The sequence below is a fragment of the Lepus europaeus genome, chromosome 7 (assembly GCF_033115175.1).
Source record: "Lepus europaeus isolate LE1 chromosome 7, mLepTim1.pri, whole genome shotgun sequence".
Lineage (NCBI taxonomy): Eukaryota > Metazoa > Chordata > Mammalia > Lagomorpha > Leporidae > Lepus > Lepus europaeus.
In genome coordinates, this window is record NC_084833.1 from 70,266,219 (window position 1) to 70,338,307 (window position 72,089).

Here is a 72,089-nt window from a genome sequence, read left to right on the forward strand (position 1 = left end):
ATAACTGATATATCACATTACAAAATGAATAAAAGACAAATAATTATTTCAACACATGCAGAGGGATCATTTGTTCAAATACATTATCATTTAATGATTTTAAAATATTAAGCAAAGATAGCACTGTGGCAAAGTAGGCTAAACCTGCAACTGTGCCTCCAGAATCCCACCTGGGCACTAGTTCAAGTCCTTCTGCTCCTCTTCTGTCCAGCTCCCTAATATGGCCTGGGAAATCATTGGAAGACAGTACAAGTGCTTGGGCCCCCACACCTGAGTGGGAGACCTGGAGGAGGTTTCTGGCTTCTTGCTTTGGATTGACTCAGGTCCAGCCACTACATCCATCTGGGGAGTGAACCAGCAGTTGGAAGATCTTTCTCTCTGTTTCTCCCTCTGTCTATAACTCTACCTCTCAAATAAATAAATAAATATTTTTAAAAAGTAAGCAAATTGGTATAGAAGGAACATACTTCAATACAATCAATCAATATATGACAAACCCACAGCCAGCAATCATATTAAATGGGGAAAAGGTGAAGCATTTCCACTAAGATCCAGAACCAGTAGAGACTGCCTACTCTAACCATTACTATTCAGTATAGTTCTGGAAGTTTTATCCAGTCATTAGATAAGAATAAATAAAAGGAATACAAATGGTAAAGGAAAAAGTCAAATTATCCTGATGCAGAGGATATAATCCCACACACAGAGGAACTAAGACTCCACTAAGATTATTGGAACTGATAAAAGAGTTTTGCAAAGTAGCATGATATAAAATCCACACATGAAATCAATAGCTTTCGTATATACAATGTAATGTCTAAGAAAGAACTTGTAAGATCATGCCCATTCACAAAACTACAAAAAATTTAAATATCATGGGATAAATTTAATCAAGGATGTAGAAGATTTCTACAGTAAAAATTACAAAGCATTAAATAAAGAAAACTCTTTGTGGATTGGAAGAACCAATATCATTAAAATTTTCCATACTACCCCAAGCAATTTGGAGAATCAATGTGATCTCAACAAGATAGTGAAGACATTCTTCTCAGATTTGGACAAATGACCCTAAACTTCATATGAAATAACCAGGGTTCTTGAAATGCTAAAGCAATTCTAAACAATAAAAATAAAGTTGGAGGCATCACAATTACAGAGTTCAAGACATATTACTAGGAAGGTATATCCAAAACATCTTGGTACTGGCGTAAGAATACACATGTTGAACAACAGAACAGATGAGAGATCCCAGATTTAATCTACATATTTACAACCAACTAAACCTGACAAACATGCTAAAATCATTCCCTGGAGAAGCGACAATCTGTTAAATAAACAATCTTTGGAAAACTGAATCTCTGCATGCAGAGGTATGAAACAAGAACTCTTCCTTACACCCTATTCTAAAATCAACTCACAATGGATCAAGGATCTAAATATAAGATTGGAACCACTAATCTAGTCAATGAAAACATAGATGAAATACTATATGACATTAGGATAGGCAAAGACTTCTTAGATAGAACTTGAGAAGTAAAGACAATATAGGCAAAATTAGATTAAAATGAGATTACAACATGCTAAGAAGATTCTGTATAGGAAAGGAAACACTGAACAAAGTAAAGAGGCAACTGACAGAATGGGAGGAAATATTTGAAAGTTATACATCTGATAAAGGGTGAATATCCTAGATCTAAAAGGAGCTCAAGAAATTCAACAACAACAAAAGATGTCCAGTTAGGGTATGAGCTAAGGGTATGAACAGGCATTTTTCAAAAGATGACATACTAATGGCCAACAGACAAATGAAAAGATGCTCAGGATCACTAGCCTAGGGAAATGCAAGTAAAACCTTAATGAGGTTTCACCTTACCCCAATTAGAATGCCTAGCATGCAAAAATTAAAAAAAAAAATGCAGGCAAGGGTGTGGAGAAAAAAGGTACCCTAAAACGCTGTTGCTGGGAATGTAAACTAGGACAAATGTAAACCATGGAAGACATTAAAGACATTCCTCAGAAACCTGAAGCCATTCTACTCCTGGAAATTTACTGAAAGGAAATGAAACCAGCATATGAAAGAGTTTTCTGTACCCCCAATGTTTATGGCAGCTCACCTCATGATTACTTAAGATATAAAATCAACAATCTCCATCAACTGATGACTGAATATAGAAAATGTGGTATACATACATGATGGAATACTACTCAGCCACACACACAAAAACCTATCTTTTATAGCAAAATAGATGCAATTGGAGATCATTATGCCAAGTGAAATAAACCAGTCTCTTTTCTGATTTATGGTACAAAAAATGTAATGTATATCAGCCACATTGGCATTTTGAAATTTGACTATTGTTTATAACCACTATCTATATTCTTTAGGAATAGTGGTTTTCCTAATAACTTCTTGTTGAATTATTTATTTAGTGGATGGTTAATATTGTTATTATAAACTAAATTGAGAATATGACATTGTAAAAATTGAGAAAAGGAGAAAGAGGGAAATTGGGAGTAAGTGTGGAAGTGTAGGGTGATAAGCATCATTATGCTCTTAAAATTGTATATGTGAAATACATGAAACTTGTTCCATTTATGCAAATTTTTAAAAAGTAAAAATAAAATAGAAAAAAATAGACAACATCTATACGTCTTTATATTGCCTTAAAAATATTGGCATAGTTTAATCAAGATAAAAAGATCATATTGACTATAAATCTAAGATGTTAATATCTGGCCCTTTTCAGAAAAATATTTGCCAATCTCTGGTCGAGAACAACACTTGCACATAGTGAGCGTTTAATAAATTATATAAATAAATGAGTGAATTGGTGAACTAAAACAATAGTTCTATTTTTTAGCATTTTGATAAAACTAAGCTTTCTGAGTAATAAGAATGGAATAGTAATATTTTTAAATAATAGAAGTGATCATTAAACGAGGTACTGATTGTTAGCAAATAGTTAATTTGGAAACCAGAAATATGCATTCCCTTCCCTGAGCCCCCTCAAAATGCTCTGTCTGTGAAGGTGATTTCATTGCTTGCTCGTGGGCTCACTACATGTTCAGAGCTGCCTCTAACCACTCTACTACGAGTAACTCTGGTCATCTATGAGAAGACAAAGGATTAATAGTATTTCACCCAAGTGAGATGACCTTTTGTCTCCCCAAGCCATAGATATAGACTGTACAGTCATGACAAAAGGAATAGGGCATAAGGGAAGTCATGAGCCCTCAACTTCCATGTCACTTCATTCCTTTAAAGTCATTATGCCATTATTACCATCACTTCAACTGTGGCAACAGGAGCACTAGATAATCAACAGAGACAGCCGGGACTGATAAACACACTGAGAATAATTTTTAAGGGCACAAGCCTTCACCTCTGTAATCATTTCAGAAGAGTCTTTCATTATTCATGGCTTTCTCTGAAATGTAGTATATCATTCAATGCAGCTGTCAAGAGCATTCAACCTCTTAACATTTTTTTTTTGCATTTTTGCTAGTTTTTTTTTTTTTGTATAGTTATTGGGAATCCAATGAGGAAGATTATTTTTAAATCCACTTAGCTTTTGAAAATGTACTGACACTGAAAGCTATTGTAAGCTTTTATTCTTTTTTTTTTTTTTTTATTTTTGACAGGCAGAGTGGACAGTGAGATGGAGAGACAGAGAGAAAGGTCTTCCTTTTTTGCCGTTGGTTCACCCTCCAATGGCCGCCGCGGTAGCGCGCTGCGGCCGGCGCACCGCGCTGTTCCGATGGCAGGAGCCAGGTGCTTATCCTGGTCTCCCCTGGGGTGCAGAGCCCAAACACTTGGGCCATCCTCCACTGCACTCCCTGGCCACAGCAGAGAGCTGGCCTGGAAGAGGGGCAACCGGGACTAGAACCCGGTGTGCCGGCGCCGCAAGGCGGAGGATTAGCCTGTTGAGCCACGGCGCCGGCTGTAAGCTTTTATTCTTAAAAAAATCTGCTACCAAAGAAGATTTTTAATTTTGTTTTTAAAGGGTCTTATACATTAAAATTGAATCCTTAGGAATTGCTGGTTACTAAGTTGGAGAAAGGAACAAAAGAAAATATTAATTTTCAAAAAGATTTTAACAGTCTAGAAAAGAAAATAAGAACAGGAAAGGTTAAAAATGATTTCAGGAAATTATTTTAGTAATGATTCTAGGAAATAAACATGTCTAGCTTCTCATCTTTTAGAGCTCAAATGTCCATAATTGTCTGACATAATCACAAATCACTTCATAAACTTCAAGTTCCCATTATCCTCCAAAAGTAGTTAAATGAATACATGGTAAATTTGATTATATTTCTCAGGAATATGTATTAGGTAATCATGTTTTTAAAGTTTGGCTTTTGTTCAGTTGACAAAAAAAAAAACAAAACCTGTTTTAATCAACAGTAAATGAGATGTCTGGGTCAGTGTTGTGGCATAGCAGGTAAAGCCACTGCTTGTAATGCCCGCATCCCATATGGACACTTGTTGGAGACTCAGCTGCTCCACTTCTGATCCAGCTTCCTACTAATGTGCCTGAAAAAGCAACAGAGGATGGCCCGAGTGCTAGGATACCTGCCCCCTCGTGGGAGATCTGGAGCTCGTGGCCATCTGGGGAGTGAACCAACCAAAGAAGATCCTTCTCTCTCTCTCTTTTTTCTGTTTCTTCCTCTATCTGTGTAACTCCATCTTTCAAATAAATAAGTAAAAATCTTAAAAAATAAAGAATAAAAAGAATACATAAGATGTGAAATAGCATGTTTCACGAGTAAGTTTTAAAAATGATGTATCTTGCCCTTTTGTGTCTCAAAATACATAGTTTTTTGTGTTGGTGCTGTGGCGTAGTAGGTAAAGCCACCACCTGCCGTGCCAGCATCCTATCTGGGCGCCAGTTCAAGTTCCTGCTGCTCCTACTTTTGATCCAGTTCTCTACTTTGGCCGGGGAAAGAGTGGAAAATGGCCCAAGACCTCGGATCCCTGCACATATTGGGGAGACCCAAAACAAGCTCCAGGCTCCTCGATCCAGCCTGGCCAAGCACCGGCCAATTTGGCCATTTGGGGAATGAACCAGCTGATGAAAGACCTCTGTCTCACTCTGTCTCTCCTCCTCTTTCTGTAACTCTGCCTTTCAGGAAAAAAAAATTAGTCAAATTTTTGGGGAAATGCAAACACACCTAAACAGCAAGCAGCAAACTTTAGAAAAACTTTATAAATCTAGTAAACAGATATTTAATTCTTCATATACAAAGAGCTCTAAGAAACTTGTTGAAAACCCTAAGAGGAATCTTATAATTTTATGTATAGAATCCAGGATGGTAATTGTCAAAAGGGAAAAATCAAAAGGCAAATAAAGATATAAAAGAAGTCAACCTCTCAAGAGGAAGAATCAGTTGTATGCTTGGTTCTGCATATTTCAGAGTTCTGAAAGACCTCCAATTAGTATAACCTAATGAGACCTCCAACTACTGTAACCATTTTACAGAGCAGGCTGGCAATATGTACCCAGACCTTTAAAAATGGCCACAGTCTTGGGCCTGAAAATTCCTCTAAGGGAATTAACTAGAAATGCTGCACAATCGTTATGCATAACATTGTTCATGCATACCTTAATTTTAATACCAAAACAGAAAAGAAAAAAAATCTGTGTGCCACAAGAGAGGAATTAATTTAAAAAAGCAAATATTTACTCCACAAAAATGCTCATAGTGTTATGTGAAAAACCACAATTTGTGTTCTGATCTGTATTTGCTATTGGTTATGTAGCCAGTCGCTGTGGTTTAGGTATGGTCTGTGTCCTAGGTATTCACTTGCATGTAACATGGCCCTTAATATGGTGCTGTTGAGGTGGTAAAAACTTTAAGAGGTAGTGCCTAGTAGAATGGAATTAGTTTATGTTACTTCTAACCTCATAAATGGATTAATGCTATTTTAAGAGTAGGCTGTTATGAATTTAGTTGACCCCACCCAGTTTCCCCCTAATGCACATGGCTTTTCCTTTTCTGCTTCTATGCCATGTTTTGATATAACCAGGGGGCCCTTGCAAGGACTTTGGTACCAGGCTCTTGAATTTGCATAACTGTGAGCTAAACAAACCTTTTTCCTTTAAATATCCAGCCTCAGATATTTTATTAGCGATACAAAAGGACTATGGTCCAAGTTTATGAATGAGCTGAATTCCTTGAGTCTCAATCAGAAAAAAAAAAAAAAATTCCCAAAGCTATGTTCAATCAGCTATGCCAACTCTTCCTTGTATAACACCTGGACAACATCTTTGCCTATCATATAACTGCTCAATCATTCTTATTTTCAGGATTTAGGAATCCAGATAACAATTGCAGAACTGAGTAAAATATTATATTGGCTTATGGTCATCTGAAAACCATTCAAAAGATTGTCTTCTCTTTTTCTTTATGATAAAACTTTAGCTGTTCTGTGTGAGAGGTGGACAGGATAGAATTTCTGCAATATTTCTTGTAATCTCTCAGCAGGGTTAGAGCTGAGATATCAAGCCCTTCTCAGATTATCTGGAATGTTTTCACATATCATCCATTTCTGTTCTTTAGAACATGCAGGCACTTAGCATATATATTAGCACTTAACTTTGGGACATTTTATAACTATCTAAGATGAGAAAAAATTGCCTTCTAACAGTCTTCTAATTTTGAAATGGCAAATTAATTTTGTTCAGTTCTTGACATTATGTCTTATGAGATTTCTATGATCAGCCATACATAGTCCTGTGTTTATACTATTTAAAGCAAAATAACAAGCATGCAGTAATTCTATTCTGTAGGCAGTATGTATTATTCACATCACCTGAAGTATGTGATAACCTACTTTAGGCAATAATTATTTGTACTTTTTATACAACTCATGAGTACTAAATAAAATCATTGTTTACAGAAAGGTCAAAAGAAGTGGATAACAATCAATATTGATCACACAGAGAGAAGAAAGAAATCCCACTCGGAATGCAATTTTATTTATCTGAATAATTATGAAATAACTAATGTTCTACTCCCACTGCTGCTTCTGCCAACACCACTGTGTTACAGCTTTTCAAGGTGCGATAAATGTGATATAAGAGGCTTTATAGTTTTACTCAGTCACAACTATGAATATAGGAAGTGGTCACTCCATACTGAAGCATATGCAAGTGGTAAATCTTTTTTATTTTTAAAATTTCATGTATAAAAGTGTACATATTTTAAGATCTTGTGACATTTCAATACATGTTTGCAGTGTGTAATTTTAAATCAGAGTAAGCATACTGATCTCCCTAAACATTTAATATTTTGTATGATGATAACAGTCAAAATCCTTTGAGACTGGTGTTCTTGCTACAGTGGGTTAAGCCACTGCTTGTGATACTATCATTCCATATCTGAGTGCTGCCTGCTCTGCTCCAGACCCAGTTTCTTGATAATGTGTCTGGGAAAGCAGCAAAGACCTGGATAGAGTTTCTTTCTCCTGTCTTTAATTTGTACCATCTTTGCATGTTGCTGCCATTTGGGGAATGAACCAGCAGATGGGAGATCTGTACTACCTACCACTCCACACACTTGGTTCTTCTTCTACCTTTCTCACTACCACTCTCTCTCTCTTCTCTCTCTCTTCTCTCTCTCTCTCTCTCTCTCTTTTCTTTTTCCCTCTCTCTGTTTGTTCTACCTTTTGAATATTTTAAACCTTCCAGTATTTTTAATTTTAGAGTAATTACAGTGCTTTTCATTGTTTATAGTCACCCTACTATGTATTACAGCACCAGAACATCTTATTTCTAATTTACTATCTGTTAACCAACTTTTCTACCTTCAGATCTTCACATTATCCAACTTTTTTTTATGCTAAATAAGAGTGAGATAATACAGAACTTGTCTATCTGCTTTGTTTCTTTCATTTCACATAATGGATCTTCACATCCATTCATGTCATTGCAAATGACGAGATTCTATCCTCTGGTATGGCTCAGTAGTACTCCATTGTGAATATGTACCACATTGTCTTTATACATTCATCAGCTGATGGACATCTAGGTAATTCCCATGTCATGGCTATTGAGAAAAGTGCTGCAATGAACATAGGAGTACAGATGCTGTTTCCACAAACTGACTTCATATCCCTTAGGTAAATACCCACTAATGGGATTGTTGGATTTTATAGTAGTTCTATTTTTCATTTTTTGAGGAGCTGCCATACTGTTTTCCACAGTGACTATACTAATTTACATTTCTACAACAGTATGCAAGGGTTTCCTTTTCTCCATATCCTCACCATCACAGAAAATGGTATGATTTTATAAAGATCATTCAATTAGAAATTTGACAAAGTAGTATGAAAACTGCTTGACATAACTAGATCATGCACTTTCCACTGCCCAAGACTCAAAAAAAAAATTATTAGCAGAACAATGGAATGTGCTATTATCATTGTATTCTTACTGAGATTAACAGAAAGGCACCATGCTGGGTAGATGTAGTGTCCATAAAGGAAATGCCTATATTTTTGGCTAAATTGTGCTATGAATCTAAAACTGTTTTTAAAAAGATAAATAAGGTTTATTTGAAAAAATAAACTCACTAAAGAAAGCCCTGGATAATTAATATACATTATATTAGTTGTATTTGAAATTTTTGGATAAAGAAGATGAGTAATATAAATAGGGCTAAATAATACATATATAAAAGTGGACATGGGGTGGCATTACATGTTTCCATGCAGAAATTACTTTGTTGGTTTTTAAAGGGTGATTTAATTATTACAGCTTGCTAAGTGTGCCTTTTATTGAGATTAACAAGGTAGTGTGCTGTAGCCACATGCTGAATCCCTGGCTGGCTGGGAACTAACAAGAACCAGTTGCTTCATTCAATTTCTTTCTTCCTCCAAAATGCAATTAACAGACTGTGATTAGTTGAACAAATTCCAAATCGTATTCAAATGAAAGCAATTTACTCAGAGTCTGGGTCCAACAGGTGATCATTTTCAAACCTCCTGGAAGAATTGCATGGTTTCATCTAATTGTTCTCAGTAAGAAATGGATTTAAATGTTCAGTTCCAATAGTCCCCACCATGCTCAGCCCATATGGTGGTTCAGTGCTAGCCTTTCAGCTTCACTAACCCAAAGGGCAGCCTGGGTAATTACATCTTGCTTCCAAAATATTTTTATGATGGACTAAAATATTTCAACTGAGCAGAAAATAATAGCTGAAACTTCCTAACAATTAGGCAAAGAAAGTTGTAGGGCTGCATATTCATGTGAACAAATTTTAAAAAATTGTTTGCACCTAAATAAACTTATCTTTTAACTTCATTTTCTAAAAGCTTTTTAAATTATTTTCATGTAGATGGGGGATTTTTTGGAAAGGAAAGGGTTGCAGTTCAGCAGGAAGTGCAGGGAGTAAAGCACTGTACTAATAAAAAAGGTAGTTTTGTGCTAGAAATGAAACAGTGAAAATACTTCACTTAGTTTTTATTGTGGGGGATAAAGGCATGTGCATTATGCCCTTCATCATTCCATGGAAGAAACTAAGACTAGGAAACATTAATAAACTTCCTGTATATCATGTGTGGTTTGAGCAATCAAACTGAGGCATAAATATGTATATACACACACACATATATATAGAAGACATAATATATGTTGTATATTTTATATATTAACACACATATAATAGTAAAGGTATTTTACTTTCCTTTCAACCACGTTGCTTTTGTTTATATTTAAATCAAAGCACCATAGAAATTTGGCTGAGGGACTGGCATTGTGGCATAGACAGGTAGGCTGACACCTGAAAGGCTAGCATCCCCTATGGGCACCAGTTCAAGTCCCAGCTGCTGTACTTCTGATCCAGCTCTCTGCTCATGTGCCTGGGAAGACAGTGGAAAGTGTCCTGAGTGGTTGGGCCTCTGCACGCACATGGGGGACCCAGAAGAAATTCATGGCTTCTGGCTTAGGCCTGGCCCATTCCTGGACGATGTGGCTATTCGGGCCATTTGAACCCATGGTTGGAAAATCTCTCTCCCTCTCCTTTTCCCTCTTCCTCTCCCTCTTTCTCTCTAACTCTGCCTTTCAAATAAATAAAATGAATATTTTAAAAAGAAATTTAGCTGAAACATTTTGTCTTCAGTTCACTAAAGAAGAAAGTTTAATTTTAAAACACACACACATACACACACACACAGAGGACTCTCCTGGTCCCGCACCGAAACACACAGACAAAATGGGCCTTTGAGAAGTTCATAGAGAATTCATGTTACCTAATAATTCAATTTTCCATGAACTTTAAAATATTCATTTACTTATTTATTTATGCAATTGAGATACAGGGTGGGAGTAGCGGTAGGAAGAGAGCGGAGAGAGAGGAGAGCTCCCAATCATTGGTTCACTTCCCAAATGCTGGCAACAGCTTCAGCTAGGCCTAATTGAAGCCAGGGTCAGGAACTCAATCCAGTTCTCCCATGTAGGTGGCAGAGACCCAGTTACTGAAGCAATTAATACCACCTCCCAGGGTTTGCATAAGCAGAAAGTTTGAGTCAGGAACCAGGAATAAAAACAAGGTACTCACATGTGGGATGAAGTTTCTTTAACCATGCAGTAAAAGTTCATCCCTTGCCATGAACTTTCTGAAGCACACATACATACACACATATACACACGTACCCATACACACCTGTATGTATCACTTTAGGAAGACACATCAAAATCATCAGAGATGGTAGTTGCTGTGACACATCATATTCTATTGTAAATTCAGAGTTAAAGACTTTGTTGAAGGCCGGCGCTGCGGCTCAATAGGCTAATCCTCCGCCTTGCGGCGCCGGCACACCGGGTTCTAGTCCCGGTCGGGGCACCAATCCTGTCCCGGTTGCCCCTCTTCCAGGCCAGCTCTCTGCTGTGGCCAGGGAGTGCAGTGGAGGATGGCCCAAGTGCTTGGGCCCTGCACCCCATGGGAGACCAGGAGAAGCACCTGGCTCCTGCCATCGGATCAGCACGGTGCGCCGGCTGCAGCGCGCCGGCCGCAGCGGCCATTGGAGGGTGAACCAACGGCAAAAAGGAAGACCTTTCTGTCTCTCTCTCACTGTCCACTCTGCCTGTCAAAAAAAAAAAAAAAAAAAAAATTAAAAAAAAAGACTGTTGAAGAATAGATCTGGATTTTACTCACACTTTAGGTATTCACTGTTTATACTCATGTGGATGGGGGCTTGACAATGGGACACAGTGGAATGTAATCTACATCTAAAAACATACACACTGACACCACTTAGGTACCTTTTTTTTTTTTAAGGGAAAGGGTTTATTGGGGAACACCCAACAGACCAGGAGTGAAGGGGCGGCGAAGGAAAAAGAGAAGGAGACTGTAAGAGAGAGACAGACAGAGAGGAGGGAGAAGAGAGACGAGAGGAGGAGAGAAGCCAAGAGAGGCCAAGAGAGCAGGGAGCAGAGCCAAGAAAGCATGTGTTCAGGAGCAGGCCCTTTTAAAACTTTGCCTGAGGGCGGGCAGGGAAGTAGGAGCAGCCAATCCCATTAGGATGGGGGTGGAGCCTGGCTCAGGTAGCTGGGCCATGGGGCCACCTGGCTAAAACTGCGCCAGTTTCCTAACATTCCCCCCTTTTGTTTTTTATAAAGCAGGGTTTGTATGGGGTTACATTAGTCCCAAAAGTCCAGGAGGGGTAGAGGGAGGATGATCTGTCTTTATAGCTACTGCCTGCTGACATGGGGCCATGATGTACTCTTCGCTGGCATGGGGCGATGTCTCAGGCCGCTGTCTCCTGGGTGGGGAGCTGCGTATATTCCTGTAGCAGCATTTGGTTGACCGCCTGGTTGTTGAAGGCCTTCGTTTGTTCCATTATAACTTGCTGTAAACTCTTAGACACTGTAGTATAAAAGACAGGGTGAGAATAGTAACCAATGATCCTAAGAGTAGCATTAACCAGGTAATGAGAGGATTTTATAGAGAGGAAATGGAGGGGTGTCTGGACTCTTGTGGGGACAGTTTGATGGATGTGGCTTAAAACTGATTCCAGCCAAGACTGAGAGAAAAGCCACTTAACTTTTGCAGGTAGCGGGGTTTTTGCAGGCAGAGCTGTAAATTTCCTGTTAAGAGATGCCGCCTGCCTTTACCTGGCCAGCTCTCCTCCCAGGCCAGCTAGGTAATGGAAATCAACAGGGTGCCTTCCCCCAGGAAGTTCACACCTCCCTTAGGATGCAGGCTATATGAAGAGATAGATGAGTCTGGGCCTCATAATTTACAAGGCCTCAAAGCCCACCTGACTATTATCAAGCCCCTTCTGTCAGGTTCTATTTGCCTCTCAGTCAAAGAACTTATCTGTAGCTTAGACAGCACCTTTCTTATAATGACTCTGTCCTTTGTTCTAGACCCTGTCTAGCCCACTTGGGCCTCATTCCTTTGCAACCATATCCTCTGCTCTACCACCAATGGCTCTACTCCCAACCTGTGTGTACTGATGTCCTCTCCCCCACTTAATGTTGTATGATTGTTCAGATTTCTCTACAGAAAACCACTTAGGTACCATCTAAGAACACTCATTTATGCCAGTGTTTTTTTTTTTTTTTTTTTTGAGATTTCAACAGATTATTTTAAGATGATCCCCTTGACATGCAATGTCTTCAAAGGACTAAAACAACATTTAACAACAGCATTAGGAATCAAAGAAACAATATTGTAGATGACTTGGGTGAGATCCTATTGTTTGTTTCCTTGCTGTTTATAATGCCATATCACCATGTTTTGCTGTCTATCTCCATACCGTACACTGAGGTTCTGAAAAGGTCATGTTCTCCTCTTGCAGTTGGCAAAGCCTAGCATAAAGTAGCTGCTTGATACATATTTACTGCTGTAATCAATGCACTGAAGGAAATTCATACTCACAACCACCTTATTAACTCTCCCTCCAGTATTATTCTTCCACATCAATGTATTCTTTATTTTTATCCTTCATCAACATGTTTGCAGAATGGAACATGTCTTTGTTTCTTATTGAAAAAATATCCACTAACAATACCGCAATAATGAGTGTTGACGTGTTCTCCCCTTCTAAAAATCAGTGTCTTTAAAATATGACCTTATTTGGAAACAGGGTCATTGCATATCAAAGTTGTCAAGAGGTTGTCCTGGAGTAAGTCAGGCCCTCACAAGACAAAATTACTGGCTTCTTAATGAAAAGGGGAGATGTGAACACAGAGTCACATACGTGGAGAATGCTATCTGAATACAGGAATTGCACTGCCACAAGCCAAGGAGCCATCAAAAGAGGGCAAAGTCCTCCACCAGCACTTTCTTTGCAAAGCATGGCTCTGCCTATACTTTCATATTTTTGACTCAAGAGTCTCCAGAATCAATTAAGTTCTTATTGTTTACCTTTGTGGTATGTGTTATTGCAGCCTTTTCAAACTAATACCATGAGTTATGGAAATTGTACATTATCCTACTTCTTTTGCTCAAACAGCTCAAATTTCTTAATTGATGCCTTCTTTCACAAGTCCTTTCTTAGCAGCACCAGAAATTGCCTTTTCTTTTTATTTATTTATTTAGACAGAATTAGAGTTATTTAGAGAGAGAGAGCGAGAGAGAGACAGAAAGGTCTTCCTTCCGTCGATAAACCTCCAAAATGGCTGCTACAGCCAGCGCACTGAACAGATCTGAAGCCAGGAGCCAGCTGCTTCCTCCTGGCCTCCCATGCAGGTGCAGGGCCCAAGCACCTGGACCATCCTCCACTGCCTTCCCAGGCCACAGCAGAGAGCTGGACTGGAAGAGGGGCAACCGGGATAGAACCGGTGCCCCAACAGGGACTAGAACCCACAGTGCCAGCGCTGCAGGAGGAGGATTAGCCTAGTGAGCCACAGCGCTGGCCCAGAAATTGTCTTTTCTATTTCCCTTCTGCAAAACCAAGATCTTCCCCTTTTATATCATAATTTCAATTTTTATCCCACTGTTCTTCTGCAGACCAATTAAAAAATACCCTCAATTCTACTAGAACAGAAAGGTATATTACATTTGCATCCATCTTTTTTCTTTCCACATTTAAAAAATATGCTATATATATTTTTTCATAATTTAAGGATAAAGAAAATGAGTCCCCCAAATATTAGATAGTGTAAGAACATACAGCCAGTGAATAGGACAATGAAGTGTTATAATCAGGTTGATGCGTTCATAGACAAAAGCAGGAACATTTATTTTGTTACATCCACACAGATAGATAGCCTGAGTGAGATGAATTGCCAGTTGAGTTTAAAACTTGCTCAGATTTAAAAGAAAAACTAACTGAATTGAAGATCAATTTGACTGATGGTTCCATCTAACCTAGTCGAATGAACTGAAATGGCAGTGCATGCAGATAGTCTATGACTTACTCTTCTGGATTAAATCCCTGGGTACTTCCCTGCAGAATCAGACCCAGGAGTCCTCTTTATAGAAGATTTTTGGTCTAATGATGTCCAACATACAGCGATTCTCCTGGGACATTCAGGACAGATACTCGATTATCTGATTATTTACATGGAAACCACAGGATAGTCATCTCTGTCTTCCAACCCACATCCCCCTCACAAAAAGTTGAACGTGTTACTCTTCACAGATCAAACTTGTCTCCTCCATTTTTCTCCACTCCTACTCTTTGTCATGTCTCATGTTTTGTAATTCATTCAGATGTATCTGGTAAAGGTCCATTAAAACTGCAGAAAGTTATCCTTTGTCTTTCCAGTTCTCCTCACTCATTAGTAACATATACAGATAATTCTCTATTTTTCACTTTTTTAATTCTTCATATTTTACTGTGCACAAAGAGATGAGAGACAAAGGCTCATCAAAGCCATCACTAGACTATATTAGTGTGTTTGAACTGCCTTTGTCTTCTATTAGATTTTAAAATGGTCCCAGCAGCTAGTTGGAATCTTGTATTACATTTGCTACTTTTCATCTGTTACTGAAATAGCAGTACTACTTTGCATTGTGGGTTTTTTTTTTTTTTGTCTTACATTTCCAGTGATGGGATCTCTGAGCAATCTGCTAGAGGCTTGTATTTAAAAGGAAAGATTTTTTTAATTAAAATATTAACTGCTGCCTGCATCTGTGTTTATCATCTGTGAAACATTCATTTTTAATGCTTGCCCTCTTATAGTTTGAAAGGATTATTATGAAATGATTATTTCTGTTGCCAGGCTATCAACAGGAGTATGTTGAGATAAACAATGTGTTTACAGTAGGAACTACAGTGATGTCTTTTGTTTTGGAAGATGTTGGCATTTATATTATTATTCTGCTCAGGAATGAGCCTGTCTTTCTAAGGCTATTGGAAAATTGCAGTAATTTTCTCAGTGATTGCACACAGAATTGGCCCTGTCCTCAATGTCAGCACCAGCTGAGGTAAGTCCTTCTTGTTTTGTGGTGATCCTAGCTGTGTTAGTCACTCATTGTTCCACTCATTCAGTCATTTATATAGCAATCACTAACAATGCAGCTTTAAATGATGTCTAAGAAACATTCCTTACAACATCCTACCTAATGAACTATAAAATATCTATGAATTTGAAGGGTTAAAAAAAATCCAGAAAAATATGGGCAACTAATATTGTCAGACCAAACAGGGAGGGGTGTTCACTAATTTCTAGAAACATGACTGGTGACTTACTAAATACTTGCCCTCCTGCAAGCGAAGGTAAACAAGAAGATATTAATCTCTCCCATTCTACTGATGCCTAGAAAAGATGTCCTCGGCTCCAGAGCAAATACATAAAAACTGTAACTGTTGGAGAGATTATCTCAGAAAATAAATAATAGATAAAAAGCGAGGACAATGAAAATGTGCAGAGTTGAGGTAGAGAGTTTGACGGAAAATGCCTGTACTCTACTGCAGGGTAAGAGATATTTTTCTCATCTGTAGCTCCTCAATGGACCCAGGTTAGAAAAATCCTTAAGTGATAGAAATGCATTCTGGAAAAAGGAGTCACTTATTCTTGTAGTCTATTTACCTGCTGATCTCAAGTAACTCAGCACTAAGAGTGAGAGACAATCCTGTCTCAGAATGATTGTTACATGAGAACAGGGCATGTTAAACCCAGGAGATCATGCTAGCTGCGCACATCAAGTTATACCTTGGTGCAGAAGGCTGCTTCAGCCAGCCTTGAAACGTACAGAACGAACAGAGCCAAATATGATATTATACCATGCCCTGTTATCAAATAATAACATATAATTCTCACTTTATACATTTTTGTGATTGTATCACACATTTCTGATTATTGCTTTATTCTAGAAATGTATTCTGCTTTATTTTGAAAAGTGTTACTATTTAGAATTGGTAATAATTATCAATCCTAATTCTGCCCTGTGTGGTCTATAATCTTTAAATATCTAAAGAAATAACATACAGGGTGTTAAGACTTTTGAATATTTTCTTTCCCTTAATATATTGTGTTTCCAAATATATCTCATGTAGTTTTAGGTTTTTCCATTTTTCAAATGAAGAAGTCTTAATCAAAATGGTAATAATGTACAGAGAAAAGGAGGGAATGATGATGATTTGAATTTTCCATGGACCCAATTTCAAAAAGTTTAGTGCTCTCATTGTAAGTTAAATTTTGAGGACTGTTTTATCAGAGATGCATGTGCTACTGTACATTGACTAATTAAGACTTTTAACAAATTGCTTAAGGATCTAAGGTAAGATATTTGAACTAGTGTAAGAGGCAAGTGTTAAATAGTTGTTTAATTTTCACATAACAAAACATTCAGTATTCTTCTACAGTTTAATCTATTATCTAGAGACCTTGTGACAGAATCTTCTTGGTGTGAGAATGGGAACTTGTCACAGAACGACCTACATTTGCGTCCAAACTTTTTAATTGCTATCTCTGTGATCTTGAGCAACTTGCATAACTTCTCTGAGCTTCATCAGTATAATAAGAATAAACAGATTGTTTTCATCCTCAAAAAAAATGGCCTACATAAATCTCATCAAGTGCTCAATAATATTTATATTGCCCCACCCCACCTGGCACACACACAACCTACTTAGAATTTTGCTCAAAGGCTCTTGGAGACAAGCTAATAATGATCTTAAAAATATTGTGCACATGACTTTTTTGTTTTTGTTTTAGGGGCTGCAGGAGTAGTTTCATGGATGAGCAATCATCATAAAATTAACAAGTTTGCTTTATAGGACCTTCAGAAAAGAATTATTCTATTGATATTAAATAAGCAGCATCATTACATCCATACATTTGATTTTTTTATCCATAAATTTACTTGGCTTCTTGCCAGATTCCATTTCTTAAATTTGCAATGTGGTGTTTCCATACCACTAAGTTTTAGCCAAGGAAGTGCAAATCCCTCACCAGCCTGGTCTATGAAAGTGTCTTCTCCATAACTACTCCCACCCCACTGCTCCTGTCCATTTCTATTGCTTGAGATACAAAGTCCCTGTTAAAATCTTTGAGAATCACATACAGAAAGTAGAAGAGGTCCAAGATGCCAGGCATCTAGATCATTAAATACTACATGGAGAACTGTGCACAACCAAGAGTACCAACAACCTGAGGAATAAATGGTGTTTATGTTAAACCTCAATCATCGTAATTATGTAGCACAGTGGTCAGCACATAGAAAGCTGTCAGTAATTGTTCTCCTTTTCACTGACCAACACATACTCATTCGACACATGGTCTAAACTGTACCAACCAACAATCTTATAACTGCTAGACTATAATTGTAGCTTTCTAGTTTGCTCAGCTGTTAACACACGCACCTTGCCCAACCGTCCTTGTAAATTTTGAGTAAGTTAAAGATACATAGCCTTAGGGGCTGGTGCTGTCACATAGTAGGTTAAGCTCTGCCTATGGTGCCAACATTCCATATGGATGCTAGTCCATGTCCCTGCTGCTCCTCTTCCAATCCAGCTCTCTGCTATGGCCTCAGAAAAGTAGAAGATGGCCCAAGGGCTTCTTCCCCTGCATCCACATGAGAGACATGGAAGAAGTTCCTGGCTCTTGATTGGCTCAGCTCTGGCCATTTGGAGAATGAATCAGCAGATGGAAGGTCTGTCTCTCCCTCTGTCTGTAACTCTACCTCTCAAATAGATAAATAAATCTTTAAAAAAAAACAGATAACTCTACTTCTACTGCTTTGTTCTACACGCCTAGTATATATTTCTTGAGTTAAACATCAGGGAGGCCATATCAGAACCAGGAAGAAAGTATGGTTAAGCCAGGAGAGGCAGTGCTATGGAAAGCATACTGGTTAAAATCTCAGAAGCTCAAGTTTTGTTGTTAAAGTCCCGAGTCACCCCCTTACTAGCTGAGGTTACTGGACCTCACTGAATTTAATTTCCTGACATGTAAACCTAGGATAGTAATAGCATTCATAGGATTAGCCACTGTTATTGTGTTAGCATTATTTTATTGTCATTATGAAGGGAATTTGTGGCTGTATGACACCATCAGAAAATGCACATACATTCTTCCAAATTTCTTGGAGTGATAAGAATCAATCTTCATTTCCTCCAAGGGAATATAATCTGCTTTAAAAACATAAAGTTCCAAATCAAATAGGGCTTTACTAAAAAATTATTCACTCATAGCCCCAAACAGCTTTTGTTAATATCACAGTGACTTTTTTTCATCTAGAAAATATCTTTGCTCTTGAAATTTATAACTAATCCAACTCATATCTGAAACTTAAAAGAACAACTGAAGTGAAACAAAGCAAGTAAAATAAATGAAAGGCAGTTTTTCACTGAATCAGAATTGCAGAAGAATAAAATAGGTGTGTGTGACATAATCACTGCTTGCTGCTGAATTAACATTGGCAGTGCTAGCATAATTTGACACCTAAATAAAGATATTGAAATTGGAAGAAACAGGTGACGTTTCAAAAGAGTGAACTATTTGATTAGGCAGTGTAAGAGTTGTTTAAATACCATGTTACAAATCATTTAGAAAGCATTTAACACAAAAAACAGTAGGAGATTGAAAAAATAAAGTGCTTAAAGACAAACTAGGTTGTTTTCAAAGACATAAATCCTAAAGGATAATGGAGAAGACAATTCTGTGTATATTATCTTTGCTTATTATTCTTTCAATGCTTTTCTTTAAAAAACAGCAAAAATAAGACCAATAAAGCTACTCAGGCTCAAGCTCCTATATTCAAAATTTCCACCCAATGTGCATTCTTCCGCCCATCTTCCTTTCTACAAATTAGAAAAGCTCTTCAGAATAAAAGCAATGATACATGGCTGATTAGAAGACAGTCTATCTCACAGAAATGTATAGAAGGTAATTGCATTTCAGGATTGCTGAATACCAGAGGTACAAGGGACCTTACAGTTAAACACAGATGGTTTCAAACCTCAACTCTTTCACAAAAAAATAATGAATTACTTAATCTTATTGAAATTCAGTTTCCCCATGCATAAAAGTAGATAGTTATATATCAAATTTGGTCTACATAATTATTCAACATCATTTTTTCTTTTTCACTCCAACTGCTCATAAATATTCTTCACCCAAGGTCATATAGCAATTTAGTAGTAGAGACAAGATTAAAACCTCAATGTGTCCAAGCTAGACCAATCCCATTTTCTCTTCACCAAGTTACCTCTTTGCGCTACTATTTGTCAGCTGGATCCCAAAATGTTTATGATTTTTTTCTAATATACTATGTTAAACATTGACAGACAGTCCCTAATATATCCTACTCTCTTTTGAATTAATTTATTAACAAGTAATTATAAAACATCTGCTCTGTGTCAAGTACTTTCCTAATTAATGGCTATAAATGATAGACTGGTAATCAGAGGTTATCTGACCTTGAGTAGCCTATGGCTTGTCCAGGAGAAGGAGTGGGAGGGAAAATGACAGAAAATAAACAGATAAGCAAGAAACATAACAGATTCTGATAAGTGCTAGTTGGAGAATTGAAATAGGGTGTTTTGATAGAAAGTGGCCAGGTGGCTATGTTGACTTGGGTTATCAAGGAGCCTCTTTGGAGAGATAATATTTAATCTGTGCATGCGAATAAATGAAGGGTCCAGCCATGCAGAAAGAACTTGAGTTGAATCAACACAGCAAGGCTAAGCTCAGATGTGGAGGGAGGTCAATGCAGTAGAAGCAGAGTGGATAGAAGTATGGATTCAGGTATAATCAGGTGGCAAGACACCACGTGTCATAATAGGGGGGTTTGTAAGCAAAGGTTAAGTAGTTTGGATTTCATTCAACATGGGCAAGAGTTTATAGGAAGATTTTAGGTGGGATAATTGTCAGAATCAGATTGGGGTGGGGGGGCGGTGCCATGGCTCTCTTGGTTAATCCTCTGCCTGTGGTGCTGGCATCCCATAAGGGCGCTGGATTCTATTCCCAGTTGCTCCTCTTCCAGTACAGCTCTCCACTGTTGCCTGGGAGGGCAGTGGAGCATGGCCCAAGTGCTTGGGCTCCTGCATCCACTTGGGAGACCAGGAAGAAGCACCTGGCTCTTGGCTTCAGATTGGCGTAGCTCCAGCTGTAGCAGCCATTTGGAGGGTGAACCAATGGAAGGAAGACCTTTCCCTCTGTCTCTCTCTCTCTCTCTCTCACTGTTTAACTCTATCTGTCAAATAAAAAAAGAAAGATTTGGGAACACTTAAGAATCGAAGAAAAAGTCTAAAGCAGAGGTTGCAGGACAGGGAGAGGGAGAAGAGACAGATACACATACATAAACAGACACAAACATGGTGTCCAGCGATGTCTTACTTGGCTATAACTTCTTCTAGAGTCAAACTTGAAGCCAGTTTTAAACACTGTCTTAAAAGAACAACAACAAAGCAAAATGACATTGAATTCAAGCCAGCACAAAAGTCCAATTCTAAAACAAGAACAAAATTCAGGTAGAAAAATGAGAGGAAGGTATTTGGTGAAATGCAAAGCAAAGCAGCCTTAAAAAATCTTTCAACATTTCTCTTCCTCCAAAGCTATTTGTCCTCCAAATTTACCTCCCTCTCCCTCTTCTTTCTGCATCTCAACACATCTCTAGTTGCCCTTTCACCTTTGCTCACAGCACTGAAGAAATATCCTCTTCCTCAGGGACTTGAATCCCCTTTTTGTGAAGATCAGCTTGGCCTTCATTCAGATCCCTCATTTTAGCTCATGAACAAAAGCTTCTTCCATCAGATCTTTAACATCAGTAAGAACAGAAAAATGGAACAGGAGGAACTTGGCAAGTGAAAATTGACTAGTAATTAATTTTTTTAAGAAAGTGGAGGCAGTGTCTCACACACATCAACCCAATGAATCATTATAATAGGCAGCATTCTAAGATCCCTACCCTTTAAGTAATCCTTCTCCACTGAATTTTAATAGGACCTGTGATTATGATACAATGCCATTCTGTTTCTGTTTTTTTAGATAGATTTTATTATTTATTTGAGAGGTAGAGCTACATACAGAAAGAAGGAGAGAGGGGGAGAAGGAGAGATGGAGAGAAATTTTTCCATCGCTGGTTCACTCCCCAAATGGTGGCAACCGGCAGAGCTGGGCTGATTGGAAGCCAGGAGCTCCTTCTGAGTCTCCTTTGCAGGTACAGCAGACCAAGCACTTGGGCCATCTTCCACTACTTTCCCGGGCCACAGCAGAGAGCTGGATGGGACAATGATTGGCTGGGACCTAAATGGGGTACCGTTGCCTCAGTTGGAGGTTAGTCTGCTATGCTATATTGCCAGTTTCTACAATGCAACTCTAATGAAGAGGTTGCATTTATGGCAAAGTTAAGAAGATTTTTTACTTTTCTTGATTAAAAGAGATTGTTCTCCATAGACCTGGCTTAATCAGATGAATCCTGTGTAAGAGTTTAGGCCTGGCTCGGAGAGAGAAATTTGAAGCTGATGATATTCCTGAAGACCTTAAAAAAGTGAGAGGGGAGTCCATGGGCATGGTGTGTGGCCAGTATCTGGCTGCACGACTTAGGCTGACAGCAAGCAAGAGAATGGGTTCCTCAGTCTAACAACTCGACGTCTGCTGGCACCCGTATGATCTTAGAAAGAGTACCTTGAGTTTTAGAAATGAATTGAGACCTTGAGCAGCTCGATTCTACCTGAGCTCCCGATCCATGGAGACTGAGAGACAATCCATTTATGTTAAATAGCTTTATAGTTATCTGTTATAAAACAATGGAAAACTACTTCATACTGTGGATAACATTCCTGAATGTATTTCATAAGTATTATTCTACATGGGCAAGACACTATTTTTTTCTTTTCCTGTTGTCTCCCTTCTCCCACTTCCAGCAGAATTATGATTTTTTTTAACTCTGTTAGTATTTTTAAAAATTAATGTTGTTGTTACAACCTGCTGCTTTGGTGGCCTATTACAATCATTTTCTAACTAGCTTTCACTTTTGACTGGTATAGTAAAAGACCATACACTCAGAGTGTTCTAAGAAGTCACATTTATTTCTCACAGTTCTAGAGGCTGGGAAGTCCAAAATCAAGATGCCACAGATTGAATCTCTGCTGAAGGCCTGCTTCCTGGTTTCCAAATAGCCACAGTTTCACTTTGTCTTCACATAGTAGAAGGCACCAGAGATCTCTCTGGAGTCTAGATTACAAGGGCTCTAATCCCATTGGGCTCTGCTCTTAAGATCTCATCACCTTTCAAAGGCCTCATCTCCTACATCATCACCTTGGTGGCACTGGGGAGGCTTAGGGGTTCAATATATGCATTTTGATGGAACATAAACATCTGGCCATAGTACTAAGTGTAATAAAACAGTCACTCATTTTCCAAGGCTATCATCACTCCATGCAGATTTTTCTTCCTTCACATAACCCTTTTTGGTGTCCTGCTTATTCTAAGTATAGGTCACAGGACACTTCCATCATGAAGATTCATTCAACTCAAAATGTCTCAAGGTATTCTGAATTCCTTTAACGTTCCGTTGTAATACTTATTTTGCTTTTACTCTCATTTTACAGTTATCTGATTATTGTTTCCTACTCTTTATCATACTGTAAGACCTAAGATAGCAATGTCCCTGTTTTTTCTTTATACACTAGCACCAAGCACATTTTCTAAAAATTCCATATTTGAAAAATGTATTGTCATAAAAGTTTTTACCTTCAAAGATAATATTCATAGCACTTTGACAATCATCCATAGACATACATGTATGCAGAGTAGCAAAAATTCTGATTTATCTAATGCATGCATTCCCAGCTTTGTGTAAATGAAGCATCCTCTTCCTTCTTGCTTCACCTCTTGTTTTGGAAACAACTTTTCTTCTTTGGTCTAAATAGACTAAACAGTGGCATTTGTTTCACTTTTTGCTTCTTCTTCGTTTACCATGACCAAGAAGCATAGTACTAAAACACTAAAAAAAAAAAAAAAAAAATACCCACATACAAGAAGGCTATGATGAGCCTCTAGAGAAAGTATGTGTGTTAGATCATCTTCCTTCGGAAGCAAGAGTTTTAGTGGGGTTGTCATAAGCTTGGTGTTAATCAACTATGCAAAGTGAATAGTGTCTTCAAACATAAATACACAAAAAATAAAATTATATGTCAATCTGTTTACAAAACTATGATCAGATGTTCACAGGAATCTCACCTCAATTTCCCTTAAGAACATTGCCACAGTATTTGCTAATTCAGTGTCTGATAACTTTTAGAACATAATTACTACACATAATTACAAGAGTCATTTGTGCTTAGCACATTCCTCCCTGTCTTCTAATAACCCCAAATGTGTCCATTTTTGTCATATGTTTGCTTAATCTCTCTTTCCATTCATCTACCTATATCCAATAATATTTATTGATCCATTTATCTCTGCCATTCAGCTTTGGGGCTGAGGTAACAAAGGCAAACAAGAGAGATAATATCCTAGTTCTTTGGAGCCCCATGGTTTGGTGGGAAGTAGTAAGAATAGTCAATGTGCAGATAGGAGGCCACAAAAGAAACAGTGAACTTCAAGTAGGACATTAGGGTAGAGGAACAATAAATAGAAAACATTATGGTGAAACATAATGGCAGAAATAAGGGCAAGATAAAAGTTATGAACAGTGATAGAACTAGGTATTGGGATGGGATAGAAAAAATGTCTAGTACTAGCATAGCTGAATAGCGACAGTTTAGAAAGAGAGAGAGGCATGGGCTAAAGTCAGAGGCATTGAAAGGACCTAGCTTGCTTTCATAATATTCTGCTTCTCTGCATAGGAAATGCTCATTACAAGTGATTGTCAAAAATAATCAAAATAATCAATACTTGGTGGTTAAATGGATGAAATGAATATTACAGAAATAATTCAAGAGGCATATTTTTTAAGGATTCATTTATTTGTTTGGAAGACAGAGATTCCTCCGAGTCTCCCATGCGAGTGCAGGGATCCAAGGACTTGGGCCATATTCTACTGCTTTCCCAGGCCATAGCAGAGAGCTGGATTGGATGTGGAGCAGCCAGATTTGAACCGGTGTCCATATGGAATGCTGGCACTACAGGTGGCAGCTTTACCAACTATACCACAGCACCAGCCCCAAGAGAAATAATTTTCAAACATACTTGTTCAAAATCAGGAATGGCTGCTTACTAAGTTGTATTTTTTATGCCATTAGTTACATTAGATGTTCAAACGTTAAGCTTAAAACTCTTCCGAGGTTAAAAATCAAAACAAAACAAATAAGCAATTTAACAATCTGACAAAACATTTATAAATATTTTCATGTAGTACAATAACTCAATTTAATAGTGTATTGCCAATACTCATTAATTTTACATCAGGGAGTTAAATTATTTCACTATCAATATAGCTGTTCAAAGCACATAATCCTCTAGTGATTTATGAAATGTTAATATATATGGGCAGGATCAGCAAGCCATGAAACAATCACTTTCATTTAAAATTCCAGAACTGAAGAGTTTTGATTCCTGCTGCTCCTACAATAATGATCACAATAGGCTAACCATTTCTCTTGAATCATCATAAAATAAGCTTCTGTTCTTCCTGTGATTTTCAATGTCAATAATGGGGCTTTACATTCTTAATTTTTAAAAATTATGGTTTTTTTATCAATGTGTTCATGATTTTAAGGCAGATTATTGGCAGTTATAAATTAGTCTTATTTGTAAACACATGAGATTTTAATTATTTTCACCCATACTTTGGTTAAGTCCTTGTTGCTAACAGGTGTATCTCCTAGAGAGTGACCACAGCAGTGGAATTAATTACCGTTCATGGAATTAAATTGCCATTACAATTTCTATCACTCGTACTTTATCTGCCATGAACTAAATGTTTACGTCTGAGAATACTGAAATACATATCTTACAAGAAAGGATACATAGATATCCATACTCGTATGAGAAAAGGAAAGGAAGAAGGAAAGCAGGGGGCGAAGTTGTTTCCCTCTAAGGCTAATAGTATTTGATGAGTATTTCTGAGTCTCCAGGGAAATTTAGTTCTTATCTAGGATTTAAGTAAAAATGAATACACGAAAGGAAGCACATATGATTCAATGAAGTTTTGAATATATTTAATATCATATTACTTTATGTGGCAGAGTATGATTACAGAGATATGAGACCACTAAGATTTGTGTATGTTGTGAGTTCTACAGTACAGTAATTTTGTAAGGAACTAATAGATATTGCTTGAAAAAGAGAAGAGAGAATTATTTAAAGGACCAAGGGCCACTTAAAGAATTCCTGAGATGGAGAGGAAAATTGTCTTTTATGATTCTGACAATATGAAACTAAATAATAAAAAGCAGTGAGATTTCACTTGCAGGACAAATATTTAAGAATATTTAGAATTGCATGAGGGGGAAGGGATTTCAAGAAAATTAGTGAACCAAGTTAAAATAAATATAAATTGACATTGACCAATGTATTTTTATGATAATGTATTTTATACTGCAATTTAAGAAATGATAGAGACATTAAACATTTGGAAGTCAATTCCACACTTAGAAAAATAAATGAAAATGAAAAAGGATGAAGGTGATAAATGATTAGGGAAGAATATACTCTATTAAGGATCAGTAAATATAAAAAGTATATAGTTGTGCTTTTATATACATATATATTATTATTTCATGTTAATAATATTACAAAGATAAGGACAAACATGTTTACAGCAGTATTTCTAGATGGATAGATGGATTATTCATGATTTTATTTTACATTTGCTTTAATTTTCATGATTAAAAATTTTTCTAAATGATCAAATGTTGCATCATGTGCAAAATAGCAATATTTTAGTTACTATTTTTTACTTTAATTTTCCTTCCTTTTCATCTCCTCAAGTGCTGTTTATTTTGTTACAATGTGGCTGGAATAGAGGGGTGCCCTTTTTTTCAAGTTAGAAAAAAGTTCCTTAGGTTATTTCAGCAGGAGAGGAAATTCCTAAGAACTTCTGCAAATTCAACCTTCAAAGTCGGCTGTTAACTACTTGTGGAAGGGTTCACTTAGGCATGCAATTACCCATTGCAGGTCTAATTGCCCATTTGCATGCACAATTTAGAAAGGCACAGTTGAAATTTAGTCCCAGGCTTTCCAACACTAATTTTCTCCCTTGAAATTGACATTTCAAAGAACATCAGGTGGCTGAAATCCTGGATTTGTTATTTATTTCAACAGGAAGGGTACTTTTCTCCTTTCCAAGTTGAAGGTTTGGTTTAAAAATTAAATTAGAAGATGAAAGGGAAAAGACAAGAATACAAAGAGATATACCTCCCCTCCACTTATTGAGAATAAAACCTTATTTCCCTTGAAATGAATTACAGTGAAATCAGTTATCCAATTAGCAAGGCTGATTCTACTTTTTTCTGGAGGGAAAATTTATTTAGCCTTGCGGATTTTTGTCTCCTTATATAAACATATTCATCCTTCTGTGTAAAAGCAGTACCCTCGCTTGGACCATTTTGAGAATTAGAATTTATAATACATAAAAACAAATTTATTTAGTGTGCCCTCAATATTAGTTCTGTGTTCCCTTCTTACTTTCTGCTTTACTGTCCTTCACCTCTAACAGTAATAATACCATAGTGTTGAAAACAATGCTTTCCAAGAGCTATACTAAGAGGAAAGAAAAAAGTGAAGTCTCTACTAATTGGCAGGTAATATGAAAATTAACAATCTTGCCTCTATCAGAGAACATTAAAAACAAAACAAATAAAACAGGACTCCAGGAGTGCATTGTAGGACCCCAGGAGAATATTGTACATTTTACATCACAAAGAAAGTATCTGGCTTTTCCCTGAATCATGGAAGGTTGTGGGGTTTTCAGGTCAGGCAGCTTTAGCAGTAAAGTCAAGTAGAGTTTGTGCTATATGGTGGTTGGCTTGTACTCCAGGCAAAGCAAGTAGCGTCCTGAAGAGCAATTCTTGATATATATGAGAGCCAGAGTAGGTGACCTTGGGACTTGTCCAAGATGGCCAATTGGAAGAGTGATTAAACCTCAACAGAGAGCACCTAGCATTCTACTGTATTCTTTCTCCTTAACCTACAGCCTTATAGGCTTACTAACATAATTCCTGACTGGTGAAAACATCTAAACTCTAAATCAAGCAGAGTTTTTATTTTCAGCATATGAAAAAGTAATCTGTACCCCTATGTTTATTTCATCTCAATTCACAATAGTTAAGATAGACAATCAACCCAGATGTTCATCAAATGTTGACTGGATAAAGAAATTATGGTATACATAGGCCGGCGCCGTGGCTTAACAGGCTAATCCTCCACCTTGCGGCACCGGCACACGGGGTTCTAGTCCCGGTCGGGCGCCGGATTCTATCCCGGTTGCCCCTCTTCCAGGCCAGCTCTCTGCTATGGCTCGGGAAGGCAGTGGAGGATGGCCCAAGTCCTTGGGCCCTGTACCCACATGGGAGACCAGGAGAAGCACCTGGCTCCTGGCTTCAGATCAGTGAGATGCGCTGGCCGCAGCGGCCATTGGAGGGTGAACCAACGGCAAAAAGGAAGACCTTTCTCTCTGTCTCTCTCTCTCACTATCCACTCATCCACTCTGCCTGTCAAAATAAATAAATAAATAAATAAAAAGAAATTATGGTATACATATTCACTATGGGATGGGATACTACTCAGCTGTAAAAAAAAAAAAAATGAAATCCTGCCTTTTGCAACAAAATGGATGCAACTGAAACCAATATACTTAGTGAAATAATTCAATACAAAAAGATAGATCTCATATATTTTTCATGGTCTGGGGTAAATTAATAGAGTACCTAAAATGTAATGTATTGGAGTGAAATGTATAATCCTGAGAATCAGGACTGTTTATAGACCTTGTCTCTTCTGTTGAGGAACAATGTTTTTTTTTTTTTTTTTCTTCATACAATTTGTTGAACCCTTTACTTAGTGTAGTATTAATCTTACAATCATTAAGTAAACTGAAAATAGACCTTCATAAAAATTAAGAGTGTGAATAGGAGAGGGAGAAGGGAGAAGGAAGAAGGGTTGGAGCATGGGTCACAGGGAGGGTAGAATGGGAAGTATCAGTATGTTCCTAAATTTGTATATATGAAATACTTGAAGCATGTATAACTTAAATAAAATTCTAAAAAAGAATATCCCATAAAAATATTTTTATTTTCACATGAGCTTACATATGCCTGTGAGATATTATCAGCATTGTCATACTTGTCACATCATAAACAATCAATAAATGAGAAGGAAAAAAAAAGAAAGACAGGGAGGCAGAAAGTAAACCATTTATTTATTTTTACAAGCACGGGACATACGTTTATAAGGGTTTGTATGTTCACACGAGAAATAGCAGGGCATATTTCAGGAATGAGGGAAACAATGCTCCTGTTGTCCTTAGAGATGACTATCTCTCATGTTGCTTTTATATTTCCCCTATCCTTGTACACTTCCAGAATCCTTGATATAGTGCATACTATAATGCATTTTTATTCATTTACTTTCTTTTAAAAAAGTTACCTATAATTTGCAATTAATGAAGGAAATAAGATAAAATTTAAAAAGAGGCATCCTGCTATTCTCCATACCTCCAATACATGTTTTTGTTTTAAAGCTAAACATTTGCATACCACACCTTATCTAAATAGCTTTTGTCAACACACTTATTACATGGAACGTCTGCTGAAGTTACTGAGTATCTCCCTATATAACTCCAATATTTGATATAGGTTGTGATGGTAGAAGAAACATTGATAATTAAGTTCCTAGGTTGCATAATGCTGAATACAATATCTGCTTAGTTTGAAGTAATTAAAAAATAAATAGCTATCCCATGGCAGATAGCTTAGATTAACAGGGATATTTTGATATGCAGCAGTGATATTCGATTTTGATGCAAATCGTATTATTTCTGCATGAGTAGTCCCTGCCCCGTCTCAAATAAAAAGTGAAGATGTTCTCTTGTTCCTGTCCTCATGAAGATTGAAGATGTGTTTCCAGAAATTTAGGAGTGGAAAGAGGTATGCTCTTGGCCAGTTTTGGTTGGAATGGGCAGGACAGGACACACCTCACTACAATATCATCTAAATGGATCTTTTTGTTTGTTTGTTTTTTTAATAGAGAGAGCAGTAGTGCTTCTTTAATCAAAGATGACCATGTCCCTTGTCTTCAATCCTTCCTTGTTGTCCTAAAATCAATCTTCGTTTCCTATTCCTTCTCCTGTGCTTGGTTTTAGATTACTGAAAGTTCTGTGAGCCTAGACCTAGTCATCATCCTTCCCTGTGTTGACTTAGGCTCTAGGTTATCTCTCTCTATGACTATCAATACTATATTTAAAATATTACCTGATTATAAACACAAACACACACAAGGAAGTCTTCAAAAAGTTCATGCAAACTGCATATTGTTAAATGCCATGCACAAATTCCCTATTTTTTTTAATACCAAAAGAACAGCATTCCTAAAATTATGGAATAAAGCCAAAGCAGCACTAAGAGGGATTTTTATAGTAATCATTGTGCTTACATCAGAAGAACAAAAAGACATCAAATTAACAACATCATTGTACTTCAAGGAATAAGAAAAACAAGAACAAATCAAATCCAAAATTGGTGAAAGAAATAATAAAATTCAATGCACAAATAAATGGCACAGAGACTAAAAAATGCAAAATATCAATGAAGAGAACTACTTCCTTGAAAAGATAAAAACAACATATTATGAAGACAGAAATACAGAGGATTCAAACACCTAAAATTAGAGAGGAAAATGAGGACAGCATGACTTACACCACAAAAATACAAAAGATTGTTACAGATTATTATGAACAATTAATGGCATAGATTTATATGGAAAATTATATGGAAACAAATTAGACAACCCAGAAGATACGGACAAATTTGGACATGTATACTTTGCCAAGATTGAATCATGAAAAAAAACAGAATATGTAAATAGATCAATAATGAGTAGTGAGATTGAATCAGTAACAAAAAAATCTCCCATGAAAGATAACTTCACTGCTGAATCTAGCAAAATTTTAATGAAGAATTAACACTAATTTTATTTATTTATTTTTTTCAAAAAATAGAGTATAAGGGAAGTCTTCCAAATTCATCCTGTGAGGTCAGTGTTACCTTAATACCAAAACCAGACATGGGCACAACAAACAAGAAAACTAATGGTCAATATTAATATTATTGATAAACATAGATACAAAAAATCCTCAACAAAATACTAGCAAATCAAAGCCAATAGCTCATTAAAAGATCATTCACCATGATCAAGCATGATTCATCCCAGGATGCAAGAATGATTCAACATACACAAATCAATAAATATATAATATCACATTAACAAAATGAAAGGCAAAAGGCCTTTCATCTTAGCAGAGGCACAAAAGGCATTTTATAAAATTCAACATGTCTTTATGACAAAACTCTAATCATTCTAGGCATAGAAGGAACATTCCTCAACATAATACATTCCATGTATAACAAGTGAAAAGACAACATCATATTGAACAAAGAAAGGGTTATCTTTACAAGGTATTCTCTATAAAACCTAGAAAAAGTTAAGGATCCCTAATTTTACCAATTTTATTGGATACAGCACTGGAAGTCATAACAAGAGCAATTAGGAAGGAGAAAGACATGAAGGGCATCTAAATTGGAAAGGAGAAAGTAAAATTGTTACTGTTTAGAGATGACAATCTTATAACTAAGAAACCCTCAAAACTAAACAAAAAGATATAAGACTAATAAACAAATTCAGCAAAGTTTCAGGATACAAAGTAAAATGTACAAAAATTCAGAATTGTTCTTATACTCCAATAATGAATCAACAGAAAAAAATCAAGAAAGAAGTCCTTGTCCAATAGCTATAAAAAATTCCTGTAACTTGAGAGGTGAAAGATCTTTACAATGAAAACTAAATTATTGATGATAGACATTAAGAGGATACAAAGAAATGGAAAGACATTTCATGTTCATGGAGGGAAAGAATCAATATTTTTAAAATGTGTACACTACCCAATGTCATTTATAGATTCAATGCAATCTCTAACAAAATCTCAATGCTATTTTACATGAAGTAGGGAAAAAAAAGTGCTAATATTTGTATGGATCCACAAAATCCCTAAAAAGCCAAATCAATAATGAATAAAATTAACTAAGCAGGAAGCATAATACTACCTGACATCAAAGTATGTGACAAAACTACAGAAATTAATAAAGCACAGTATAGGCATTAATCCAAACATGTAAAAAAAATGCAACAGGTTAGGTAACCTAGAAGTAAACCCACATATCTACAGCCAACTTATCTTTAACAAAAGTGCTAAGAACATACACTAGGATGGAGAGAGTCTAATAAGTGATGTTGAAAATATCAGATATTCACATGCAGAGCAATTAAACTAGATCTCAATTTTTCATCATATAAGAAAACCAAGCAAAAATAGAATAAAGACAGAAATGTGAGACCTGAAACTTTAAAACTATTAGAAGAAAATACTTCAAGCATTTGAATGGGTAAAGATTTTCTTGATCAGATCTCCAAACCACAAGTAACAAAAGTAAAAATAGACAAATAAGATTGCCTCAGATGAAATAGTCTTGAATAACAAGGAAATAATCGATAGAGTCCAGAGCCAACCTGCAGAACCCTATAGAACTGAGAAAATATTGACAAGCTATACAATTAACAAAGGGTTAATATACAGAATATTTAAGGAAGTCAAACAACTCAACATCAAAACAAAGAAATAAAGGAGCAGTGGATCTAAACATACATATCTTGCAAGAAGACAAGCAAATGTACAACAGTTATGAAAAAAATGTTTAACAGAGCTAACCATTTGAGAAATACAAATCAAAACCATTATGCTTAGTGAAATGACCCAGACCCAAAAAGACACACATCATATGTAATTTTCCTCTGATTTGTGGTAACCAAAATATAGAATACAAAGAGGTCATGTATATGAATGGAAAAAAATAAAATTTAGCCTTTTTAAAATTTGTTTTTCATTTATGTTTTATCAATTACTTCTTTATGCCAATTTTCAAAAACTAGAATGTTAGTGTTAAGTATCATTCTTTTATTCTCCATTGGTGAGATAAAAAACTCATACACAAAACCCACAATAGGATACCATGGGAATCTAGTAAGATTTGCCAAAAAGAGAAAAGATAACCAAGTGTTAATGAGAATGTATAGACAAGTGAACACTTGCACACAGTTGGTGTGAATATAAATTAGTACATTGTGGGAAGCACTTGGGAGATTCCTCAAAGAACTGAAAAGAGAACTGCCATATGATCTAGAAATCCCACTTCTGGGGATATACTCAAGGGAATTGATATCCATATTTTGAAGAGGGAGCTGCATTCCCTGGTTTTGTTTTGTTTTTCTTTTTTTTTTTCACATTAACTAAGTAAATGGAAACAACCTAAGTGTCCATTCACTGCTGATAAATGGATAAAGGAAATGCAGTACATAAACACAATGAAATAATACTTTGCCATTAAAAAAGATGAAATACTGTCATCTGGAAGAATGTCTATGGACCTTCTGGTCATAAGTGAAGTAAGTCAAGAATATCACATGATTTCACTCATTCAAAAGTCAAAGATAGATGATTTTACAGAAGTTTAAAATACAGAGTTGGGGGAGATAAACTGATGGACACTAAATTCTAGTTATACAGGTGTAAGAACTTCAAAGTGTTCAAAGGATTCTACTGCAGGGGACAGCGCTGTGGCTCACGTGGTTAATTCTCCACCTGCATCACTGGCATCCCATATGAGCGCCAGGTTCTAGTCCCAGTTGCGCCTCTTCCAGTCCAGCTCTCTGCTGTGGCCCGGGAGGGCAGTGGAGGATGGCCCAAGTGCTTGGGCCCCTGCACCCACATGGGAGACCAAGAGGAAACACCTGGCTCCGGCTTCAGATCGGCACAGTGCGCCTGCCGTAGCAGCCATTTAGGGGGTGAACCAAAAGAAGGAAGACCTTTCTCTCTGTCTCTCTCTCTCACACTGTTTAACTCTATCTGTCAAATAAAAAAAGAAAATCAAAGGATTCTACTGCATAGTAGGGTAACCACAGATGTGAATGTACTTGATTTTTATTTTAAAAAACTCAAAATGGAATTTTGATGCTATAAAGAACTGTTAAGCGTTAGAAAGCATAAATATATTTATCTTTTTAAAAATGTTATTAATATAAACAGATTTCCCATATTTTAAACATTCTATCCTAAGAAGAAGACCACAATTCCCTGCTCCTCTCAGTTCCCTCCTTTCCTTCTTTCTTTTTGTCCCTTTACTTTTTGCAATAACATACTTGAAACTTACTTTATAATCACAGACTTAATGCATGACTCACCGAACTGTTCAACAAGTAAGTTATAGAAAAACCACTGGTCCACAAAAGTGTAGATAAGGCTCATAGCAATAATCAAATCATAAAATGTCAGTTTCATTCTTAAACTTTTTTTTTTTTAGTTTATTTTTGACAGGCAGAGTGGATAGTGAGAGAGAGACAGAGAGAAAGGTCTTCCTTTGCTGTTGGTTCACACTCCAATGGCCACCACAGCTGGCGCACTGCGGCCGGCGCACCGCGCTGATCCGAAGCCAGGAGCCAGGTGCTTATCCTGGTCTACTATATGACCCAGCCCTTCCACTCCTGGGAATTTACCCAAAGGAAACGAAATCAGAATATGAAACAGCTGTCTGTACCCCATGGCTATTTCAACTCACTTCACAATAGCTAAGATATGGAACCAACCCAGATATCCATTAACTGATGACTTAAATAAATTGTGGTATATATATATATATATATATATATATATATATATATATATGATGGAATACTATCAACCATTGAAAATGAAATCTTGTCTATCACAACAAAATGGATGCAACTGGAAACCATTATGCTTTGTGAAATTAGCCACTCCACAGAAGAAAAATATATATTTTTTCTGATATATAGTAGTAACTATAGATCACAAAAAAGTTCAAGAATGAGGGCCGGCGCCGTGGCTCAACAGGCTAATCCTCTGCCTAGCGGCGCCGGCACACCAGGTTCTAGTCCCAGTTGGGGCGCTGGATTCTGTCCCGGTTGCCCCTCTTCCAGGACAGCTCTCTGCTATGGCCCGGGAAGGCAGTGGAGGATGGCCAAGTCCTTGGTCCCCTGCACCCGCATAGGAGGCCCAGAAGAAGATTTTGGCTACTGGCTTTAGATTGGTGTAGCTCGGGCCATTGCCCGAGACCTCTCTCTCTTCTCTCTGCCTCTACCTCTCTGTAACTCTGCCTTTCAAACAAAATAAATATAACTTTGAAAAAAGGTTCTGTTCACATCCTTAGCCCATTTCTTAACTGGATATCTTGTTTTGTTATTGTCGAGTTTCCTGGGCTCCTTATATATCTTTCTTCTTCTTCTTTTTTTTTTTTTTTTTGACAGGCAGAGTGGACAGTGAGAGAGAGAGACAGAAAGGTCTTCCTTTTGCCGTTGGTTTACCCTCCAATGGCCGCCGTGGCTGGCATACCACGCTGATCCGAAGGCAGGAGCCAGGTGCTTCTCCTGGTCTCCCATGGGGTGCAGGGCCCAAGCACTTGGGCCATCCTCCACTGCACTCCCGCAAGGCAGAGGATTAGCCTATTGAGCCACGGCGTCGGCCTCCTTATATATCTTAGATATTAATCCTTTAACAGGATATATATCCTTTATATATATTTAAAATGTGCAAATATTTTCTCTCATTCTGTCAATTGCCTCTTTGTTGAGTATTTTATTTGCTTCATAGAAGTTTCTTAGCTTGATGAAATACCATTTGTCTATTTAAATAGCTTGGGACAAATTTAACCTAGGTTGTAATAGATCTCTGCAATGAATCTTACAAAATATTAAGGAATAAACTATGAACTAAAGAAGAAACAAAAAAATGGGAAAATCTTCCATATGCATGGATTGGAAGAAATAATATCGTTAAAAATGACCACACTACCCGAACCAATTTACAGATTCATTGTGATTCCAATCTAAATACCAAGGGCATTCATCTCAGATCTAGATAAAATGATCCTAAAATTCATGTGGAAACACAAGAGACTCTGAATAGCTAAAGCAATGTTAAACAACAAAAAAACCCAGAGAATCAATAATACTAGATATTAAGAGATACTACAGCCTCATACTGCCACAAAATGTACATGTAGACCAATGCAACAGAAATAAAACTCCAGAGATTAATCCATACATCTACAAACAAGTCATCATTGATAAATGAGCTAAAATCCCTGGAGAAAGGACAGTTTTTTTCAATAAATGCTGTTGTGAAAATTGGATCTCCACATGCAGACAAAACTCTTACCTTACACATTATACAAAAATCAACTAACAAAGAACCAAGGATCTAAAATCTACAACCTGATACCATCAAAATACTAGTGACAAACTTTTGTGAAACTCGGCATGACATTGGTATATGCAAAGATGTCATGTATAAGAACCCAGAAGCACAGGCAATAAAAGCTACGAAGCTTCTGCACAGCAATGTAAACAGTCAGCAAAGGGAAGAGGCATTATGTTTGTCTTGACTGGATATTACACAATGCAAATGTTTAATAAAAATCACATAGTACAATTTTCATGTGTGTTAAACTTTTTAAATAAAAATTTTAAAAGAAAACATTGTATTTTCCACAAACTTTTCAATACATACAGATATATCCAGTTCTAATCCCATAAATCAACTATAATCCTACTTTAATCCTGAATTTATATATTCAACTGACTGACTACTTGATATCTCATTTTACATACCTAATAGCCATTTACAATTTACCAAATAGGGGCCGTCATTGTGGCATAACAGGTAAAGACAATGCCTGCAGGGCTGGTCATATGGGTACTGGTTCGAGTCCCAGTTGCTCTACTTCCATAGCTCTACTATGGCCTGGGAAAGCAATGGAAAATGGCCCAAGTCCTTGGGCCCCTGCACCTTCAATGGGAGATCCAGAGGAAGCTCCTGATCCTGGCTTCAGATCGGCGCAGCTCAGGCCACTGAAGCCATCTGGGGAGTGAATCAGCAGATGGAAGACCTCTCTCTGCTTCTGCCTGTCTGTAGCCCTGCCTTTCAAATAAATCAATAAATCTTTTTTTTTAAAAAAGAGAAATAATATGAATATTGTCATCCCACACTGGCCATACTCACTGGACAGCTAGTGAGATTAGATGAACTGCAGTAAAAACTCTACATGACCACCCAGCACATATGAATAGATCGTTATGAGTCAGAAACATTTATCTAGGTATTTAATATATATGAATGCACTTCAAAAGTTGATGGAAAGATTTTTAAAAGGATTTTTTGGTTCTTGTAAAAACTTGACATCACTGCACAGTTTTATTCATAATACATATTTCCCATACTTCCATGAAATTTTTGACAACCCCCTCATGCACGGATTTCAAAAATATTGCACCAAAATAAAATTATCCTAGTTTCATGTTCCAAATTTTTGAAGTATAATCAACTCTTTAACAATTCTATCAGGTAGATATAATTTTATAGATGAGGCACAGATATGTCAGTATGTTACCCAGGGCCAAGAAGTACTTTGTACTCAGTAGATATTGTCTTTGGACCAAGATGTCTGGCTTCAGATCTGAATTCCTAACCATAACACTCCGGTGGTGATAGGAAGTATCTTTATTATTAGGCAACTCAGTAATGCTTCCTGGAATATTAACTGAGTAGGTAGATAGTCATTGTTTGAATTAGGTAGATAGCAGAGACACAAAAGAAGCAAAGGCTAAGAGGAACACTGCATAGGAAAATGCAAAACAGACATGGCATTGTGGCCATGTGGGTTAAACTGCTACCTGCAATACCAACATCCCTTCTGAGTATGGGTTCATGTCTTGCATGCTCCACTTCTGATCCAATTCTCTGCTAATGCATCTGGGAAAGCAGCAGAAAATGCTGCTTTCTTGGGTCCCTGCCACCCATGTGGGAGACTCAAATGGAGTTCTGGGCTCCTGGCTTCAACCTTGCACAACCATTGCAGACATTTGGGGAGTGAACCAGTGGATGGAAGATCTTTCTCCCTCTCAGTCTCTCTCTCCATATGTAACTTTGCCTTCCAAATGAATAAATAAATCTTACCAAAAAAGATGCAATGAAGAAGTCTAAATATATAATATAATAAATATGTAAATGATTCAGATGATCATCTTTCTGAAACATAGAACCAGAACTATGTCATTTTTGCTGAAGAGACCAAAACAAATACCCTGACCATTTACGTCTCTGTATCCACAATGATAGCTGAAATTTCAATGAGACCCCATTTTGGTCTGTAGGATTACTATTGAATCCCAATGATAATCCTGCTTGTATTGTTCTTACAGCTATTATTATTGTCATTCTTACTTAACCTACAATCCATCCCCAGGATTTGAGGTGAACTGGTCAAACTCTCCCTCTCAAAACTACCTGACATAGCCAGAAATGATTGCCTTCACATTTCCTATTGAAAGATCTTTTGCCAGTACCAAGTAGGTGTCAGTGAATTTCAGCCAAAGTGTCAGTTTCCAAGTATGGTTCTTGTCTACAGTGGTTTACACCAAGGTTTCTCCAGTGAAGAGTTCCCTGGGGGCATGGGAATGAGTGAGTGCCTCTACATTTTCATGGACAGCACCTGCAGTGAATACTGAAAGAAAGAAATACCTTTGAAGAGTTACAACTTATTTTACAGATCTGTGATATGGTATTCTTTCATAATATGGCCATGTTGTTTCACTATAAAAATGTTGATTCCAAGGTTTTAGAGATGTTCTTTTTTTTAATTTATTTGACAGGTAGAGTTATAGACAGTAAGAAAGAGAGACAGAGAGAAAGATCTTCCTTCTGCTGGTTCACTCCCCAAATGGCCGCTACAGCCGGAGCTATGCTGATCCGAAGCCAGGAGCCAGGTGCTTCCTACTGGTCTCCCATGCAAGTGTAGGGGCCCAAGGACTTGGGCCATCCTCCACTGCCCTCCCAGGCCACAGCAGAGAGCTGGACTGGAAGAGGAGCAACTGGGTCTAGAACCTGGTGCCCATAAGGGATGCCAGTGACGCAGGTGGAGGATTAACCAAGTGATCCACAGAGCCAACCGGTGTAATGGCAGAAATTCACATAATAAACAATTGCTATTTGCTAGTATGAAGTCCTGTTTTAGATGCCTTTCAAACAAATTAATGATCACATAAACTCCAGAGATATCTGCATGAAGACACGTGGGGATTTCGAGATTTGGGTTGAAACTGGTGGCTTTCAAACATGTTGTCCTCTACCCACAATAAGAATATATTTTACATCTGATTCTATTATACATTTCCACATACTTAAAGCCAAAGTTTCTGGAAATAATGCAGTGTCATATGACATACAGTACACTCTGTTCTAATTCATCCTAATTTTATTTTCTAAAACATGCTGGTCAAGACCCACTAAACCTATTCTGCAACCCAGCAACATGACATAACTCACAGCTTGAAACACACTGCATGAGGCAATGTCTATTACATCACACGGACAGAATGGGAACGACACAGGCCTGAATTAGACTGTACAAAAACCAAGCTTAAAAGAGTTGTCCTGTATTCCTCAGATGAACTCTAAAAACTGCAAGGGAAATATTTCAAGAACCACACTTATTTTTCATTCATAATAGTTAAAATATGCAATGTTTTATGTGAAGATTACTTCTATCTAAAACTGACTGCCATAGCTGTTCCTCCCCTAAATGGTCCTCAGCTTTTGGATCCTCTTTCTTCTTTATAAATCTTATGCACTTGCTTTAAAAAAAATCACTTAATTTTAAAACAGTAGGAATGCACAAAAGTTTTAATGCACAACAGTTTTAATGATTCTACCTGCAATCCTGTCCTTTTTTTTCCTAATGTATGTTCAGTCAAAAGTGAAAATTCCCATTTCTTCCATCTGTGTGGCCAATCAGAAAAAATCAGGAAAAAAAATATTGTTGGTGAAGCTGTTAGACTAACAATTCAGGTGCCAGTTAAGATTTCTGCGTCCCACATCAAGGTACCTTGGGTTAATACCTTTCTTGAGATTTGATTGTTGTTTATAGCTCTTGTCTATACCCCTGAAGAACAGTGGGCTTTCTACTTACCACTTGTTGACATTACAAAAGTTAAAAGAAAACTAAGAAAGGCAGGATGAGGGAAAGTGAGAGTGAAAAATGGAGGGTGTGAATTATCATTATGTTCTGAATCAGTATACATGAAATACATCGAATCAGTCCTGTTTATATAAATAAAAAAATACAACAATATCTGGCTCAAGCTCTTGACTCCAGCTCCCTGTTAATGCAGAGTTTGGAAAGCAGCATTGACAGCTTAAGTTACTGGGTCCCTGCCATCCTTGCAGGAGACCTAGATTAAGTTCTCGGCTCCCAGCTTCTGCTCAGCTCAGCCATGGCCATTGTGGGTGCTATGGGGAGTAAGCAGCAAATGGAAGTTCTACCTCTGTCTGTCACCCCCAGTCAGTCTAGCTCTGTCAAATAAATTTTTAAAATAATGGTTTACAGTGTGACATTATTTGAAACACTATTTAAGGACATGTTGTCCCGTGTTATACAGTCATAGTTTCACATATATATGCATATACTTTTAAGTGAATTTTTGTCATATGCAGGTGTGATTCCAAGTTGAGTTTCTCACAGTGAACATACTTGTTTTGAGTTTCATCCACACATTCTCTATTTTGCAATAAGTATAGTTTAATTTTACCTAGTGAACATTGCAAAACATATCTTATCATTTGTCAGTCCATGGTTATTTAAGCTTTCCATTGTTTTCAAGATTACCACAATGCTGAAATGATTCTCTTACCCAAAATATTTTTGGTAGATTCATAAAAATGAAAGTTAGCATTTCAGTTCTTAATTGAGGCACTACATGCTTAATCAAACCATCTGAGGGCACCCTTTTCCCAAATTCTTATCAAATTGATAATATCAACATTTAAAACTTTCTGTAAATTTGTGGGAAAATATGCCTGGATCATCATTATTTAACTATATTTTTCTAGATTTTTCAATGTGTTTAAATATCTATTCATCTCATCTGAATTTCATTTTCTTCTTTTTCTGAATTGTTTGATTGTATATGTTGCTACTTTTCTGTTTGGTTGCTTCTATCTTAAAGATCTATTCCTAGAAAAAAACTTAAAATAAAACTCTGTGTCTGTTCCATGTAATCCATTTCCACTCAGCATCATTGTCTTTTGTGTCTGGTGCTTAGTTACATAAGAGGTGTTTGATATTTAATTTTTCTTATTAATAGACATTCAGTAAAATGTGCTGTTATTTTGCTTATGACAATTATTTTGGTATGCAAAAACTGACTTCCATGACTTAGAGAATGGCCACCCATCAAGGTGGCATGTACCAATGCCATCTCACTAGTCAAAGTGATCAGATTCAGTTCACAATTGATCATAATGAAAGGATTAGGAGTCAAAGGGATCACATAAACAAGACTAGTGTCTGCTAATACTAACTGAAAGAATCAAAAAGGGAGAGAAGGATCCAACATGGGAAGCAGGATACACAGCAGACTCACAGAATGACAGATGTCCTAAATAGCACTCTGGCCTCAGAATCAGCCCTTAAGGCATTCAGACCTGGCTGAAGAGCCCATGAAAGTATTTTAGGCATGGAAAGCCAAGACACTCTGGCAAACAAACAAACAAACAAACAAAAACCTAAATGAAAGGTCTCTGCGAGTGAGATCCCAGTGGAAAGAACGGGCCATCAAAGAAGGAGGTACCTTCTCTGAAGGGAGGAATTTGACTATGACCTTGTCTAAATAAGATCAGAGTTGGCAAACTCAAAAGGCTTCCATAGCCTTGGCAACCCATGACAAGAGCCTAGGGTGATTACTGACACCATAAACAAGAATGTCAATTGTTAAGTCAACAACAGGAGTCACTGTGTACTTACTCCCCATGTAGGAGGTTTGTGGGTGGGAGGGAAGTTATGGGGGGGGGACTGTAATCCAAAAGCTGTACTTTGGAAATTTATATTTATTAAATAAAAGTTAAAAAATGAAAATATAAAATAAAATAAATTTTAAAGATTTATATATTTATTTGAGAGGCATGGTTACAGACAGAGAGAGAGAGGTCTTCTACCTGCTGGTTCACTCTCCAAGTGGCTATAACAGCCAGAGCTGAGCCAATCTGAACCCAGGAGTCAGGAGCTTCTTCTGGGTCTCTCACTTGGGTACAAGTGTCTAAGCTCTTCTGTCATCTTCCACTGCTTTAACAAGCCATAAGCAGCGAGCTGGATTGGAAGTGGAACAGCCAGGACACAGACTGGCTCCAATATGGGATGCCTACACTGCAGGTTGAGGCTTAGCCTAGCATGCTACTGCACTGGTGCCAGCATATTAATTTTTAATATAACATTTTTCTTTTCTAAATTTGTTTTCTTTTTGATTTCTGAAGTTGAATTTTAGCTTACTTATTTGTAGTTGTTTTGAGGCCTACAAATGTATAAATTTTAAAGGAGTATCACAGTTTCAACTCATAATTTTATGACCCACATTCTCATTTCTGACAACTTCTAAATATTTTAGATATTTTTACTTCATTTTTGAAATATCTATTTGTAGCAGCACTGGACATTTGAATCCAAATAGGAAATTAGATATTTCTAAATAATTACTTAACTAGTAAGATCAGTAGAAGGAAATTATTTTTCTTTTAGATTTGGAGAATATCAATAGCATTGGGAAAGGAAACAACTTTGGAATGAAAGATGGAAGCAAAGAGTAACAGAGTTTTCCTCCATTTCAGTCAAAAGCCCACTGAAAGAAACAGCACATGTGCCCTCAGATTTTTGAAAAATGACCTGTCTTAAGAAGCTGAAGGAGCTCATTTGTTAAGGGATTTCTCCTCAACAAGGCAACACAAGTGACGTTGCTCTCGGCTTGGCGCAGCCCTGGAGGTTGTGGGCTTTTGGACAGTGAACCAGTAGGCAGAAGATATTTCTCTCTCCTTCTCTCTTTCTGTGTTTCAAATAAACAAGAAGATAATTTCTAATTATAAAGGAAGGAGGGGCTGGTGCTCTAGTGCAGCAGGCAAAGCCACCACTTTCTGTGTTGGCATCCCATATGGGTGCTGATTTAAGTCTTGGCTACTCCAATCCAGCTCTCTGCTATGGCCTGGGAAAGCAGTAGATGATGGCCCAAGTCCTTGGGCCCTGCACCCACATGGGAGACCTGGAAGAAGCTCCTGGCTCCTAGCTTTGGACTGCTCAGCTCCAACCTTTATGGACATTTGGGGAGTGAACCAGTGGATGGAAGATATTTCTCTCTCTCTCTGCCCTTGCCTCTCCCTAACTCTCTGCCTTTCAAATAAATCAATAAATCTTAAAAAAAAAAAAAGGACACTAGGACAGGAAGGGAGAGGAAGGCCACTGTCTTTCCTTCTGTGTTGAACACAGTGTGGCTCCAATATGTTCAGGATTTCAGGAAGGGCTCTGGTATATGCATTATTTTTAAATACTTTATTTGTTATTTTAAAAATGTTTTATTTATACAAAGGGTACAATGTCCATGCATTTTCTATATACAGTTTTTTTTTAGTTTTATTATTATTATTTTTTTTTTGACAGACAGAGTTAGACAGTGAGAGAGAGAGACAGAGAGGAAGGTCTTCCTTTTTCCGTTGGTTCACCCCCCCAAAATGGCTGCTATGGCTGGCACACTGTGCTTATCTGAAGCCAGGAGCCAGGTGCTTCTCCTGGTCTCCCATGTGGGTGGAGGGCCCAAGGACCTGGGCCATCCTCCATTGCCATCCTGGGCCACAGCAGAGAGCTGGACTGGAAGAGGAGCAACCGGGACAGAATCCGGCGCCCCAACTGGGACTAGAACCCGGGGTGCTGGCGCTGCAGGAGGAGGATTAGCCTAGTGAGCCGCAGTGCCAGCCCTATATACAGTTTTAAGAGCCTAACAACACTTCCCACCCTGCCCTTCATCCCTCCCGCATAGGCTCCCGCTCTCTCTCTTCCTTCCTTTCTCATTTTTAATTTTTATAATGACATACTTTCAATTTACTTTACAATCACAAGCTTGATCCTCTACCAAATAAAGAATTCAATGAGAAGTAAGCAGAAAACCCAATATTACTCACTATATTACGCACTATAATGGTCAAATCTCAAAATGTCAATTGGGCTCACATACATTACATTTTTGTAATTTGTATATTAGTTATCACAAATTAGGAAACCATATGATACACATTATTTGTCTAATAGATTTTTATTGACCTTCTTTCTGCTAAAAATGATGCTAGAATCTGTAGGCAATGAGGGACCATGTTGACTTTATCATCACCTGAATACCCATTGTGGACACCTGTGCAATCTCACAGCACATTGGTAGCAAGGGCAGTGGAAAGCTAGCATGGCAAAGTAGAAAGTGCTCCCTTTCACCCTGCAGGGTCTCAGAAGTAGAACGTGACCAAAAACGAGGACAGAAAGAAACATGAGAGTTGTACATGGTTATTTCAAAATGTGTGTAGAAAAGAATCGAAAGATAAATGCTGTGCAAAACAAAATTTGAAATGCATACGTTGGATATTGGTAATATGTCGGGGCTAGTGGCCCTGGCCCGACATGAGATGCAGTAGGCTGAGGCTGTCCCTTATCTAATCCTGTTTCCTGTGCTTATTGTTCTGAAGGAACAAGACTCTTCATCCCACATTCCTGCAGGCAGAATGTGACTTCTGATGAAGGTTTATGATGTTCTTTGCTCTATCAGCAGAGCTTGTACCCTGATCTTTGCTACCTTGTAAACTTGTTTTGTTCCTGTGCTATGCATGATTGCACACAATGAATGTTATCTTTATGGGGCCTGGAGTATATATTTTTGTCTTCCTGTGTGCTCAGGGCTGGAGGTTGAAGAGTTTCCCCAGGGAGACGGCCTCCAGTCCCTCATCGCTGGGCCCCCTACCTTGGCCTGGAACGCGATGAGGCAATAAACGTGGTGATGAATTGACTGAGTGCTGCGTCTCCGTGTGGTTTGTCGGGTGGCCTCCGACAGTAATACACATTTCCATGAAATTTTTGAAAATCCATTGCATGCATGGATTTAAAAATCATTTTCTACCAAAATAAATATATTATAATTCAATTTTCTAAAAAATGTTATTAAAGTGTTTTCATGTATCAGGACACATGAAACTTCTTAACAGAACATCCACACTCAGGTGAAATTTTAGTAGAATTTTAAAAGATTCCATATTCACAGTTTGGAGTAAGGTCTAGAAATATGTAAGCAATTAAGAAATATTTGTCCTTGAATTAATTTTGGAGGTTATTGAAGCCATTGATATGTATTTGTTCTTTACTGACACTAGACGACAATTGGGGTAAGACAATGGCTATCTTCATTACTGTTGATTTCCTAACCAACATACCTACCAGAAGTGTATCTCACATCTCATTTTTGCAAGAGTAAAACAGCTCTATGTTAATCATCATCACCCCTACTCCAGAGGAGGAAGCTGTGGCAGAAGGAAATTAAATTGCTAACTTTACATAATTTCCATGCAGTAGAGTCCTCTCCAGGAAACAGCATGTGCTATAGCAATGTCTACTGAACCAATGTGGAGTAAAGCACAGCTTCATTATTTGTTCAGTTCAACAATTTAAATCAGAATTGGATGAGTGACAATCACTGAGTAAGAAGAAAGAACTTGTAATCATTACACATTTTAGTGTAGCCTACAATCAGACCTCAAAAAATTCACTTGTCGGGGCCGGCGCCATGGCTCACTTGGTTAATCCTCCGCCTTGCGGCGCAGGCATCCCATGTGGGTGCCGGGTTCTAGTTCCGGTTGCTCTTCTTCCAGTCCAGCTCTCTGCTGTGGCCTGGGAGTGCAGTGGAGGATGGCCCAAGTGCTTGGGCCCTGCAGCCACACGGGAGACCAGGAGGAAGCACCTGGCTCCTGGCTTCGGATCAATGCAACGCCAGCTGTAGCGGCCATTTAGGGAGTGAACCAACGGAAGGATGACCTTTCTCTCTGTCTCTCTCTCTCACTAGCAAAAACTCTACCTGTCAAATAAATAAAAAAAAAAAAATTCACTTGTCACCGCATATGGTTTGTAGCGCTACACAAACAATCGTAATATGTAATTATTTGAAGTGAAGCCCTGCAGTGGGCACAAATATATATATGGAAGAAGCATTAGTTATATTTAAAATGTTCATTAGGTTTACTCATTTTCTTATTCAAATGTAAGCTTTGAGCACCTCTACATTATCAAATACTGTTCTAGAGAGTATGAGAAAATAAACATGGGCTCTTTTCTAAAAGGAATTTACAATTTCAGAACGAAAATGGGATTCACACTCCAGATAGAAAGATCATCTGTGACATAAAATATATAATAGCACACAGTAGAAAGATCCTTAGGACTGGATGTCTGTCCCTACCACAGAGAAGGTGTGGAGATTCCTACCCTCATATTTCCTCTCTGGAGCAAAATTTTCTCATCTTGAAATGAATAGACTGGTTTATGGGACTGTACTTACATTCAGTACTTGTTAAGTACCAAAAGCTTATAAATTATTTAGAAGTAAACAAAGTTTGCTGGATCAGGAAAAAATTTGCAGAGGAGCAATTGAGATTAAACTTGATTATGAAAGAATTAATTTGAGAATAATAACAAAGGGTAAATATTTTTTGAAAAATGTATTAAGTGCCAGAAAAATATTCTATGAAGTCACATTGATGGTTTAGCCACAACACAGTCCTTGCTCTTCTGTGTATGTGGAGAATAACTTGGAAAAGGAACCAAGAGGTTGAAAGATCTCAGAAAAAAAATTTGAGATGAGAAATTAAATTCTTCATGTGATCCACACTTTTCAATTCTCCAAAATTTGTTTTACTATTATTTGAAAATTATCTTTAGATAAACATGCAGTCTTTTCTATTTTATAACAAACTCAGCTATGCAATTTGTCCACATTTTGACACCTTTCTTCACATATTATAAAATTGATATATCTAGAGCAGGAGTTCCTATTTATGTTTAAATAATACTGTGATCAATATCTGTCTTGAACATAATTTTGCAAATATGAATTAATTGATGACACTGAATTTTTCTCAAAAAGAAGAAAAAAAAGTCAATCAGCCTTCTTGGTATCAAGAAAAGTTGGTTGACTGAATTGTTACACATTCATGCAGATGTTGATAGTAAACGAAATAGTAAACAGTGTCCTAATATATTAGACACCTTCTTTAGACACAGATCTTGAAATTCCCCATCTAATCTCTGGATTAAATGAAAATCACTACTAATAGTGCCACCTTGTGTCTGAAATTTAAAATCCAGAGGGTATGTTTATATATTAGATAATCTTCAAGTTAAAACGAAACATTAAATGATTAATCAATTCCAAACTTCTTGTTTCAAAATTAAGGATTTGGAAGTCTAGTGTGGCAAGTACTCATTTAAAGAGGGTCAGTGATTGATGTAGCTAGGACTAAACTAGAGCTCCATCACTTTTTAGCTTGGTCCTTTTTAAATATCACATTCTTCAGAGAACTCATTTTTGATTACACAAGTAAAATAATCAATTTAAGATTTATTAACTCCAGATGTGGATATAATATCAATTTAACTTATTAGCACAGTTGGATTCAGTTTTAATAGTTAAATACCATAAAATCATACTAGTTAATTGATGTATATAGTTATAGCAATGACTCAGGCTCCTATTACTAATGGATGTCAGGGACAATTAATTCAAAGAATTTCATCTTTTTAATTGTTTTATAAAATGCATCAATTTAAGAAAAGTCACCAAAAGTATCTTATTCCACAGAATTCAATTTTAAATTGCATTGAAGACATGAATTCACACGGATTTTCAAAAGTAATTTTTGAAAGAAGGCTGAAAGAAAATTGCAAAATAATGCAGAGATGGACAATGCAAAGCAGATTTGATAGACTTTCCCTCCACACTTTAGAAAACTGCTGTATTATGTACTTTCTTAGTTTGGTTATAAATGCAGAACTCCTTCACCAAGGTTTATATCATACTTTAGAGTGAACAAAGATGTGAATATCACAGCACTGAGTGACTGTAATTACATCTAAAGGAGGAGCACACAATCTCTACTCTGAGAGCCCACAAGCAATCTTTAGTAACCTGTCAAAATTAAGGATGATTTACTAACAGCCCATCAAACATGCACATAACTACTATTTTCCTGGTGATGGGAAATGCAAACATTTGAGATGATGGGAAACAGAAAAGAAGCAAAAACATTACTATTTCTTGGTCACCTGTCATAAGCCAGGAACATCACAAACTCTCTGACCGAGTGGCTAAACTGAGAAAGCGTTCAGAGATTTTTATCCACAGCCCCTGCATGTACTCCTTCATGGTATGGTTGCTTTCAGGTTATAAGTTGCCTTTCTTCATTGTCTGCCCTTTCAGTGCTATGACGTTCAATGCCTAATGCAGACACACACACACACACGGCCTAAAATTGGATTTCAGTGAGACAAAAATGTAGACCTCACTGATAAGCAGTAAAGCACATAATGTAACTTAGTGTCTTTCTTCCTAGAACTAGCCTCTGTTTATCAGGTGAGAATTGTATGAGTTCTGAAAGATTCAGCTTCCTGAAGGCTGCAAAATTTCCCATGGTGACTTTTAAGACTGTACTGCAGAACACTGTAGTTTTGAGGCAACCGTAGCTGACAGTGTTTCAGATGAAATATAAATATGATCTGCAAATGTGACATCGTCTGGAGTAAAGAATAAAATAAGGGCTGTGTCAAGAACCAAAGAGATTACTTTAATGCTATCTCAGCACAGGTAACTAACTCCTGGCATTTATGAAATATTAACAGACGGATTTATCTACTGACCTGAAAGGGAAATGAGGAAGCTATGTACTGAAAGGAATTAAAATATTTGTCCCAGAGTAGAGACTGTTAAGTTAACATCCTTAAGAATTAGGCCTCAAATTAATTTTTTAAAATTTGCAAAGACTTGTATCCAGAAATATAAAGTGGATAAGGAGCAAAGAAGTACCTGGTTTCCCAATAACATGTATAAGGGGCAATCATATGTGCATTTCTCCCAATTCCTTTCTATGTAAAGGAAAACTACTCATGCATGCACACACACAACTATGCTTGGTTATACAAATTACAACATGAATAGGAATTTCAGCATATATGGGAGTTGTGCTTCATTTTTAACAAACTCAGGTACCTTAGCAGAACCAGTGTATATTATGTCTCAGAGAGATGATAAAATTTTTCTTGTTAAAGAAAAGTAGACTAGGAATCACCAGGAGAAAAAGAGAGAAATGCTTGGAAGGACCAAGGTGGTAAAAGGATTTTTCTGAGTGGTATTTGAATGAAGTTATGGAATATTTTTCTTCTTTTAGTTTATCTCTACTTTATTTCTTCCTAAAATATTTATTATTTTCATAATAATATTTATATCTTAAAGCAAATAAGAAAAGAAATAGGAAATCTGATATTCTGGGATGGAATTCTGTGAAGAATGATGGTTTTCTTGGTATGAGTAAGGAAATATTGCTATAATATTGGAAATGCCAAAAGAGGCAGGTAACTAAGAAAATCTTGATTTGTATACAATATTCTTTGCGTCATATTCAGCTGTGACACCTAGTAAAGAATTTAAATAAGCAAATATAGCTATTAACTGAAATGTTAACCAGGATAGAAATATTCTAAAGCTTTTATATATTGTTGGTGGTCGTTCATTATATTATTTGGGAGAATTAATCCTTATTTGCTGTAAGCTGTACTATTTTTGGAATGGTTTAATAGAATAAGCTCTGCAAAACCAAATGTGACAAAGTGTGAATAGATGTATTTACATAAGTATACACTTCTCAGTCCTCTCTATCACAGTGTTTAACGTTATCCTAACATTAACTATATGCTCTACAACATGGCAATAGTTAAGCAAATTACTCAATATCTTCTTCATGGAATATAATGAATATATTAAGATATTGGCCATCAGTTCTGTGTTGCTTCACAAAAATAGTTGTGGTATAAAGTTATGGATGTCAGAATATATGAAGAGTATAATCTCTGATTTAAGCTTTTTGACATATGCATCAACTAAAGTTCAAGGACCAGAATATAATAGACTGACCAAGATGGTGATATGTGCACATTTCATTTTCTGTCATTGACCTTTTTCCTGAATTATTCTACACTATTGAATTTTTTTTTAATATGCAGAAATTATTTGGCAAGTTATACAGTTCAGGAAGGAATACATGTATGGGTGTGAGTTAATAAATTTACTTGGGGTTTATTGGAATTTAGATAATAATTTGGATGACTTCTATCAAGCAACGATTAAAATGTTTAAAGCAGTAGGGTCCTTTAAGGAAACACTGACAATAGGATTTACTAGGTATAGTTTCACAGAAAGGTTTTGTTTAGCTTTTTGTTTTTCATTTTTTTTTTTTTTGAGATTTACTTTATTTGAAAGACAGAGGGACACAGAGAGGTGTCTTCAGTCTACTGGCTCACTGCATAAATGGTCACAATATACCTGTCTGGACCAGACTGAAGCCAGGGGCCTGGATGTCCATTTAGGTCTCTTATGTACGTGGCAGGGGCACAGGTTCTTGGGCCATGTTCTGCTGCTTTCCCGTGTGCATTAGCACAAAGTTGCATTGGAAACACAGCAGCCAGGATTTGAAAAAGCCCTTCAGTATGTGATGCCAGCCTCATGGACAGCAGCTTAAACTGCTGCAACAGGACAGCTTCCTACATTTACTTTTCACTTCTGAGGAGTGGTATGTTGTTTGCTGATGCTAGACTATGTGTTTAGAGGATGGCAACTGTGTGTCACTGATGCTCAGTGAATATGCTGGGAGGATAAAAAAAAGCAGTTTGTGGGCTAAAGAATTTGCGTTTTACACTTGTGTGTGATGCACAACATTGATGAATTTTATCTGGAGGTGTGATGTGATCAAATTTGCATTTTGAAAGATCTTTCACACTTAAAGTCCTGAATCTGTCTCAGTTAGCCTCGAAGACATGATCCCCTGACTGGCTTTCTCCATTTCTTGGAGCTCATCTTCCAGGAGAGAATCAGTTGGCACAATGCATCTAGGGCTACAGCCAACTCTGCCCTGTGCCATCCTTCCTGGATCACGACTGCAGAGGCAGGGCTGGAATCTGAAGGAGCAGAGACAGGAAGAGGACTGAGGATGCCATTGTGATAAAGCAGGAGAGACACAATGACAGTGTGTGGCTTAGAATGACAGGGGAGACTTGAGATGCATTTGAGAGGCAAATTGTCAGTCAATTCATACAGTTTCCTTCCAATAAATGGAAGCATGATTTATACATACATTAAATGTTCCTAAGAAAATTTTATACTTCTTGTGTATAAAATGTATTTTTTACTCTGTTGGTATCCATCTCTTTGGTTAGAGTGTGAGTGTGAGATATTTTGTTTTGTCTGTACTGATATACAGATTATACTGCTAAAATAACTGAGAAGAATAAGCTTAGACAGTTTCAACTCCCTGGTATCTTGTTAAGTGCTTGTCTAAGATGATAAAATTTAAAAAAATTGAAAAATGCATTATATACATTTCTTGGAAACATTAGGAAATTATCTACTTGTCGAAACATACCTTAAAATTTTATAATATGAAGTTAATTCATTAAGATCTTTACATCTTAGATTAGGGAAGAAATGTCAATGTATGAAGCTTTAATTTCTGTTTATAATATTATGATTTTTAAAATGGCATCCAGAGGTTCTCATGCTCTTAAATTCTTTCTCAAACGAGTGATTCTGTTTATATTACCCTCCTGCTCCTAAATTGAGAATTAGGTAATGTAAATGCTTTGGTTAAGTTATTTGGTAGGGGTGGGCACTGTTGCATAATGGGTTCAGCAAACATATGGGATGCTCACATCCCATTTTGGAAGCTTGAGATCAAGTCCCACCTCTACCTCTTTTTTTAAAGATTTTATTTATTTATTTATTTATTTGAGAGGTAGAGTTACAGATAGAGAGAGGCAGAGACAGAGAGAAAGGTCTCCTTTGTGCTGGTTCACTCTACACATGGCTGCAGCAGTGTGAGCTGAGCCAACCCAAAACCAGGAGCCAAGAACTTCTTCCGTGTCTACCATAGTGGGTGCTGGTGCCCAAGTACTTGGGCCACCTTCCACTGCTTTCCCAGGACATGAACAGCAAGCTGGATCAGAAGTGGAGGAACAGGGGCATACACAGGCATCCATATGGGATGGAGGCACAGCTTAGCCTACTACACTACAGCGCAGGACCCTCTCCCCTCCACAACCTCCACTTCTCTTCCAGTTTCCTGCTAGTGTACCTGGGAAGCAGCAGATAATGCTCCAAGAATTTGGGCTCCAACCTGGCCAAGATCCAGCTGTTGTGAGAGTACAATAAAGTGATATCAGATCTTTTTCCCCCAGCATGTGCCATTCCTACAAGAGTCTTTGCTCCCTGTTTCTAGAACAATGATCACATATTACAAAAATGCTTCTTTCTTTTCCTTATTGTAACATTTTTCACAGAAAATGGGAATAGAAAACTTTGTCCAAATATTTCTATTTTGTTATTCTTATCATACATTTAAGTGAATATTAAAGATTTTGACTCTACAATTTGAATTGAGATCCCTCCTTTACTATATATTAAGATTTATTTCAGGCTTAGGCATATGACAATGAGACTCACTCATTAATGTAAGAGTTATGTATTACTTAACATGTTGAGATTTTCAAAAATTAACTGAGAGTCTGTGTCACAGAGATTTGAGAGATGAAGATAAATAACCAACTGTGCCAAGACGTCAAATAGTTTGGTTAATAATGAAGTCCAGCTGATTAAGTCAGGATTAATGCATTCAGGGCTCTGCCCCTGTCAGCTCACCCTTTACCAGGCAAGCTCTCCCTCCAGAGGTTCTCACGGTTGCATCCTCAACTCCTTAGCTCTACACATTATGTCCCCTGACGAAAAATAATGTCCCTGATTACTCTCATTCAGATGCACTGTATTATCATGTTATGATTTTTTTTTTTTGAGCCGATAGCTCTAACCACCCTCTAACATATCTTATCCGGATGATCCATTCTTACATGCAAACTTTTATCTATTGTCTGTCTTCCTTCATGAGAATGTAAATTCCATAAAAGCCTTTGGCATTCTTTTGTTCAGTGAAATATCCAAGTGATTGGCACTAGGAAGATACCCTATAAATAACTGCTAAACGAATTCATTCAGTGAAATGGAGGATGTGGGATCTTACCAAATTAAGTTAATGTTTTAGGTCTACCATCAGTCCACAGGTAAATATTAGCAAAATGTCTAGTGGTTGGTGGGAACATCCCAGACAGAGGAAACCTATCAGAAGGGCAGTTTTGAGGGCTGGCACTTGGAGGAGATTTGGAATAAGAAGGTTACAGGGGGATGCATGGCAACTGTGTATTTGTCCCGGCCTGATAAATGAAATCTGAGCCCTGCAGATGTGAAAGAACAAAAAGCAGACCCAGGGCACTAGGAACTTAAAATGTTCATTCATGAGTATACACAGGCTTGTTTAATCTTCGTCTATCTACCTACCTACTTATCTACCTACCTGTATGTTCATCTGTGCACTTAGAAATAAAAGCACAGCCGGCGCCGCGGCTCACTAGGCTAATCCTCCGCCTTGCGGCGCCGGCACACCGGGTTCTAGTACCGGTCGGGGCACCGATCCTGTCCCAGTTGCCCCTCTTCCAGGCCAGCTCTCTGCTGTGGCCAGGGAGTGCAGTGGAGGATGGCCCAAGTCCTTGGGCCCTGCACCCCATGGGAGACCAGGAGAAGCACCTGGCTCCTGCCATCGGATCAGCGCGGTGCGCCGGCCGCAGCGCGCCTACCGTGGCGGCCACTGGAGGGTGAACCAACGGCAAAGGAAGACCTTTCTCTCTGTCTCTCTCTCTCACTGTCCACTCTGCCTGTCAAAAAGTAAAAAAAAAAAAAAAAAAAAAAAAGAAATAAAAGCACAGGGAATGGAATGTGTTCCAGAAAGAAGGGAAGGTGTGAAAGTGGAAAATGCCCAGAAGACATCTAGAAAAAAAAAAAAAAAAAAGTAACACCTAACTGGATCTTGTGAGAAAGCCATGAAAGTATTCCCAAACAAATGCAATGGGAAACTTCACAGGAGTCTGAAGTCCTATGTGAGAAATTAATGATAACACATTGGAAATTTAGCTATAAAGTGGAAGCATCACTGCATTTGAACTCACTGGATCATGAGGCAGAGTGCATGCACTATGGTATATATAACCAGCTGTAGAAAAAACAAATGCAATAAGACTGAGCATAGTTTATAATATTTAGGAGCTATTTATCATTGTTTACAAGTATATAAGTTGCTTATAAAATTTGAATTATTTATGTCTCAGGTATATCAAGGTTAAAGGAAATATTTTCATTTTTCTGGATATCTGAGCGACTACTATAGGACATGTTCTAAATTAGGTACCAGGATCATGAAGGGAAGAAAACAGACCTCTGTCCTTGGCAAGTTTAGGATCTCATGAGAGTTGGAGATAATGCACAAATAATTATTCCAGTGTGCCACAGTGTATAATAGAGACAAATGGAACTCTTAGCTACATAGATGATGATGAATACATTTTAAACACACAAATATAGATCAATGATTTTAGTTTATACACCAATGGGGGAAAGCAACTTTTATACAGAGAACTGACTTGGAAATAAATGATTAAATTAATTCATGAAATAAGCTCATTCATTAATACTTGAGTCATAATCCCTAAACTCATAATACCCACTTATTTATTTATAAACATGCTTTCCATACAATACCAGTAGCATAGTTTCAGAAAATTCCTAACTGTATGCTATAATTACATGGCATTTATCTCAGTATGTCGAAAAATAGCAAACACTGATGTTAGGTAGAAGAACTTTGTATAATTGACAATCTTAAACTGAAAAAAGTGCTTCCTGTTTAGCTAATAATAATGCCAGACAAACAATGATGTCCAAGTGAGAGGTTAGGACTACTCTTCCTAGAATTTCAAAAGAACTAAGGATTCTCCTGTTACTACAACTAATGAAAAGGTGGTGTGTAAGAGAAGTTTCTTTCTAATCTGTAGTAATTTCCAGCATCAGGTTAGAATGCCTGGACTTTGGCCTCTTCCACCTCCCACTGACACAAGATCTGATAGGGTACTCAAGACTCATTCCCTTCTCCTTCTGACAGCTGAATCCTTCTGATGTAACAATTCAGATATGCTTGATAGCTACCCTTCTATGAAAGTACCAGAGAAAAACAAAGCAAAGCAAGTCAGAGAAAAATCCAAGGCAAATTGCAGGAAGATATATCATGAGCTAATAAGTCCTGTAGTTTCTGACTATTAAACCATAGGGCATGGTGGTCAAGGCTGCTTAATCTTGAGATGTCTGACAGGTAGTACAGAGATGCTGGGTGCTGGCTCCTCTGAACTTGGCCAAGCTTTGTGCTTCCATCCTAATAGCACATTTCCTAATTTCCTCTAGGATCCTTATTCCGAAGCCCTACATACACTTTCCTATATTCTTGTGATCATTCAGTTTCTTAGCACCAATTATTTCCTTTGCAGTGATCTTGAAAACCTCACTACAATGTCTGCCTACCCCTGACCCAATTAAAAAAAAAAAAGTTGCTGACACCTAAGAATTGATATATTAACCAACTCCCAGGAAGATACTTTTATCCTCAGGCAAGTTCAATAAACAGGACTTCACTCCCTGAGCAGGAAGATCTCCTTGCAAGTTAACTAGAAATCCCTATTAAATTTACCATTTGAGTCCCACCTTGAGTGATGCCTTCCATAAACATCTCTATTTGGAGAGTCTTCATCTGCATATATCTAAATGATTGTATGGCTTATAGAGGTTGGAAGGGCAGGAAACAACAGTTGAATTTGTCCACACAGCAATTCTCTCTGAAGGAATCATCTCCTCTCTACCTGAAGAAAATGGCTCTGTTGGCATTATGTTTTCAATAATGTTATTGAATTTCTTGATAGAAGCATTTGTTGGAAACATCTAAAGTACATTTTAAGAATGGGTTTAATAAGAAAAACATAAATAGGCAATTTTCCCTTCCACATGATTTTTCCACTTGGGATATTTGGCTCAGGGGAAGAATTCAAGCACTGAAATACATATGAAAAAATGAGGCTTCTCTGACTATGGGCCTCATCACCTTGAGATGTGCATAAAGAAAAGTCATAACATCCAGATTTTGATCACTAATGTGTCCACTGGTGGGCCTAATGAATAAAACAGTTTCTCATCAGTTGTAGGATTTGACAAATATTTGCTGAAGAGATGACATGAGAAATAATGAGTGGATAGCAAGGGTCCCTCGGGAAAAACTTCTGTAAGGTTTGTGACAAGGTCTTCCATCTCTTCCATTAGCAAGAGGAAAAACAAATGAGTTGGAGTAATAATAACAGCTGCTGAATCTAACCAATGGGTACATAGGTGTTAATTTCAATATCACTGCAACTTTTTAGAGATTTGAAATGTTATAAAGAGTTGATGGATACCTTAAAACAACATAATCTCACCCATTTCTGTTGAACCCATTCTATATTCTTCTATAGGTAGCCTTTATTAATGTTGTTGCTATTTAATGAGTAGAGAGCAAGATAGAACTCCTATCTGCTTGATCACTCCCAAAATAACTGCAACAGACGGGGCTGTACCATTTGAAAACAGGAACTCTATTCAGGTCTCCCATATGGTAGTAGGGATCCATGTACTTGAGTCATCACCTGCTGCCTCCTAGCACATATTAGAGAGGCAGCTTGATTCAGGAGTGGAATCAGGACTGGAACTCAGATAGACTGACAACTGTAGGCATCCTAACTGCTTTCTTAATTATTTTGCTAAACAATCACCTCAATAAACCACCATTTACCAGTTTCTTATGTATTTAATTTAAAAAAAATTATTTAGGTGCAAGGAAATAATAGTATTTGTCCCTGCTTCTAACCCTTTCTTATTTCAAAGACATCATACCCACTATGGTTTACATGGCTGCCACCTCCAAATGAAAGGCTGATTTTAATAGCCATTGTAGCAACGTAAGACCATAACCAAAAGGCAAGGTCAGTGCCCCATCCCTCTTTGATCTTCTACCTTCCATCTGATCCTCACCAGAAGCCTGCACCTAGATCTTGGACCGCCCAGCCTCCAGAATTATGAAACAATGAACTTCTGAGTTCATTATAAACTGCATGGTCTGTGGTGCTTTGTTAAAGAAGCACAAAACAGACTGTGAAAATACCACACACAGTATTTTTTCCCCTTTTCTCACACCTTCTCACTCTTCCTATCCCCCTCTTTCTCATCCCCTCACTCTTGGTTTAACAATGAATCACATAAATATTTTTGAGATCATTTTAAGAAGAGCTTTCTGGTTCTTTTTTGTGGAAATATTTCATAATTATAGTATTATTTATTTAGGCATTGGTAAAAAATGCTGCAATTAATAACTTGAACATATGTTATTTCATGCTTGTGTAAGTGTATCACCAAGATAAATTCACAGCATTGGGATTACACGTTAAAGGGTGAACGTATTTGAATTTTTAATAAATATTTTCGATAGTTCTCCAGAGTGCTGTACTATTTGGCACTCCAACCGGCCATATTTCAAACTGTTACTTTTCCCACAATTTCATCAATAGGTCATCTTGTACAGCTGTGGATTTAATAAGTTGATAGCTAAATGTCATCTCAGTGTGATTTTAACTGTGATTTATCAGTTAATGGATGAAGTTGAGCAGCATTTCATATGATGCCATGACATATGTATATTTTCTGTTCACATCTTTTGAATATTCCCATTATTTTATCAATTTATATAATTTTTCATATAAAAGGGAAATTATTAATCTATGCTCTGAATAATGTATCTTTCTCAATTTTGATTAGATTTTAACTATAGTGTCCTTATTTTATCATTAATTAGCCTTTTATTTCATAAATTCTTGATTTTCAGAAACAGATGTTTCTATTATGTTACAACTGGCTTTTCCTCCTTCTATTACTAAGGTTTAGTCTTTATATTTAAATGTTTATTCATGTGTAGCTTTTCTCATTCACATTATGAATTTTTTAGAATTATTCTAGTTTTGTGGGAATATAAGTGTATATATGAATATGAATAAACTGATTTGAAGAGGGATTCTCAATCAATTTATGAACCTTAGGATAATTATTATACTTATATTGTGCATGATGTGATATATCTTTCCATTTGTTATTCTCATTTTTCAAGTTATTGATCAGATCTAAAAAATCTAGAACTGAGTTAGAACTAAAATAATTTCTTCATTCTGTGATTCCATCAGTGTCTTGTAACATGTTTTCTGTCATTTTAATTATCATGTTATGACAAAACTATTCCTTTCAATGGCCATCTCTTTAACAGAGAGGACACTCAATGAGGAAAGGGTCATGGACTTCCTGTGAGGGGCTTGCTACCAGTGAATGATGACAAAACAAACAACCAACCAAAAAAAAAAAAAAAACAACTATGAGGTATATTTCCATATCATTACTACCTAAGAGTTTTCTACTGTGATATTCAGAGAGGATAAGTGAATAGGGTAATCATAATGCCACTGAGTTATTCAGTGGAGCCCAAGTTTCAGCATAGATCTTCTGATTTTAAATACCACATTCTTCCATAACGTATGCATTTAATGGGAATGTAATATGCTAAAGCTATGATTTTAAAGTTTAGAATTTCTTCTTTCAGGTAAATTAGAATTGTCACAACTAATTTTTGTGTCAACGTAAATTCTAAATTAAGACATACCTATGTGATGGAATTTCAGTTTTATGGCACCAAGGGAGAAGGGATGCTCACTCATGAGATTTTCTTACTGAAGCATAATCAAATCATCAACATAAGTATCATTATCAACATAAAAGCAAAGCATTATATATCAGAAATTGATCAGGATTTTAACATACTATTTCATACAAATTACTAAAATAGGCTTGAAAAGGTATTATTATACTGTTTTTACAAAAAAGGAAATTGAGGCTTAGTGATTTTAAACAACTTCATCAAGATTTTAGGGTCAGGGCAGAGACAGGTGTGAAATCCAGATCTGATTCATTTCATACTGAAGTTATTCTGTTGAGCCGTTTTTCATGAAGATGATCACATACTCTACCCACATCTAACAGTAGTTTTGCATCCATGGTTATTTCATTGTGTTTTTTAGTTTTTATCAGACTAAGACAGTTTCAGTAAACTAACTTAGGAAGTTAAAGAAAAACAGCATCCTCTCCTGTTGATAAAACAATCATTGCCATTATTTATTTTAACCATTTTGCCTTTGGAGTATTCAGCATTTTTTTCTCTGTAAGAATAAATCTACATATCCTGTAACTGAAAAGTATAATTAGTAATTCATGAGTTATTTAGGAAACTGGCTACAAATTTGTAGATATTTACACAGTTCTCATAAATTATAGTCAAAAACTATAATTTCTTCAATGGGAATTCTGCTAAAAGTGTACATTTACACAGAATATGTAAGTGCCAAATGTTGATATACATTTTTAAAACCAACATATTGGGGCTATTTCCTCCTATAATTTAAATTAAATTCATATTCATACCAAAAGTAATAAAGTTTGTTTGCTTTCATCAAGGGGAAAAAAGACAGAACTGTTTATGTGCAGTTATAGGCAAGCACATGGAAATAACTATAAACCTACCAAATGCAACAGCAGCAAAACAGCTTAGCAAGCATAAATAAAATACCTGAATAACATATGTAATATGAATATAAGTTGTAGAAATGGAATATTTGTTGTACTTCTCAGAATATATTTTGGAATAAAATTAAAAACAAAAACAAAAGAACTATGAAGACTATTGTATAGTTAATTACATATACCATGAAGTTGAGAATTAGATGTTATTAGGAAAAATTGTAAATATGCAAACGTGAAATTTTAAAAAAATTGACGTCTAAAACTGTATGCATGCAAATCACATCAACTGACACTGAATAATGTTCCATTGTGGAGATATGCCACATTTTCTTTATCCATTCATCTGATAGTGGACATCTTAGTTGACTCCTTATTTTGTCTATTGCAACCGACGATGTGATAATCTTGGTAGAGCAGGTACCTCTATGATACAAATAGTTCAGGTCTTTTGAGTGTGTACCCAGTAGTGGGATTGATGAATCATATGGCAATTCTATTTCTAGTTTCTAATGACATGTCCATTTCTACTCTCCACAGTGGCCTCACTAATTTACAACCCCACCAGCAACATTCCTACCAACAGCATATGAATTCCCCTTTCTCCAGACTTTTGCCAGAATTTGTCATTCTCTGTCTTTTTTATAATAGCCCTTCTGACAGGAGTACAGTGATGATATCTCACTGTGGTCTTGATTGGCACTTTCCTGATGACTAGTGATATTAAGCATTTTTTTCATACAACCAAGAAGTCATTATCTACACCAGTGTCTTGAAGTGTTTCCCTTATGTGTCCTTCTAGCAATTTCAAACTTTCAGGTCTTACTTGTAGGTCTTAAATCTATCTTGAGTAGATTATCATCTATGCATAGAGGTAGGTATCTAATATATTACTGTACATATACACTCAGTTTTGCCAGTGCCATTTAATTAAAAGAGTATCCTTTCTCCAATGCATGTTTTTGCTTGCTTTGTCAAACATCAGTTGACTGTATAAATTTGGATTAATTTCTGGGGTCTCTATCTTGTTTCATTGGTCTATGTTCAGGGTTTACCAGTATTATGCTGTTTTAATTACTATAGCTTTGTAGAATGCTTTGAAGTTAGGTAATGTGATGCCTCCAGCTTGAATTTTGTTCAGGATCTCTTTGGGTATTCTGGATCTTTTTTTTTCCTAAGTCTGTAAGGAAAACCTTTGGCATTCTGATAGGTACTATACAGATTGGGTACATTGGTTTAGATAGTATAGACATTTTAATTATGCTAATTATGCTAATTATTCTAATTGATGAATAAGTAATATGATTCTAATTTTGTGTCCTTGATGACTTCTTTTGTCAATGAGTGTCAGGAATTCAAGTACTTGGGCCATCACCCTGTGCCTTCCCATGCATATTAGCAGGAAGTTGAATTGGAAGAAGAGTAGCCAGGACTCTAACTGTCTGATATGGGAAGCCAGCTTAGTAGGAGGCAAAACAACATGGGGCCCCAGTTTAGTTCATTATTTAGGGGGAAAGTGTACTTGGAAGTATGGGAATGAGGAGGAGCAGAGTTAATTACTGGCAAAATGGAACAGGGTAAGTAAAGATGTCATCAACGCAGATCCTTGAATGGCATTTTCAGGGATGATTTCATATGATTTCATACCAAAATGCAGTATGAAGAGCAGTGGCAGAAGAGCAGATCAGAAAAAAATAAGCAGCACAAAGGTGAAAAATGGCCCATAGGGTAAAGAGCCAATCCATCTGCAGGTTGCTGCAGGCTACACAAACACCCCTCACCCTTTGTGAATATTAGTACCATTGTCATTACCATGGCTCAGCACTAGCAGGCCTCCCAGATGCTGACTTAATATCAACTGTTACTTTACTGTAAGTATATATGTGCAAACATAATAAATATTCCATTGCCATTAATTTAGCAGGATGTTACAACCCAAAACATATACTATGTGTCATAAAACCTGAACCTAATTATTATCTGATAACCACACAGGAAATATTTAGGTGTTATATTGTCATTGGTTCTATTTCATTGAAAATTATAGATGACTAATTGACAAAAAAAAAAAAAAACTATACATGGGTGAAACGGTCATTTTTCCATTCAGTTATTCTTTATAGCTGTTGTAGATACTCCTTCTAAAATAGGGTGTTTTTGTTTTTACTTGTTAAACTTCTTATTTGGTGAAGTTTAAACCTTTTTTACTGCAATATAAAGTTAAAATATGTTCTCTTAAAAAAACAATAAAGAAAAAAAGTAGAAGGAAAGAGGGTGGGAGGGAGGGAGGCAGGGAGTATCATATTCTTAGACACATACAAATCATACTGAATCTGTTAAAAAATTAATTACAATTAAAATGGCAAGTGAAAAACCTGTTTTAATTTAAAAATAATCCTTATAGATATATTATCCATAATATTTTAATGTTTATCACTGGTTCTATTTCATAAAATAATGTTGTATTTTAGTCAGTCCAGATAGAATCTATTCAATTTGACACACATTTTTAACTGTTAAATGGTATTTTTCTATTAAAATTCATAAAGTCAAGGAAAACTTCAATTGAATACAAGTTAAATGCCTTACCTCCCACTTGTCATCTACACAAAGCATGTAATTTTCCTAAAATTATGCAAAAATTAGCTAATTAAGATTTAATTTGCTAATCCTCACTCAGTTAAACTGATGACATATGCAAATTGCCTGCTGAGCCCTCTAAAATTTTTGAAGCAAATGATAAACAAAATTTCTTTTGAGTTCAAAAAATGTACAGAATCTCTTGATTGACACAACATAGTGGCTGATAGTTGGATAAATATTCACTGTAATTTTATTAGAAGCAAAAATTTGCATATTCATAAAAACCAATGAAATACACTCATAAGGTTGTTAATCACAGTGTCCCATGGACTATACAAACATTAGACAAGAGAAAATTAGTACTTTGTTTCTAACTGGATAATAATTTTAACTCTTATTTATCAATTATCAAAACATCCATACATTTTATAACATAGGCTTAGTGCTTTTTGCATAAAAAATCATATTCCATGAGCCACAAAAGACTATCTATTATGCTTTTTTAAGGAATTCATTATAATTATTTAACTTTTTTTAAAAGAAGTGGTTAGCAAATATCTATACAATGACTTAAGTCAATATAGTTTGTGAATGTTTCATACACATGAATTACTCTAGATGTTTTATTGAATTATTCAGTGTTAAGGCAAATGTGCTGGTGTTATGGAAATACCAAATATACACTGTGTTTGAATGTGTGTGTGTATATGAGTCTGTGAGGGAGAATAAGGCTTCCCATGTATAAATAAATATGAATATACTCATGATAGATTTTACAAATAAAAACACAGAAGGAATAAAGGGAATCACATGAAGTACACTCTAATTTTCTAGAATAGATTTTTTTTTCTGTTGAGAAACAGCAGTCCTGCTCATATCAGAGTAAAGTATTATTTTAAGTAGTCAAATATATTTTGAGGATCATAAAAGTGATATGAAAAGTTTCTTTAATGAGTGATATACAACCAGCATTTTGTTAGGTCTTTTATAATGCTGTTTAGTAACTGCTGTGGATTTCAGATTTTCAGAATAATAAGGTAATACATTTGAGTTGTTTTAAGTAACTGTTGGTGGCAACTTGTTATAGTGGTAATAAGTAGCTTTTATGGTTATCATCATTACTGCTACCATTATTAGAAAACAGAGTTATTTTTAGCTGGACTAGGTAAGCGCTATACTTATCTTAAGGGATAGAAGAATGTCTAGTTCCGACTATTGTCCAAATAAAGGACAGTGACGTTGATCTTGTTTTTGTTAAAATCCAGAAGTCCATTATAAATTGCCAGAATCAGTTTGTTTACTGATGACTTCTTCTGGCGCTGCTTGGTGTCCAACAAGAGGTGGGAGAACATGCTTACATTTCCTACCTTGAGTTCTCCAGAAGCCAACACTCAGAGCACAAATTTCTGGTGATTTAGTAGAAAAGATTTACATGTATGGATAAGGACCTTAGGGAGCTTAAGCCTGGGTGTCCACTAGTGATATCTGCCTCCAATATATTTTTATTGCTGTAAATATCCTTTGACTTTGAATAAAATCTATACGGGTTTATTATTGGTAAAATCTTGTAAGTTCTTTCAAAATTGCCAATTTTCATCTATAATAATATACTATGAATGTTCCAACTTTCTATATTACATTCAAGGAATTGCACCACTTATACCATGAGCTATTATTACAGCTATTCTTAGATATTTAAAAAACATTCAACATCCTATTACTTGCACTCAGATATCATCCTTCACAATTTTAGTTTTTAAAAGTTCTCATCTGTAAAAGATGAATCTGTATGGTAAACATTGTGTTGAGCAGGTCTCAAGGAAGCTGAATTAATACTGTAAATAGGTTCATGTGTGCGTGCACACACACATACATCCCATCTCACAAAAATGATTTTTAACATGATTTGTTTCATTGGTTTGTATTTCATAAGCATACTTTCTTTTAAATACTCATTAGAATTCTTCAGAGGACCCTCAGAACAATTGCAATGTGGCAGATTACCAAACATGCAATGAGCCTACTTGCTATGAAGAGCATTTCATGTTACGGCAGCAGAGGATAATCAACCAGAAATTAATCCTTTTCATGTTGTGACCCTTATAACTGTGAAGCAAAATGTGATCTTGACACTGGGAATTAGAGTTGCTTGCAATCAGGCAAGAGTAATGCTATTCAAGTGTCACCATTTTGTTAGGTTTCAATTATTTCACACAATAGGGGGCTTTATGATGACAGGAGCATGAGTGAAACCAATATCAGGGGGTTATCAAAACAGAGTTGCTCCAAGGAATCAATCAACTTCTCCCCCTTTGCTCATCATTCAGTTTGGATGTCTCTCTCTCTCAAGAACTAAGTACTGTAGAATCTTGTGGAGGATTAGGACCCATTTAAAATCTTGTGTTCTTTCATTTTTCTATGCTTCTTACTGTGACACAGGCTCCCCTTCTCATGCAATAGTGATCAAGTTGTAAAGAATCCCTCAAGGGTTAATGATAAGAGAAAAGGAGTTGAGTGTATGACAGGAAGTTGATCATTATGAGCCCACCTGGACCACTGATTCACAAAATGTTTGCCCCAAATTTTATCAATTAATTGATTTATTCATTTAATAAAGTCTTGCTAGTTTTCTGAATTAATGAGATAGTAATAGCAAACAACAAAACAATCGATATCTCCCATTAATTTAAAAAATCTGCAAACATTAAATGATCAATACTTTTGGTTTTACTAGATGTTAAATAGACTTTCCAATTATATTAACTCATTCATTTATTCATTCACATGACTAACATTTAACTGTGTGTTTGCTGTAGTTCATGTATAGTGTTGGATAATGCTAATGCAGCATTAATAATTTTGCTATTTATAAAGCTTTCATATATGCTGACTTGCAAAACCAGAATATAGTAGGTTTTAGATTTCTATCCAAAAATAGAATTATTTTTCACTGTGCTCACATTCCAAATTAAAATTAATTTTAAAGTATATAATGTGTTTATATTGATGTACATGAAAACATCATTTATAGCAGAGACAAATGTAAGCATAACAATTAAAGAGCTAATTAAACTCTGATACAAGCTGTAATGGAATATGATGGAGCTATCAGGAATCTCATTTTATAAAGTATAAGAGTAAGAGAAAGTCTGAAGATTAATTTTTCAATTTAGAAGCAGCATATCAGACTCAATATGCATTATCAATTCAATTTTGATGGAAAATATGCACCTAGAAATAGAGGTATGCAAAAAAACATAATTCTAGGGAATCAAGATTTTGAAAAGCAATTTATCAATATGTATAAAAATATTTAAAGGTGTTTGTATCATTATTCCAGTAGTTTTATTCTATTGGGGTATTTTTTGTAATTTTGAAAAATAAGAAAGTCTAAATGTAGCAGAGTGATGGGTAAAGATTATGTAGATATTCAAAATGAATCATTTCAATGACATGAGAAATACTAATAGCATAATGGTAAGTGAAACCATTGGAAATGCTTTCAACTGTGTAAATAAAATATCTGTGTGTCTATAGTAGGGCCTTGAAGCTATTACCAAAGATGCAAACATAGCTCTGAGAATCTTCAGACTCAGAATGAATATCATTTTAGTGTCTAGAATAGTGAACTCTCCTCTGAATCAAGACTGAGGACAATTTTTTCAATTACACCATTTTTGAAGGTAGCAGGAAGATTGTTTCATATCTTAACCACAGACACACAAAAGCTAAATAAGATATTTGGCAGAGTAAGTAGGTTGAAAACTTGCATAGATTGGGGTCTTAGGCTACATGAGTTTTGAGAACTGTAAAACAATACCTTCTTCATCTTAAAGTTCCTGGCACAGATTATAAATAGTGTTCCATGTAACTAGGTGAAGGCTGTGGCAGGAATTCAATCAGAGTTCCACCAAAACCTCTGCTCATCAGGCAACTTCTTACTGAGAAGGCTGTTCATCAATCAAGATTGTATAATTAAGATCTCAGTGACTAAACAACAATATTTTTGAAAGAAATACAAACCAATACACTAAATATCCAAAGAAGGAATGAGTTATACTTTGCAAGATTTTAACGTTTAAGGAAGTTAGGCCTGTTAGAGAAATATTTTCTAAAGCCAAATTATCATACATAATTGAGCAATTAACATGTGATTTTAGTAGAAATCTTAGTAAATTTATGTATAATATTGGAATATTTTAGAGAAGTTGAGGTTTCTCATATTTGTGAATTTTACCTACTAGATTTTAAGTATTTCAGAAGGTTCCTTGTTAGGTTGAAAATTAAAGTCCTGGGAGCCTGCATTTTGTCACAGCCACGTAAAAGGCCTCCTGTGATGCTGGCATCCCTTCTGAGCTCTGGTTCATGTCCCCACTGTTTCAAATAAGTTCCATATCCCTTCTGATACTCTGCAAAAGCAGCAGAGGATTGCCCAAGGACCTGGGCCTCTGCCCCAACATGGGAGACCATGATGAAGCTTCTGGCTCCTGGCTTTGACCAGGCCCAGCACTGGCTATTGTGGCTCGAGTGAACCAGCAGATGCAAGATTCTCTCTCTCTCTCTCTCTCTCTCTCTCTCTCTCTGCTTCTCCCTTTCTCTGGAAATCTGCCTTTCAAATAAATAAAACTAAATCTTAAAAAAAATAACAAAAGAAAGTTAAAGTGATCAATTTCAGTTCACAGTTGATCATAATGATAGGTCTAAGAGTCAAAGGGATCACATAAACAAGACTAGTGTCTGCTAATACTAACTGATAGAATTAAAAAGGGAGAGAACCATCCAACATGGGAATCAGGATACACAGCAGACTCATAGAATGGCCGATGTCCTAAATAGCACTCTGGCCTCAGAATCAGCCCTTAAGGCATTCAGACCTGGCTGAAGAGCCCATGAGAGTATTTTAGGCATGGAAAGCCAAGACACTCTGGCAAAAAACAAACAAACAAACAAACAAACAAACAAAACCACACACCTAAATGAAAGATCTCTGTGAGTGAGATCCCAGTGGAAAGAATGGGCCATCAAAGAAGGAGGTCCCATTCTCTGAAGGGAGGAGAGAACTTCCACTTTGACTATGACCTTGTCTAATTATGATCAGAGTCGGAGAACTCAAAAGGCTTCCATAGCCTTCGCAACTCAAGACAAGAGCCTAGGGAGATTACTGATGCCATAAACAAGAGTGTCAATTTGTTAAGTCAACAACAGGATTCACTGTGCACTTACTCCTCATGTAGGATCTCTGTCCTTAATGTGCTGTTCAATGTGAATTAATGCTATAACTAGTACTCCAACAGTATTTTACACTTTGTGTTTCTGTGTGGCTGCAAACTGTTGAAATCTTTACTTAGTATATACTAAATTGATCTTCTGTATATAAAGATAATTGAAAATGAATCTTGATGTGAATGGAAGGGGAGAGGTAGTGGGAGATGGGAGGGTTGAGGGTGGGAGGGAAGTTATGGGGGGGAAGCCATTGTAATTCATAAGCTGTACTTTGGAAATTTATATTTATTAAATAAAAGTTAAAAAACTAAAACCTAAACACTTTGATATTTTGGAATTCAATCTGTCAACTATTTTTATTGTCTCGAACATGAGAACCAGTGAGTATTTTGCCTAAAGATAATAACAAAACATGTTGTGATTTAAATACATGTAGATAGGGATGCAAGAGTGATTTGGTCAGTAGACTCTCTCTCCTCTTTAATAAGTAGATTCCTTGCCTCAGAGGAGGGATGCCCTTGGCTGGATTCAGAAAACTCAATTGGAAGGTGAAAAGTCTACTGTTGTTTCATAGGCAGCCACAATGTGACTAATATAAATGAGGATGCTCTGTGTGTTTCCTCATAAGTAAAATGTAAATTATACTACCACACAGGATGATTATAAACACTTCAAATTAAATATACATGAATATCATGAATGCACTATTTTCATTATAAAATGGTATATACATTAAAGGATATCTAAGTGATTCTTCAAAAAAACCTAGTGGGAGAAAACATATTTCTCATGTTTTATGAAATTAAATTTAGACAAAGATAGTTATGCTTGTAAGAAAATAAACAAAGGGGTAAGTTTCATGAGTTAAACTGCAGCTAGGGGAGTCCTTATCCCACATCAGCCTGCTGGTTCAAGTTTCTGGTAAAACGCTTCTAACCCAATGCCCTAATAATGCAGCAGATGATGGCTCAAATACTTGCATTCCTGCCACCCAGATGAGAGACATGGCTGGACTGCCTAGCTCCAGGCTTCAGCCCAACCCAGCCCAGGCTCTTGCAGCCATTTAAGAAGTAAACCAGTGGATGGAAGATCTCCATCTCTCTGTCACTTGGCTTTTCAAATGAACAAATGTTTTTAGTTTTTTTAAGAAAATAATTAGAAGTGGGAATGAATATGTAGCAAAAAATAAGCAGATAAGAAAATAATGTTCAATTGTTGTAGAGGAAAATAAAGATGATTCTGTTTTTCAAAAACACCGTAATACAGACACCGAGGTAAACACTTGAAACACTGCACTGACTATAGCACATATCCTTGTGTGAGGAGTGTCACAATAAAGGCGCATACATATTGATTGCCAGGAGGTTTGGCTCATGGTTCAGAGGCATTTTGGATAAATCGTTTCATGGTTTGAAAAATGAGCACAGGCCCCACATGCTGAAAAGAGAAGAAAGTGATTTCAGGCAAAGGAAGCAACACTTTAAAGGTGGGGAAGACAGACATTCCTTGGTGAGCTGGAGATGATTGCTATCATTTCCACAATATTACATATTGAGCCAAGTTCTGTCTTTAAGGATTCTGCCACATTGGTGGTAGGGGAAGGAAACTCCAAGGAACATAGAGACATAGAATTAAATTGTACATCTCCAATTCATGGCTAGGGTTTTTCTGTTATTCACCAATGTGTGAATTCATCTACACAATAAATTGTTGATTACAAATCAGTATATTTGTCACCAGTGATTTGACATAACAAGTTAAGCCACCAGCTGCAGTGCCAACATCTCATGTGGGTGCTGGTTCAAGTCCCAGCTGACACACTTCCTTTCCAGGTCCCTGCTAATGTACCCATGAAAGCAGGGGTGAATGACCCAATTACTTTTGCCTCTGTATCCATGTGGGAGACAAGATGAAGTTCCTGGGTCCTGGCTTTAGCGTGGCCCAACCCTGGATGTTGTGATCATCTGGGGAGTAAATCAGCAGATGAAAGCTCTCTGTCCACTTTTCACTCTATAATGTTGTTTTTTTTTTTTTTTTAAATGAATCTTTATTTTTTTTTTAAAAAAAGATTAGTATATTAAAGCAGAGATAGTATAGATTTTAGTTTGGTTTTCAAGAAAATATTTTTCAACTCCAGTGTTACTACCTGAAGGAAAAATAATACTTTAAATAAAATAACAATTACAAATAGTAATTGATGGAATTTAAATTTGTGCTTCTTTGCAGGGGTAGTTTTGAGGCCAGTGTTTGAGGTTTACTGGGACCCCAGAAAGACATTGTTTTTACTTTCTTTTCCTGGTTGTTGTTGGCAAACTTGCTGGACTGTGGTTTAAGTATTGTTCTCACAAGCTTCCAGCTCCTTCTAATTTTTTACCATCCAAATCCCCAGGACTGAATTTTCCCAAACTATCCTTTTAATATAAAGTCAGTTCATTTGGAAGAGCTTCAGAGGCTCTCCTCCTTATGGGCTACTTTCCCCCTGGGCAAAACCTAATGGGAAGTTGGGTGGGGAATGGTAGTTTCCCTCAAGGTGACATAGCTCCCTTATGAGAAGAGTGCTAGACAGTGGAGTAGCCTCTGATCTTCCTAGGGTGGGACTGTTGCCCTGTGAGTCAGTTGATAAGGGGGCAGGAAAACCAAAGAATGCTTGGCTTTCCACAAGGTGTCACAGAAACAGCAAATATTTTATATAAAAAGATAATGATCATATATTCACAGATAACAATTTCTCACATTATCCTGCTCCTGCTCCTTGGTTCAATTTGATAGTTTGCTTGTTTTTCTATTGGTGTTTTTCTTAGCAGCTTACAGTACTGGTAGAATGTGTGTAAAAGATAATAGAATTCACTGGAAGTCAATTAGTAAAATAACAGCATTGCTCCTGACAGGTGTATAATTGTCCTGACACTAGAAATTGTTTATAATTTCATCATAAAAATACCCAAACTTAACCTTTGTAAAGAAGTCAACCAAGATTTGCTGTTTTAAGTTCTATTGCCAATAGCACCAATTTCATTTTCTTTTGCATAATGAAATAATTATTTGTTCATATACAGATACTTACATTTCCCTCAGGACTACCAACAGAAGGGAAAGGAGAGCAATTTATTTGAATAAGATTGCAAGAAAGTGTTTCAGGAACATGAAGTAGTGTCAAATAATAATTTCATCTCAAAGAAAATTACAGTTTTGGGAAGGATTAGGAAGGGAAACTCTTTAGGGACTAAGAACATTAACATTCAGTTTTCAGAGGGCAAAATTTTCAGGTGATTTGTGTGTCTGTGTGTGTGTCTACATGTATGTGTATATTTTTCCTCAAGTTTACTGGGCACAATCAATACATTATACAACTCATCTAGTTAAACTATACAATTCAATGCTTTTGTACATGTATTCAAAGTATTGTACAGTATCTAATTTTAGAAAAATTTCCCACTAAACATAAAGCTATGTCCATAAGTAGTCACACCTAATTCCTTTATTCATCTCAACTTTAAGCAGCTATGAACCTACTTCTCTGTAGATTATTAACTATCATAAGTGCAAAATTGTTTTTAAATATGGTCAATATTTGTAAAGTTTGTCCTTTTTCAAGATTGTTTTGAGATTTTGATCCCTTATACTTTCTAATAAATTTTAGGATAATTTTGCCAATTCTAAAAAAAACCAGCTATAATTCTAATAAGGTTTGTATTGAATCTGAGGCTCAATATGGATTATGTCTCCTTAACAAAATTACATCTCCTAATCAATGAACATGGGATTTTTTTCAATTATTTCAATATGCATATGTTCTCTACTTAATGGTGTTACACATTCTCTGAAATTATCCATCTTTTTCAATCTTTATAGCTCTTCTCCTTAAATTCCATCTCTATCAATTTCATTTATACTTTCATACCAGTAAAAATCCATTGATCGCTTCAAATTGTTTTTCTTATTATTGCAATTTTCAACTCAAGATTTACCGTGGTATTTATATATACTCTCTACTGATGAGACATTTTTATCCTACCTTCCTTTAATTCTTTTAACATGGTTTCATTAAGTCATTTGATAATATTTCTAATGGTATCTTTGAAGTTCTTCCTACTAAGTTTAGCATCTCAGAACTCTAGCAGGCAGTTTCTGTTTACCTTTTGCTTGCATTTTCTTCTGTATTTGGGTTACTTTACACAGTTTCTTTGCATTTCTCATAATGTTCTTGTTGAAACTGGACATTTTAGTTACTATATTGTAGTAACTCCGAGTTCAGATGCAGCCACTTGCCCCTGGTTGTTGTTCCTTGCCTGTATATCTGCTTAGTGGCTTGACTGGACAATAGTGGCGAAGTCCAGTATTGTGAGGCCTCCCAACCATACTTCTGAGAGAGAAGTGTGTTTAGTCACCCTGGCATGACAGTGGATTACAAGGGCTCACTTTGTCACTTTTCATGACCTCTCTTGTAGATGTCTGCTGCTTTTGTTATGATCTCCAGCCCTTAGGCTTCCATATTTCTTATATTATTCCCCACATTGTCATAGGGCATGAATTGTCCCAGAGTTTTAGTCAATTCAATTTGTGTTCCTTTGCAGGGGTAGTTTTGAGGCCAGTGTCTGAGGTTTACTGGGACCCCAGAAAGACTGTTTTTCCTTTCTTTTCCTGGTTGTTATTGGCAAACTTGCTGGACTGTGGTTTAAGTGTTGCTCTCACATAGCCGCCAACTCCTTTTAATCTTTGACCATCTAAACTTCCAGAACTGACTTTCCTCACACTATGATTTCAATAAAGTCAGTTCATTTGAAAAAAGCTTCAGAGGCCTTCCTACCTATGGCCTACGTTTCCCCTGGACAAAACCTAATTAGAAGTTGGGTTGGGAATGGCAGTTTCCCTCAAAGTGACATAGCTTTCTTATGGGAAGAATGCTAGACAGTGGAAGTAGCCCCTGACCTTCCTTTTGTGGGACTTTTGCCCTATGAGTCAGATGGGAAGAGGACAACA